Below are 72,089 nucleotides of genomic sequence, written 5' to 3'. Positions count from 1 at the left end.
AGGTGATGTGAAGTATTGTTGAGGTGATAGTAGGCTGACTTTGTGATTGTGTTTTAATGTTGCCGTTTAAATTCAGGTCTGAGAGGTTTTTAACATTACCGATTGGAGCTGCATGGGTGCTGACTTTGAATCTATCTTCCTTAATTGGCTCCAAAAGCTATTACTTCGGATTCAAACTTACAAACATATTACGAATGAACCACTTAGCACTTGTGTATCCACCACTGGTGAAAATAAACTCAATCATTTTTATCCCACGATTTTGCATTCAGAAAATAAAGTAATAAATGTTCTGGATGTTTTCTTTCTATTCATTCATTCCTTCAAACATTTCAGCCAATGCTTCTGAGGTAAATATAAAAGTTAACTTTATTTACAAAGAACTTTGATGGCTTGGAATACAGACAGTGCCTTGAGCATCAACAAACATAAAGAAAACGTACTCTGTACTTTATCAATAGAAAGTCTGAAGAATCAATTGAATCACCTTGAAACCTTGAAAAAGTGGTTCCACTTCAATTCACTTCCTGAAAGCACCAGGGATGAGAGCCTTGATCCTAGCTGCAGCCCACACAACGTTGTCGAGGTGAAGACAAAAAAATGTCTCATTTACTCAGACAAAGCAAGCAGCAGAGAGTATGAGCAGTATAAATTGCACACTGAAAACAGCCATTTGAGCCACTCTCAGTTATCGGTGCAAGACGTGCATATATCTTTGGCCCAGCGTCCTAACAGTTCGACACGCAATAGTCCAAACACGCTACCCAAAACCCTAAGCTAACCCTAACCGCAGCTAACCCTAACCACAACGTGGAAGCCATGGGTGAGTCTTAACCCATGTATGTAGGAGCCACGGGTGAGTCTTAACCGGCCACGTACGACTATTGGTATGTCGGACTAACATATGCGCCCCCAGAGTTATGGGGGACCATTGAAATGAAAAGATCTGAGAACCACTATAGTCTTATAGCTTACTGTAGTTATGCGTGTGTGTTTCAGCAAGTCACTGAGTCAGTATGCGAAATGGACTCTTATTTGCCGGTCCCTGGGTCCAACCACTCCCCACCACCTCAATTTAACTCACACCTTTGCTGTGCTTGTGTAAATGGTTGTGAACTCCCTCCCAGTTCCCAGACCAACAGAGGAGGTTGGAAGATCGAGACACTGAGGCAGGAAGCACTGACAGTAGCCTTACCCTTACTAGCCTATGCGGATGCGGTCTGCAGCTAAATTGGGGATCAAATGAAAAATTAACAGGGGGATTAAAAAAAAAAAGCTTTTGAATATTTTAGAGTGAATCCAGAATTTTTCTTAGCGGTGGCGTTTTAGAAGAGAACGACCTGTCCGTATTGCCCTTATTGGTAAGCGTGTGCGACAAAATGAAAAACCTGTGCGGACCAAAGTTCTGAGCTTTGTTTATTTGAGGTCAATCCACTAGCAGCAGCAGCAGGTGACAGCCAGCATATCAGCGCTGTCTGCAAACCCCAACAATGTGACACCTTTGTCTGACCTTGCCTATTTGCACATCACCACTCTTCATTCTGCACTAATGAGCACACACACACACACACACACACACACACACACACACACACACACACACACGCTTACACACACACGCTTACACCAAAGCACATATACACTCATGTACAGAGATGTGCAGTGCAACAGACACTGAAATAGCCACTGGTGTGTGTGTGTGTGTGTGTGTGTGTGTGTGTGTGTGTGTGTGTGTGTGTGTGTGTGTGTGTGTGTGTGTGTGTCAGTTGACAGGGCTTGCAACGTGATTCCTCAGCAGAGCAGCACCTTCCCCCACCTCCCACCACCACCACCCACCCCACAACCACTGGTACAACGAGGCCAACACAGAGTCATAACAGGTCAGCACACAGATAGCCAACGCAGCTCTGTGGTTCCAGTTACCCCCTTACCCCCCACCCCCCAACACAAGTCGGATCGGATGATGAGATGCTATGAGAAAAAGGGTTGTTTTGCTTGGGGAAGAAACATATAGTGATTGTTCCGAGACAGTGCATGGGTCACTCAACTTGCTGCAGTGTTATCGGCAGGAGAAAATGTATTATTTATACTGTACTTAACCCAAGGGACTTGCCACCTGATATTTACACATTCTTGTCTTAATTACTGTGTTGTAAGTATTTAGGAATATTCCTGGGAGGTACTGTGTGGACTTTTGACATTAGTGCTGACATCATGGGACGGTGACATTTCTCTTTATATTATTCCTCTTGACATATCGTTGTTTCTATGTGGCACTTCTTCCAGCTCCAACTACGTTCCCGTCCATTTGATTCAAGATTCAAGGAAGCAATTACAGCATAGAGAAATTGGTTTCGATGCAGCCCCAGATAAAGGTCAGCGGTCGGTTGAGATGTTCGTCATGTGGTGCATGCAGGGCCAAAGTTCCTGCTTCCAGCTTGGCCGGGCGGACACTCCAACAAAACAATTGGTCGTGTTTGTGGACATGAAGCCGGGTGGCGATGGTGATCTCTATCACTGCACTAACATCAATAGCAGATATATTATGTGCAGATATAAATACCAAAACGATCTTTGGCACATGTCAAAATATTAAATAAAAATTGTTAAATCACTCATTCTCTATAACCAGCTTGGATGGTACTCCTCTGCAAAGAGTTGAACATACCAAATATTTGGGCATGTGGCTGGATAGTACTGAACCTTCGTTTAAATGTCACATTGATCACATTGTAAGAAAAGTTAACTTTAGTATTGGTGTTCTCTAGAAACTGTTTTACATTCTCAGTCAGGAAAAGACTAGTCCTACAGCTTATTTTACCGATACTCGATTATGCAGATGTTAAACTATCTAACCCAGGGGGGCAGTCAGACAGATATTTTGTGAAGCCACTAAGGAAATCGGGACTTCCTGAAAGTTCATATAATGGCCTGTTGTGGCGCTGTCATTGGGCCCAACTTCACCTAGACTGTATTACCTTAAAGGTGATATAGACAAGTTTTCAGCCCAAATCTAATATATATATATAAATGTATTTGTTTGGCCTTTTCCACCTCTATCTTTCCCTATATTATGATGCTGAGGTGTTCTCCTGCAACAGCACACTCTCCCTTTGCCAGTTTGCCCCCCCTGTGGCTGAATGCACTGTTTATATCCACTACAGTTTACTACTCGGGACGTCGGAGGGGATTTAAACTTTTAGCCAATTGCAGCGCGAGGCAGTGACGGTGTGTTCAACCCAGTAGTATTATAATGAAAACGCGATGCGATTTCAATGTATAATATTATCCCCATATCTTAGTTTCACTAACATTGTTCATGTGAAATAGTATGTTTATGATTTAATATGTAAGCCTATTGAAATGATGAGAATCGCTATGTATAGTGCATGGTTGGGTGGTGTGAAACTGAACAACACCAGCAGCAAGCACCCCTCAGAACTCGGATGATCCTTAGTCACAGAACGACTCGGACCCCAATAAAATCTCCTGGTTAGGCCTACATCAATATCGTTCTCGTTCATGTGGAGTGGGTTGTATGTGCTTATTTGTTGAAATGGTGGAAGTGGACTGTGGAAGTGACTAATAGTATTTCACCAGCCACTACCGCGGCGACTGCCTGCCGGCCGGCTTGAAGCGTGCATTCAACCCGTGCTCGCCAACGGGGACAGGCTAGCCGTCGCGGATCATCATAGCGATTTTTTTCATTGCAATGAATAACCGTGGACAGAGTAGTTCACATGAACGATGCTGTAGTGGCTGGAGCATTTGAGGGGCAATATGTTTTATATGCACGATTACAAATAAAAGAGAATTTAATTGAGAGCCAGTGAGTCTCCTCTACTTCCTACTTCCTCATTTGCGGGACTCGGTGTGATATTGCGATTATGCTACAGTTACCCTTAAAAAATAATGTCAACTCAATGTCATTGTTGTAACTATGATATCGATAGAAATGTATAATTTTTTAATGTCATATTTAGCCATACGAGCGCAATATCCATAGCGTCCCTCCCAGCAGCAAGAACAATCCCATAGCCTGAAGTGACCTGGCTCAGCCAATAGAATGAGGGGGGGAGGGGGGTGTAGCTAGATTTGTATTTGTTTGGAAACACTCACTCACTTCTGTGTACAAACACTGGAAACTTGTCTCTATCACCTTTTATAAACATGGTCATGAATACTTTCTCATGTCATAATATTCTTTTTGGAAAATGATGGTCCCATTTATTAAAAGAATTACCATAAAGTCGCGTATGTTCTGAGGGGCGTGGCTACCGTTACAGTCTATGATCGGGAGCCACCCCCCGTTCGAGTCAAAATAAAAACCAACGAAAAAGAAGGGGGGGAAGTCCCGCCTCGTTGTCTGGGGAGAAGGCTTTGTCCATATATTTGTACAGTCTATGATCTAACCGCATCTAAAACAAATCTGAATACTCTCAATATTGTCTATAACAAACTGTGCAGATTCATCTTAGGTTGTCCTTTTACAACTCACCACTGTATCATGTATGACAATCTTCAGATGCCCTCTCTTACTGTAAGAAGACAGCGTCACTGGATTCAGTTTATTTCTAAACGTATACACTTCAATTATCCTCAATATCTCAAACAGTTTCTAGAACCACCCACTACCAATTACCAACTGAGGCATTCCATTCAACCTTATTTTTCTGTTCCCACAGTCTCCAATGCATTAGGTAAGAAGTTGAACTAGGGCCGGGACTAATTGCGATTAATTTAGATTAATTAACTACAGAAAAATTAATCGCGATTAACTACAGATAAATTAATCGCACCTTTTTTTTCACCGCGGAACGTTTCTCACTGGGCGCTTTTCTATAGTACTGAAAACTGGAAATAATAAAAAGTCACCCCATTTTGTGTTGCCTAGAACTGGAGGTCTGACAAAAAACAGTAACAATATGAAGTAAGTACAGCTTTGTGATGTCACTGAGATGTACTTGTTACTGTTACTATTTTTTTTCAGACCTCCAGTTCTAGGCAACACAGAATGGGGTGACTTTTTATTATTATTTCCACAACAGGTATATTAATGACAGTAAAATGTTGAAAATGAGTGGTATCCTGTAGTCACTATTCGTTGATTCACTGAGATACCAAAAAACATTAAAAAAAAAGGTTTCTCGCTGTTCTCGGGTTGAATATTGATATGCGATTAAAATGCGATTAATCTAGATTAATTAATCGCAAAGCCTCTGATTAATTAGATTAATTTTTTTAATCGAGTCCCAGCTCTAGTAAGAACGCATTTATGTTTAAAGCTCCCTCTGACTGGAACAACTTACCAACCAATATTCGAACCATTTAATCTTTCAACATGTTCAAAAGTGCGCTGTCTTCTTACCTTACGACCTCTTGCACATGCCACATGCCATGATGACTATTGCTCTTCAACTTATTTATTCAATTTATTTATACACTATTATATTATATACTTCACTTAGCCTATTTATAGCTACTCTCAATGAATATATAAACAGTGAGCCACTGAGTGTACATGTGTGTATGCATGTATATATAGTGCATGGATGTGTATACTGTATGTGTATGTTTATGTGTACATTATATATGTGTATATGTGTTTCACGTGTTTATGTATGCACGGGATATGTACATATGCGTTTAATCAACTGTATTCTAGTAAGTAAGTAAAGTTTATTTATAGGGCACCTTTCACAGACAATTACAGTCACAAAGTGCTTTAACAACAATAAAATTAAAACAAGTCAATAGTCAATAAAACAAGTCAAGAACTAAATCAATAAAAAAGTAAGACAAAATAGAAAAGTAGAGTAAAATAAAGCAATCAACATTTAACCAGGCCGGCAATGGAAAGGCCTGTTTAAAAAGGTGAGTTTTTAACAGTCCTTTGAAAATGTCCACAGAATCCACAGTTCTTAGGTGGAGGGGGATCTCATTCTATAGCCTAGGCGGGGCAAAACCTGCAAAGGCTCGATCGCCTTTGGTTATTAGTTTTGTGACGGGAACAACCAGCAAAGCCTGTGATGTGGATCTCAGTGACCTTCTGGGCACATACGGCTGGAGCAGGTCAGAGAGATAAGGAGGTGCCTGGCCATGGAGGGCTCGGTGTGTAATGACTAGAATCTTAAACTGTATTCTGTAATTAACTGGGAGCCAGTGTAGGGAGGCCAGGACGGTTGTTATATGACAGGATCTCCTGGACCTGGTCAGCAACCAATAGCAGCTGTATTCTGAACCAGTTGTAGGCGATCTAATGCAGTTTTAAAGCATGGACTGATCTAAAATAATGCCAAGGTTTCTGTGGTTGGTTTTTGTTTGATTGATTGAAATATTTATTTACAGTTTGTAGAATTTACAGTACATTTTAAGCACAAATTCAATACAAAGACTGTTAACTGTGAGTGGACGACCCAATTAAGCATTACACTTGTTTACAACAGGGTCCACATTGTTCAATTCATCAAAACATTTAGAGACATACAAATAGACACTTCTATGTAGCTAAAGAACAGAACATCATAAAGGAAGCAAAAAGGGAAAAGATACATATACAGTGAGGGGAAATGGGGTGGGGGGGGGGGGGATTCAGATTTTACAGAGGCCAGTTTCGAATTGCAGCCATCCGTAGGTGCCCTTTGAGAGCGGTTTTGAAGGAGTCACTGTCACTGTGGTGCATACAGTATGTTCTGTTTTAATGACCCAAGGCGATCGGCAATGTCTGCAGCAACCCTACTTGGGGCAACAATTAGAACTTCTGTTTTGTTTGGATTCAGTTGCAAGAAGTTGCTAGACATCCAATTCTTGATGGCAGTAATGCATTCGTGGAGTATGGTGATCATATTATCCATCTTATCTGGTTTGAAAGAACAGTATAATTGAATATCGTCAGCATAACAGTGATAGGAGATTCCTTAGAAGGTGCTAATAATGGTTCCGAGGGGAAGCATATATAGGGCTAACAGGAGTGGGCCTAGCACAGAACCATGTGGAACGCCACATGTTAGAGTTGTGGATGCCGAGGAGTAGGGGCCAATGGCCAATTCTAATGCTGACCAACGGAAGTGACAGTGATATCTGACAGAACAAATGATCCATCTCTTTGCTATTGTGCTTGCATATTGTAATACCCTGTTGTTTGTGTTTTGTGTTTGTTTGTTTGTTTTGTTTTGTGTTTTGGTTTTCTCCTTTTTTGTGTATTGTATTGATTGTAGTTAGGACCCTCTCGAAAACGAGATACTGTATCTCAATGGGGTATTCCTAAATAAAGAATTTCAAACAATGTTCAGATTTCAGCTTTTTATTGAAGGGGTAGCCACTTGAAATACAGCATCTCATTTTCAAGGGGGACCCATAAAACATGAACAAGATAGAAACATACAGTACACAGATACACATAATATACAGATACAGATACATATAAAGATAGCTTGCTCACCCAACGAGTCACCACACCATCAACTGGTAAACAACAGAGGAAAAAAGGGCACAGTGCAAATACATCTGTGTATATGTCAATACTGGTACAGTACTTGTCATATTGGAAGCATAATAAAAGTAGAATCAAGATGTGAATGTAGGGCAGTCCTGAAGCGACTGAAGGATGAAATGGATAAGAGATAGAGGAAGATTATTCCAATCAGATGGGGCTTTGTAGCAGAAAGACGTCCATCCAAACACATTTTTGGTATTTTAAAGTAAGGGTATTGTAGATTCACATTACCAAATGTAAAAAAAAAAAAAAAAAATAGCCTCTTTGACTAAATGGTTAAATCATACCTTATCCCTAACCTTAACCTCAGTAAAACAGTGCCAAAACCTAATCCTATTCCTAAATGTAACCCCAGTGTGCTGGCGGTATTCCTAAACATAACCTAAATAAACTATGCTTAAAAGGTTAAACCTAACCTTATCCCTACCCTTAACATCAGTAAAACGGTGCCAAAACCTAACCCTATTATTATTAACCCTATTCCAAAACGTAACCCCAGTAAAACTATGCTTAACCCTAAACTTTTTTCTAACCTTATTCTCAGTAAAACAAATACAAGAATACAAGAATACAAGAACCTCCCCAATGAGCCTCTCTGCGTGAGGTCGGTGGAAAAAAACGAAGGTGATTTAAGGTGAACATTCCGGATACCTTCACAACTGGGAGGAATATCGTGTTTTCTCCGCACACACACGCTACTCCTCACTATCAGGTGAAATTAACCCATTTAGACATGAGGACCTATATAGCCTGGCTTTTGCCAGACACATAACATGGATTCCTCCCCGCATGAGTCTGGGCATCTTCGGCGGGCCCATAGGCAGCTTGAAAAGTGGGCGTCCGTAGTTGCCTTGACAGACAGACCCATCAGCGTAACAAAAAGCTGATCACCAGTGCTCCTCATGCTTGAACAATACCACGCTAAAAACAAGGTCTGTTTAGTTTTTACTTTCTACATGAGTAAGCTATGTCGGATATATATATCGGAGTCTATATCTGAAATAACTGCACTTAGAGCTGTTCTTATCGTTTCTGTGTAAACTTTTAAACTTGTTGCGTCCATGTTGTTTTGAAAGTACTGCAGCATGTACTGTATGTTACGGAGGAGGAGATATGAAAATTAATTGCATGCAGAAGAGAACACATAAAGTGCAATGTACCTTTTATTTGCACGGGTTCACATACATTAACAGCATATGTTCCAATTAGCTGGCAACGATAATGACATGATGATGAGCATGCATCAATGTTAATTGTGATCAAGGAGCATACTGTACAGGGAAATTGCCACACATGTGAAGGTCCGCAAGGCCAAGTACCGTACCTGGGGGGACAGGGCCTTTTATGTTTCGGCCCCCAAACTCTGGAATGAACTCCCCAACCATCTCAGAGCTGCTCCCTCTCTCCTCTCCTTCAAAACCTCACTTAAAACCCACCTCTTCAGAATAGCCTTCCCCAGTTGAGGTCTCGTTTATCTTTTTATCTTTTTAACCCTGTATCTGTTATGTTTTAGCTTTGATCTTTTTTCTTAATAAAGTCTGTTCCTGGTGTTCCCATGTAAAGCGCTTTGGGTATTTAGAAAAGCGCTATATAAATCTGAGCTATTATTATTATTATTATTATGTGCATTGATGAGGCGAGGCCTCATTTGATTCTATACCGCAGCCTATATGCAGATTTATAGTACTGTAATCATCCTCTTGATTGCTCTCAGCGACTGCATAACAAAAGACCACTCAGGGTTGCTAATTAAAAAGTAGCTGTGCTCTCTCCGTTGTGTAAGAGTGAGCATGTAACTTTCACATACAGTAGGCCTAGTGTATAATTGTCTAAATAAAGTTCAAAGGGATTAAGTTAATGTAATTGAACTGAGGTGAGAGTACCTATACAGCACCTATGGGTAGAATTTGGTCATTCAGGGTCACGTTTCATTTACAATTCAGAATTTCAGATCAGAGTATATTTACAATATACAGTATATCTGCTTTCTCATACTTTATACAGTATATCTTTACTTGTTTTACTATCTCTTTCCATTCTGTGCCGACTCTCACTCTACCTCAATCCTCTCCCTTCTCATGGCATAGGGCCTACTAGAAAACGATGACAAATTGTGACAAATAAACCTGACTCAGCCAGGGTATGAGTAGGCAGGCGAGGTTCAATTCAAAAGGTTTAAACAAAAGGTATCGCAAACAACAGGACTAACAAAACATGAACTCTAACTGATAATACAGAAGACTCACAGCCAAAACATTACACCCAGAGTGACACTAAAATGAATAACTGACAAAAGCCACCACAAAACAGGCAGGCATAAAGACAAACACCTTGACACAAGTGAACTCAAAACACAAGCAACACAGTGATAGGCGAGGGAAAACAGGACACAGGTGCAACCATAGATATTTAAAAAGAAATCACACCCGTGTGAAGTGAGGGGCGCTCTTATCATCGTACTACATCATCATACATCATCTCATTCCGGCCATTCAGAATTTGCGTCCTCACCCTCATTTCAATGTTTGTGTTACGCAATGTTTGTGTTTACACAAACACTCAAAATTGTCCATTCATTGTCAATGGCATTTAATGTTTGTTTTGGGACATAATTTGGGTTACACAAACTACACCAAAAACTTGACAGGAGGGACTATCGCCCCTCAAAAATAGATGCCTGCGGTTCATTGGACCTGTATCGACATGAGGGCGGAAGTCCGCCAGAAGTGCAGAAGGCACACTATGCCATGCTGCCACTCTAAAGTGGCTACTGGCCAATCACAGCGTGTCGGACCTGAACGTCCGCTCTGTGAAGCTTCTGTGAAGCACCAACGCGGAAGCTTCAGACGCCGAAGGAGACCTGTCTGGGTGACACGATTGGGGTGGTTTGTTTAGCTAGAAGGGCAAACAGGAAGCACGTGAACATTACCACAAAGTAAGATACACAAGAAACACCATGGGGAATGAACAGACTAACAGAACTCCACGCCTTATAGGCACAGCAGAACATAATACAAAATACAGAGCTACAGAACTAACCGTAAATTATGCAAACAAAAGTATAAACACCTAAACCAAACTGGGAAACAAAATGTCCAAGTTGACGAACACGGTCAATGTGACAATTGTCCAAAAGTCGGGGAGCGAGCGGCCCGTGACAAATTCTGATTCCGAATCTATGAATAATTGACCGTTGCAGCCCTCGATGCTCACTGTCTGCAGTTATCCTGCAGTGAGCTGCATGACTCACCTGGTAGGCCTACCTGCTGAAATCGCTGTCGGGGGAAAACCTTGCATGTCCAAAACACATGACGTCTCAGGAAATAATAGGAATAATCTGTGTTCCAATGTCGTTATTATTATTTTAGCTCTTGCTAATATTAGTCTACCTACTACACATATATGTGATGTCCTGTATGAGCCAATAGGGGAAGGGGATCAACGTCACGAGACGTCCCTTGTCGTTTGACCCGGCAAAAACTCTGAGAACAATGTGTCTCAAAGAATATGATTATTGGCAGAATTTCTGAAAGTTTAGAATATTTGGCAGTCCCGTTTTCACAAGATCGGTGGTTGTTGCAATTACCTGCACTACAATAATTCACCATGTATTGCGCTATGACAAAAAAAAAGAAATAACAATGTGTACGTTCCGCAATGCAATTCCAATGGTGAATAATGAATTCTAATCTGACCACATCACACCAACACTACACTGGCTACCGATGCAGGCAATAGAGCCGACTTCAAGCTAGGTGCTGCTCCCGACCTATAAAGTCTTGAATGGATTTGCTCAATCGTACGGTACATGTCCAGCCGAATAAAACCGCACATTGCAGGTCGGCCACTACGCTCCCAAGATGCAGGTTACCTCACAGTCATCTAATAAACATCTAATAAAATAAAATAAAAAACAGTTGGGGGCAGAGCTTTCACACATTGTGGTTATTTGCGTGTAAACTCTATTTTGTGTGACATATAGTATAGTGTGATGAAGTAGGGTGTAAAGTTGAAATATGAAGATACAAGGTTTCTGCCCGGCGACAGCGATGCATTATGGGAGCAGTAGCCCATCATCCAGTGACCTCTCTCCACTACTCTGCCACCAACATGTGGAATGCCCCTGACATCAGCCATTAAAATATGTCAATGACTGGTTTCTTTCAAAACTGGCCTGAAAAATCATCTATCAGGAGACCACAATTAAGGGGAGGTAGATGTAGGCTACATTCCCATAGAAAGGAGGTGTCATTGCCGCCGTTTTCACCTTTTGTTCTTTGTACATATTATTGTGTTATTTTTTATGCTATGTTGATGAATTGAAAACATAATTATAGGACAACAATGCATGGAAACAAGTCGCCTTTTTGTGTTATCCTTTTAGCCATGTCTGACTGTACCACGTGCTGTTTACATTTCTGACAAATAAAGTGTGAAAATAGAATATTAACTAACATGTTTTGTTTTTTCATCATTATGTTTCTTTAAAATATCGCGGAAATAGTAGGTCTCACAATAAAATACTAACACCTAAACTTAACTAAACCAAACTAGCAAGCCCACTTTAAAATGAATTACATCTAGATAATATTGAAAACATGAAGACAAGAATAAGACAGAATGAAACTCAAAACGAAGGTAAAAACATAAAAACTATAATAACCTTGGTGTGTGTGTGTGTGTGTGTGTGTGTGTGTGTGTGTGTGTGTGTGTGTGTGTGTGTGTGTGTGTGTGTGTGTGTGTGTGTGTGTGTGTGTGTGTGTGTGTGTGTGTGTGTGTGTGTGTGTGTGTGTGTGTGTGCATGCGTGCGTGCGTGCGTGCGTCTGTCCGTGCGTGCGTGTTTGTGTGTGTCTGGGACATGGACTCATTTCATTTGACAACATGTTGGCTGACCTCGCACCTTTTGGGGATAAACTCACACACAGGCCGCCCGGTTCAAACATTCATCTGACGTGTCCAAAAGATGAACTGACCAAGCATGACCTTAACCCATTAAGACCTGAGGCCGATTCTACAAATGTCTACTAAATCCTAAATAGTTTTCTGGAAAACTTATGTTGCTATAAAACACTACATGAACTCTATCCGCCACCCCTGGGAGAATTAAAGGACAATGTCTTACCCATTTTCAACCTATCTTCGTTTAAATGCTCCTCACTAATTCTCATTATTATACGGTAACATTTCGGTCTGTGTCCCAGAGGAGGGCTGTGGACGGTTCAGAAACCCGCCTTGCAGTGACGTCATCGATGGAGAATCCAAACTAATTGCAGCGACAGACTTTATATTCTTGGAAATTGTGCATGCATGCTTTATAGAAGCCATTGTTCTTGTGCAATAAATAAAACATTTTAAATCTCGTTTGACATGATGACCGAAGCTGCCTACCGACGATGTCCCCGTTAGGTGGATTTATGAACTGTCCGCAGACCACACCACAAACTCATTCAGTGCAGGAAAGTTAATTGTGGGAAGGTCTACCAGCTACCATCCGAGACTGCTTTTAAACGTTACATAAGAAAATGGGTTACTAGAGCGCCAATCCTGCAACCATGAGACTACATGGTCTCGGACTAACTGATGATATGATATGATATGATATGATACTTTGTCAGCTTGCAGTGAAATTTGTCTTGCAACCCAGCAGCCTTGTATAATGCAACACATTATACTCACATTGGACCTAACGCGGAAAAGAAGAAAGGAAACAAAAAAGTACATATACTACATAAAAACATAAAGACAAGAGAAATGTCCACCCCTCAGTCTAGTCTTGGCAATAATAATAATAATCTTTATTGTCCCGAAGGATATTTGTCTTCACAATCTGTTCAACACTCCTTACCAGGGCCCAGGCCGTAGCGTAACGGTCTGGGCACCGGACTGGTGATCCAGTCGCGGTGTGCCGCGGGTTCGACTCCCGAACCCGACACGGCCTTTACCGCATGTCATCCCCCCATCTCTCTCCCGTTTCCTGTCAGCCTACTATCTGTCCCTTAAAAAATCAATAAAAGGCGTAAGCCGCAAAAAAAAAAATATCTAAAAAAAATATCTAAACACTCCTTACCAGGACAGAACAGTACTACTGAAGTGCACTCAATAAAAAAACTAATAATCCATCTACTAGCACCAAAAGATCTTAAACGTCGAGGGAAATAGATTATTTGCTTAGAAAAGATGGTCTATTACTACTCCTAAATGGTAAATGGTGCATTTATATAGCGCCTTTATCCAAGGCGCTTTACATAGATTGTGCATTACATTCACCCATTCACACACACATTCACACACACATTCATACACCGATTGCGGCGGAAACCATGCAAGGTACCAACCAGCACATCGAGAGCAAATTGGGGTTCAGTGTCTTGCCCAAGGACACTTCGACATGTAGACAGGGAGGAGCCGGGATTTGAACCGCTGACCCATGGATCATTGGACGACCTGCTCTACCTCTTGAGCCACAGTCGCTCCTAGGCATGTATACGAACATCGAGTAAAGAATAAAAAAGTCTCCACACCAATTTATTCAATCTATGATTGTCTTTGATCCAGCACCCAGCCTACATAGGTAATTGGATGTGCGTGTCTGTCGGCTGTTTGTTCAGCCTCTTGTGCTACAGTATGTATACGAACATACCCAGTTGATCTGTTAAACATGAATAGTAATGTGTGCAATGTGCGCAAGATTTGTGTGTCTGTCTCTATTGTCTCTCTTCTGTCTTTTTTGTATTAATGATGAGAGTGTTGTTATGACTCCACTGTACATCGTTTTTGTAAAAAAACTGTGTGTTTGCATTTATTTTTAGTATTTATCGTGTTTATTGTAATGATGTACTACTCTGTTTTTTGTTATGCTGATAATAAAAATAAAACTTTCATGTAGCACCCTTCAAAATTGTATGTACACAAAACAAAAACAAGAAGCAACAAGAGACATTTAAATAATCAACATGAATGATCTAAACCTAGCCTTGAATGTCCTGAACAGGATTTTAATGTTTTGGACCCAGTTAACCGTTTCCCCCCCAAAAAAACGTAGCCTGCGTTATTTGTCGGGAAGCGACGCTGCCAACGTACGTATACTGTAGCTTACGTTTATTCAGTTGTATAAATGTGTTTGATCCGATCTAGTGGAAAGGCTACTCACATTAGCTTCGGATGGCTATCTGTTGTTAGCTTAGACACTGGACTGCGCCATCTTCATTGTGCACGTGTGTGTGTGTGTGTGTGTGTGTGTGTGTGCGCGCCGCGCACGCACGCTTTCAGTCGCTTTAGTCTCTTTAGTCTCCAAATCCCTCTCCCAGGCCGTCGTAGTAATGGTGCCGGCCAGTACTGATCATGCTCCAGGCATAGAACAACAACCGGTCGAGAGTCAACAAACAACAAGCACCATTAAACTGATACAAAATCCGGTTGTGGTGTTTTGGATCTTCAAAATAAGAGTTGAACGGGGCGATATCCTGGCATGTTATTTATTAATCCCGGCGTAAATTGTGTAAGGAAGGTCAGAATCCAGGCGGGTGGTCAAAAAACAAAGTAGTAAATGCAAGCAAACTGGTGGGACTGGGGGCAGAGAGCACAGGGACACAGGAATATAATCTGGCAGAACAAAGAGACAAACAGGGTTTAAGTAGGTGACAAACGAACAGAGTGCAGGTGTGAAGCTCCGCTCTGATTGGCTGATTGAGAGTGAGCAGATGAGTGGGAGTGATGGCACTGGAATGACAAGAAATGACAATTAGTCAGGGCAGAAGCACATATGGCAACAACTAGAGGTAGTCACACCCACAGGCAAGCCCAGACCCAAGACTCAGACTGTATTCCTGACACTAATTAGACGAGGAATAGATTTTGATTGGCCCAGCACGGAATGTGATGTATGATGATAAGAGCGCCCCTCACTTCACACGAGTGCGATTTTTTCTTTTAAAATTAAATATTATAATTTTTGATTCAGTTAAATTAAGTCCCCTCACAAAGTATATATAGGCCTGCAAATTACATCTGTCATATAATTCTGCATTCATTCAAACGCCTAACTCTGACTGGGGAGGGAGTCTGGTGCAGGGTTATTGCTAATGTGAAGAAGAAAGCGAAAGCAAGCACTCCACGTCATAATGTAATGGGTGTACGGTTCTGGAAGATACAGACTGTAGAAATGAATACCAGCACTCACTTTGTATTCTTGTTTCATGTTGTTCACCCCAGAAGCAAACAACAACATTGTGGACGTTTCGGCCCGAGGACCGGTCCTAAATCCTCAGCCACGCTGTTGTTGTTTGCCACGGCCGTGGTGGGCGGAGTCTGTCTTTCAAAACACAAATGCCTGCACGCACAAGTCACTTGAACTATGACTTAAGTGCAAAATGGCCACCTTGTGAATATGGAGAATTGTGTATTCTCTATGTATTCAATTCGTCAACAGAGCATACAAATAATAAGATAATATCGGTACATATCAACAACAAATAAGGAGAAAAAGGGAAAAATGTCAGCAGTGAATGACACCTCCTTTCTATGGGATTTTTTTAATTTACTTACATGGTCTCCTGGAAGATGTTTTTTTAGGGCTGTTTTGAACGATGCCATGCAGTGATCCACCTCTTTTAATGGACGGTGTCAGGGCATTCCACAATTTGCTGGTCGTAGTAGTAGAATTTTCCCATTGGTGGACTATGCATCAAAATGGTGAAAATGAGTGGTATTCCCCTTCTTTAAGTATATGAAACGGGAAACTAGGCCAAGGTGCTGTTCACAAAGTTTGTGAGGAATCACTTGAATATAAATCTGCTAAGAAACACGTTGAGAATGCAGAGTGACGGTTGTAGACGCTAGAAAACAAAATACAGTGTGTGCGTGTGTGCGTGCGTGCGTGTGATTGTGTGATTAAAGAGAGAGGGAGATAAAGGTATTGTGACGGATTTGTCCTGACAGATAGTGTATCCCCTCTAAGCCAATCTCCACTCCGACTCAGCAGTGGTGTAAAGGAATGGTTGTCACAACCCACGGGGGTCCGGGAGGGAATATCTAAAATATCGGAGTTGGAACCTGAGACCTTGACCAGCCCCATTTACCCGCTGAGAGCTGTTCATGAGGTGGACAGAATCTAGCCCCCGCCCGCGGGGGATTGGGGCTCAGGATTTAAGGACCCCCACATTGTATTGTATTTGTACAAATGTATTTGGCCGTGGACTACCAGCTGAAGGTTTTGTGCCAGGGACGAATGTACATTGCATAAAGTATAGTTAAAATGATGCTGTAGGGTAGGCTATTGGCCTGGGCCGGCCGAGCGGTCCAGGCACCTATAGGCTGGTGATCCAGCCTGACAGACTGTCGCGGGTTCGAGACGAGTCCAGATCCCGACGACCTTTGCTTGCATACGTCTCTCTCCCCCTTTCCTATCAAACTACTGTAAATCTATCAATAAAGGCAAAAAGCCCCCAAGAAATGATCACATAGTGGTATTTGTCAGGTGAAAGAAGCACTGTCTCTGTTGTGTGTGTGCAGTGTGTGTGTGTGTGTGTGTCTATAGTATTAGTAGGCCTGTAATTATTTTAGTGTATGTTTGTCTGTCACAACCTCGCGCCTCGCGGCCGTTGTTTGTGTGCGCTGTCTCCGTTGTGGTCTCCCCCCCCCCCCCCACCCTCCCCATATTAGTATGATTGTTATTTTAGTAACGTGTATGTTTGTGTGTCACAAAACCTTGCACCTTGCGGCCATTGTTTGCGTGCGCTGTCAGTATGACTAGGGCTAGAAAGGTTGTATAGTTTTCATGAGCTTTCATTAGTCAGGTGGTTTCACCTGACAAAAAGAAAGAGAAAATTATTAACACATTTAGACTGGTGACCTCTGGCGGTCACCGGTCAATCAATCTTCTAGTACTGTACTTTTCAAGGTACTTTTACTTCACTTCATCACTTGAGTATTTTTATTTTTTAAGTTTATTCACTACATCTCAAATATATTGCACTTTTAAGCTGTCATGTTAATTTGACAGCTTTAGTTACTACTAGAAGTTATTCAGATTTAGATGATTCATTATATTATTGATCAGAATTCAGAAATCTTATCACTTAAAAAATAACAGATCTACAACCTTAAAATGCTTTGCGATGCAACGCATTGTTAGCTTGTAGTCTGGTTTCTTTTAAAATGACACATTATAGGCTTATTAATTGTTTAATGTCCACTATGTATCTTGCAATAACATGAAGATTCTGAAATGAGAATTCTGCATAGGCCTAATCCTAATGAGTACTTTACTAAAAGTATATTTTAATGCCAATACTTTGATGATGTGTTGAATGATGTAAACCATAAACTTACAGTATTAGATATTTAATAGCCTAAGACTTAGGCCCTAAATTGTCACTTGTCACGACGATAGCTGTATAGCTCTGTTTTGGACCATTGCACGAATAAGATGGATAATGATAAAGGTTCACTTTTCGAACGGAGACAATACTTGGACATAACTCCGTTACTTCAGTGGAAACTAAATGGAGATCACCTATCTATACTTCAGAGACGTTTAGGATATTCACTCCTGTCCTGGAAATGGAACCATGAGGTTGGAACTTTAACAGCCAATAACTCATCACAACTGTAGCCTTCAGCCTTAGGCTATGTCGTATAAATGAATAATTACATGAATTATTTAAAACCAGATTTTTATTTTTATTTTATTTTACTGAGACTCCAGTCTGGAGGTGGAGGGGATGGATGTACTTCGAGTTCTCCGATATCCTACTTGTCATATAGACATATTCCAAACATTTCACAGTCTCCTCTCTGTTTCCAGCACTCGTTGATGATTCCAAACGATTCTAGTATCCCTTTTCTGGGAATGTCATACAATAGGCATATATTCAGCGAAAACGGGTGAACATTCTGCGAAACTAGCAGATTCACAACATTTGGCATTACGACAATCTTTTATTTTCGCTATTTGACGTATGACAAAGTGTTATACCTATACATACCGGGCGGCTTCAGGACTGAATGACATTGACAAAATCAACAGGAAAGGATCTTAAATCTGAGCCATTTCTTTAGATCTTGGTCTGAATCAAAAGCTTTGTATTCTAACACAAAGTGTAGATTAGAACTACAGCACGGTACAAACAAGTTCAATGCCCTCATACCGCTTATAAAGCCTGTCAGGTTGGAAGCAGCAGAATAGGACAATGCCTCTTCCGCTGGCATAATTAAAAAGAATAATAATAATCATGAGTTTTTTAGTTGAAATCTTACTTGAGTGCAGGAATTTCACATTACACTGTGCATAGTGCTGCTGCTTTCACTTCAGTCCTACATACTCCCATAAGTACCTCTCCCACTACTACACAACTCAACTCAACTCACCTTTTAAGCCAGCTCTACAGATGTGGTACGCTGCAACAAGGGATCAAATCCCTGCTATTGTGGTTTCAGCAAACACAGTTGGCCTCAGGGCACCCAGATCCATCTGGCGTGTCGGATTTATCTCCACCTGAGGGAAGAAAATAGAGATGAAGCCTGTCTTCTCAACTGGATAAAAAAAAGATGAAATGAAATGCTCTACAAATCCTGCAAACTCTGAATGGATTCCCCTTCAAGAAGCTGAATGAGAAAGCTGAGGCGAGAGCGATAGCAGTTCAACACTGTGTTGTATAGATTCTTTCATTATTCTCAACCTTCTCTGAGTGGAAAATGTGTGAATAAATAAACAAACATCAAAGCTGACTTTGCATATCTGTTGAGGCTCTGTTGTGGTGGTGTCTGGAGTTGGGGGGCTTAAGGGTCTTAATCCAATTGTATCATGATTGGGAATGATGTGTGTGTGTGTGTGTGTATGTGTGTGTGTGCGTGCGTGCGTGCGTGCGTGCGTGCGTGCGTGCGTGCGTGCGTGCGTGCGTGCGTGCGTGCGTGCGTGCGTGCGTGCGTGCGTGCGTGCGTGCGTGTGGTGATGGTGGAGGTTTCAAACTGTGTTTATGCACATTTTTGATTTGCACATAAAGGTGATGTACCTGCAAATGCAGCAATGCAAATTTGGACTGTTCCCCATTTTGCAAATGCAATTGTGACAGCTACAGGCAGAATGCACAGCTCTATAACATGTTTCACACTATGATGCATATTAATTTGTATTCTGCATTGCAATAAAGGTGTTATTGATGATATTTCATGTTCTGTGACTTTAATAATGTCAAAATAAGTCAACTTTATCACAATTCGAAGTAATCGGATCATTTCATGATTTAATACTTGTATAGGCGGATTTTCACAAATTTCATTGATATTGATAGTCACTACTAGCGTGCTTTAGAGTTGTTCATATTGTAGATCTGCTATTTTTGCTTTGGAGAGTTTTTCTTATGGTAGATCTGCTGTTTTTGTTCTAACGTTGTTCCTCTGTTCTGTTCCAGGATCCCTCCACAAACCCAGTGTCCCCCAGCTCCACCGCTCCTTCCACCCTTCCCCCGGATTTCCAAAACCCCCTCACCACTTCCAGGATCCCCCTCATGATCCTCATGCTCCCCTGACGTAAAGTTCTGAATTAAATGTCCTTTTGTTTACTCCTGTCTCAGTGTCTTTGCCTTTGGGATCCCTGGCACATTTGGCTATACTTAACACATTGAGCTTAACAGTGGGTGCATGATTTCACAGAAGAGGCAAGAAGAGCAGCCATCAAAAGAAACATTAAACTAGACATCCAAATTAAAACTTGAAAACTTGAGAAACTCATTTGAGACCCTGCACACGGATTTCAGCAAATCCATTATCAGGATCAAAGGAAAACAAAACAATGTAGAGCAGAATTAGCAGGATACCATCTCATTATAAAATTGTATAACCACTAAAAATAAAGTTACCCAGACACAGCCAATTATAACCACGCATACCATGCATACAACTTTTGATCTAGCCGACCACACTATACTTGCGCACTCTGCTTGTGCAAGTAAATATTGACAGCTAACATCAACTGATAGGCCAAAAAAAAAAAGCTTTCCAAGTATATGTTAATATTAAAGGAGCACTTCACTCATTTTCAACCTATCTTCATATAATTGGTCCTCAAGATTGCACAATTTCTGTCTGTGGACAGTTCCGAAACCTGCCTACCAGTGAGTCAGTGACATCATCGGTTGACCATTCAAACAAGAATTCAAAAGGTATCACATTTGCGCATCACATCAGAACGTTAGCATCACTGTATAATCGTACAGCTGCACTATTTGCAAATTGTTAATAAAGTATTCAATCAATCAATCAATCAATCTGGGGTGGCGGTGGCTGGAAGGTCGCAAGGTTGCCAGTTCAAAACCAGGCTCCCCCAGAGTTAGTGTCGAAGTATCCTTGAGCAAGACACTGAACCCCTAATTGCTCCCGATGTGCAGGTTAGTACCTTGCATGGTTTCCTCCGGCATCGGTGTATGAATGTGTGTGTGAATGGGTGAATGTAATGCCCAATCTATGTAAAGCGCCTTGGACAAAGTCACTATATAAATGTACCATTTACCAATCAATCAATGTCATTGGTATAGGCAGGTATAGCTGTCCATGCACCAATCAATGAGACGGTTAGACGGAAATTGTGCCGTCCGTATTCAAAATCAACGATTATGTATTAAAGGCACTGTCCTGAATGTGCCCCTCATCCCCCCTCCTACTGTAGAGCAGTGCTTTTAATGGACCCTAATTCTAATGACACTAATGGACCCCCATTTGAAAATATATGCCATGCAGGGACCCCCATAAGAGATTTACAGCTCTACGGACCCCCATTTCATGGCATTTCTATAATTCTATCTCTGGGACCCCCAATTTATATTGTAATCAATGTTAATTTAACTCTGAGAGAGTGCACAAATGGAACCAAATGGTTTGGTTCCATTTGTACAGAGTTACAGACCCATAAGGGTCCATTTGGTTCCTAACTATCATTTAGCTGGGGACCCCCTGGAACTCCCTCAAGGACCCCTGGGAAACCCCCCCGGGACCCCACTTTGGGAACCACTGCTGTAGAAGTATTGAGATATACGCAGAGCATTGTCTTCTGTTCAGCATGACAGCTTTTTATTAGACAAACGGTGACACACTTCACTGTTCAAAGGACAGTTGTATACATTCATATCAGATGGGGTTATCTGTACAGTATAAAGATGGAGGTGTGCAGGTGACGCATTGCAGGCTGACACAGACACATCTCCTCTCCTTTGGCCTCCAGCAGTGATCCCATGTGTGTTTAATTCATAGCACCTGGCGGTCATATTTGTGGTGCCTGCAGATATAAAACCCATTAATTTCCCCATAGTTTTGCAAAATGTGACATAAAAAAAAGTTTTTGTAATTTTTCTTAATTTTCTTTAGATGCAGTCTTTGGGTGCAGTCTTTTCCAACTGCACCCAAAAAACCTGAACTTTTAACATTCAGTAGATTTTCTGGGGTCTGGGGTTTTCCGGCTCAAACAAGTGATCTGATTTTCCTGCTGTGATGTCACAGCCTGCAAATCCCATATATTATGTCAATGGGATTTGCCAGCAGATGTCACTGTTTTCACTGTTTTGCCTGTTTTCATTGCAGCTCAAAGGGCTTCCAAACCCCAGAGAAAACTCCACACCACAAAAAATGGATGTAATTGAGGTCATAAAACATAAAAGAAAAACGAAAAAGAAAAATGTATGAAAATGTATGAAAACCTATAGCCATCCATGCTGCGGTGAATCATGACCATAAAACGTACATGATTCTGTGTCAAAACATATTGGAATATTTAATTATATTATATAATAATTTCTTGTGCTTTTCAAATATTTTTTGACACAAAATCTAATTGGTCACAAATCAACAGGAACCTGGCTTGGATGGTTCCAGGCTTAACACAATTTCTATAAATATTTTTGTAAATCTCTATGGGAAAAGTTAATGTGTTTTATATCTGTTGCACCACAAAATGGTGCTATGCCTGCAGTGGTTCTCAAACAAGGACCCCCAGTTTGATATGTATTGGGCTACAGACCCCAATTTGACCCCAATTTACACTATAAAATACTCTGAGAGGGTAGGAAAGGGAACCAAATAGACCTGTATATCTCTCATATAGTTACAGACTTCTAAAGGTCCAATTGGAACCCCACAAAGAACCCTATAGGGTCCCTGGGGGACTCATTTTGAGAACCACTGCTGTAGACTATTATTATAGCCTATTCCTTGAAACCTTTATATGCATCTCAGATTAAACACACTGGGGAAAAATAAGTTTTATCCGCATGTTCCACCCATTCCATCCAAATTATTGATTCTTCTTTTTTTAAACAAAACTGATGGGTCTCATCATGGCATTTGTTTGTGTTCATGTTTTCTTGTTTTGTGTCATCAGAGAGCCACTGCCAGCACATTCAGGTGACCTTTGTGCTCCAGGACCCACTTTGATGTGCTCTTTAATACTGCATTTGGCATAACATAAATTAAACGCCATATCACAAATCTACCAACTATAACCAGATGATCAGCTGTGACGACCCCTGATGAGAATTAGCCGATTGAAGAAGAAGAAGAAGAAGAAGAAGAAGAAGAAGAAGAAAGAAGATAAATGTTGCAAAACATTCCCCTTGTTGTCAGAAATAGTATTGGACCGTCCTCAGACCCGCATAAATAATAGGTATATATTAGGCAATATGGTGTTGAAAGCTTGCATTGATTAAATGGTCATGGTTCTGTTCTGTAAGTAAGGCTACCTACCTTTTCGCTTTTCATAATTATTATATAATGAAAAGGCGGGCACTGGCCTTGTCAAGGTTATGAAGCAGCAATAGGCCCATCGTGTTTCAAATCAGAACCATAACCAGTCATAATAGAACCGTCTTCCTCTTGATATGCCAAATAGATGGACATGAAAATACTGTGCTCTCACAGTCAACTATTTTGTGCGACGCGTAAACTCTTTTTTTTTTCTTTTTTTACACATTGTGCTTCAAATATACGGAAGCAACCTCATGAACAAATGAACACAGACTTCACTTGTTGCCTATTAGGACACCGACACGTCACTTTTATAACGGTAATAACAACATCACGTTAAAGTAGCCATAATACACGAGATGATGATGATATAAGGTCAGTGTAATCCATTGCGTGTGAACGGTGACATTCTGTCGAGGCTTATGTCCGCCTCGCAGTCATCCAGGTCACACACCGAGTCAGTGGCATTGTCGTTGTTGTGAGAAAACTGCGATATTCTGTCAAACGTCTCTTCGTGGTCAATACACTCGACCACGTTGGGCATCATGTTGACGTACGCGTTGACCATCTCCTTGTGCATGAGAGTGTCTTGGTTGTACGACACCAGCTCGTTGCTGATGTTGACGGTCTCCACGGGCGTGCTGGAGCAGAAGTTGCGGCAGCCCAGGAGGCTGGCGAACGCCTTCCTGAACTCGGCGTTGAACGCGTATATGATGGGGTTCAGCGACGAGTTGGTCCAGCCGAACCACACGAACACATTGAACGTGGTCTCGCTGACGCACGGCAGACCCGCGTCCTGGTCCGCGGCAGGCCGGTCGCAGAACGGAACCATGCAGTTCAGGATGAAGAAGGGCAGCCAGCAACACACGAACACGCCCATGATTATCGACAGAGTTTTCAGAACTTTGGTCTCCCGCCTGATGGACGTCTTGAGCGTGTTGTGGTGCTGGTACTCCAGACTGTTGTTCCTGCAGCTCTGCGCGTGTTCCGCCGCGCGCTCCAGCGACGCTATTCTCCTGATCTGTATCTGTGCAATCCGATAGATTCTCGTGTAAGTCACAATCATAATCGCCACGGGGATGTAGAAACTTATCAGGGACGAGGATATGGCGTACTCTCCGTTGAGGCTCGAGTCACAGTTATCCTCGTGCACGGGCGCGCCAGCCGTGGAGGAGTTATTGCGCACGGCGCCACCGAAGTTCAGCTCGTCCTCGGCCGCCTTGTGCCAGTTGAGCTGCACCGGTATGAAGGAGATGAGCACGGACAGCGTCCACGTGACGCTGATCATAACGAAGGCGACCCGCTGGGTCATCTTCCTCTCGTAGCGGAAGGGGCTCGAGATGGCCCAGTATCTGTCCATGCTGATCACGCACAGGTTGAGGATGGAGGCGGTGGAGCACATGATGTCGAACGCCACCCAGATGTTGCAGAAGGCGCCGAACGGCCAGTAGCCCGCCACCTCGGCCACCGCCTTCCACGGCATCACCAGCACGGCCACGAACATGTCCGACACGGCCAGCGACACGATGAAGGTGTTGGTGACTTTGGAGCGCAGGTGCCTGAAGCGCAGCACCGCCGTGCACACCATGATGTTCCCCAGCAGCGTCCACAGGATGAGCAGCGCCAGCAGGCAGCCGGTGACCGTGCGCATCATCCACTCCCTCCTGGGGTCGGACTCGGACGTGGCCTCCGGTTCGGTGCTGCCGTTGTTGCTCCACATCGACATGTCGTCTCCTCCTCCTCCTCCTCCCAGAGCTACCGGCACGGCGTCGCTCACGTGCGCCGACGATGCGCGGTATCGCGCCGGGCTCATCTCCATGGGTCTTCCCCTCTCTCTCTCTTTCAGGTGAAGTTGCGGTCCGTGGCGTTACGCTCTGCTGTGACGGGCGCAGTGACCAGCGGCACCTCGCCGGAATGTTGTTGTTGTTGTTGTTGGTGGTGGTGTTCTTGTTGTTTTTGTTGTTGTGACCGCGGCTGCGGCGCTCTCCGCCGCCATCCTGACCTGGAGTCGTGGTGGGAAACACGGGAGAGCAGGACAGAAGTGAAGTGATGCAGGGTTAAGGCTGAACAACCGAACGGGGAGTTCGGTGCGCGGCGGAGAGGCTGAAGCACAGCAGCGCGCCTTGACGAGCGCATGTTGTAGCTTCGCCCGTCCGACCGTCTCTAACTAAGCCACCCTGCCCAGAGTGATGCTGCCGCTCTGAACGGACTATACTCCAAGCCCATTTGTGACTTGTTAGGGTAGTAGAAAAGGGGAGGGAATCCCGGAGCACTCTCCAACCCACACAGGCACACACACACACGTGAACGCGTGCGCCACCACCCACCCGCCCACGCCAGCGCGCCTCGCCTCCACAACACCGCAGTGTGGAGAATGTGATGTGAATTTAATAGAACAATTAGAAAGGGGTCGAATGTGGGGACGCATTGATTGATGATGGGCATCGGGTGTCTTCATTTACGACGACAAGTGTCACTAATGACAAACAAACTGTATTTAGCATCAGCATCAGCAGCTCTTCTCTAGCACCCAAACAATAATCACAAACACATTGAATTAAACGTATATGTCACCCTAATTGTGCTGCATGGTTTTGTTTGCAAATTCTTTCTTTTATTTTTATTTATTACGTGCTACAGACTTTGACAAAGAGGCCCGTGCTGTTCACAAGTCAATTGTATTCAAATACATTCAATAAATTCAATAAAATAAAATAAATCACATTATGAAACTATTTGAATATAGGTATTTTATGAGTGAACCGTGAAGAAGCAACAGCCGTTTTGATTGATTGATTGAAATATATATTAAAAGTTTGCAGAATTACAGTAGCCTACATTTCAAGCACAAACTCAATACAAAGACTGTTAACTGTGAGTGGACGACCCAATTAAGCATTACACTTGTTTACAAGAGGGTCCACCATGTACAATTCATCAAAAAACTCAAAGTTCAAACGGCATGCTGGCTACAGTGGACCAGTGGTGCTCTGTTTGTGGAGCTATCCGTGGTGCTGAAGATAGAAGGGGGGGGGGGACGCTCTGATGAACTTGTAACATACAAGGCACAACCACTTCCACCATTTCCAAAGAAAAATAAAATAAACAAATATAAAGGACTATGTGTGAAGTTCTGGTGACAGCCTTAGATATACCCGTCGAGGGCCGAGGCTATAGGCTATAGTGTTTCGGCGGGTGGAATGACGCACTGTCGACTACACGAGTGAGTTTGCCGTTTCATTCACCTCTCCTACCCCCAAACCCCCGCCCGCCAGCAGGAACATTATTCTAAATGACTCACACTCAACACACATCCGCATGCACGGCATTGCGCGCCTATAACATCTGTCAGGGCATGACACGACCATGCACTGCACTATAGCGTTTCCGGCTCTGAAACGTCAGAGATATTTTTAGTTGTGTCTACATGCCTGTCAAATCGTTTTGACACCCATGTCAAAATAAACCCCGAGCGCAACCGTGCCAAACTCTATACAGCCTGCCCTGCATAGCCGAATCTGCAGGTTGTGTGTGTGTGTGTGTGTGTGTGTGTGTGTGTGTGTGTGTGTGTGTGTGTGTGTGTGTGTGTGTGTGTGTGTGTGTGTGTGCGTGCGTGCGTGCGTGCGTGCGTGCGTGTCAGAGACAGGCGCCGTGCATGTCCTGAAGAATTACGTGTTAGTTAACACAGGAATCCGGACATGTTTGTGCATAGTAAATCGAATTGTTTCATGGGGATTAACATCAATTAACATTGAGTGTTTCAGGTGATATTTGGCCAGGAATAGCCTTTCCCAGCAACATGGCCTGTAGGCCTATAGCCTACGACAGTCGGCAGATGTAGCTCTTTAAATACCCATAGAGATCTGTTTCACATTTTTACTAAAACAATATGTCAATCTCTGAAACTCGTGTGCGTTCACAGATCATGCATGCACATAGATTGCACATAGGCCTACAGTGCTTTTTTAAGTTTGTTAAATAAAGCCAATATTCATTAAGGAAAATGAAGACAAATGCCATTCCATACGCCTACATTATATACATATCACACAAGCTATAGCAAATAGTACCACACTATACCACATATCTACTGCGAATCCCCTCGACTTGCCTGAATCGTCTCCCAAAACGTGGCTACATGGCGCCATCGTGCGGTAGAATGATTAACTATAAGCTTACTACAAATCAGTGGACAGCAATTTATGCATTCTCCTATTTTACACTTGACCAGGGACACCCCCAGAAGAGAAGATTCACGTTTTGTTTGTCTGTTTGTTTTAAAAGTTAGTCACTTTAAAGAATTTTCAAAAATGCTCAAAAATAGCAGATTTACAAGCTCGAAGCATGTGACACGCTGTGAGCTTTTATAACTATGTGTGGATAGAAAATTGATACAATGGTTAAAATTATTGTGATGCTATATTAACACATTTTGCTGCACGGGGTGCGCCTGGAACCTCCCCCAAGGACCCTGGGGGTCCCCAAACCGCACTTTGAGAACCAATGATCTTGAGGGTATTATACAGGTAATATCTGCCCAATAAGTTATGACATCCACACATTTAATGAAAAAGGACAGCTATTCTTTATTTCATGAAAGCAAAAGATATACATTCATCACTAGAGTACGCATAATTTCTTATGAGCACCACATTCATTACAGTTTCACAAAAATCGTGTCATCAGTGTTTTGTATATTGATTGTTATCAGCTCAGCAATATTTACAAAACTAGTATTGCATTTTTTTTGCACCTATAAAAACAAGCATTTACCACAAGTTGGCACGTACTGTAATGAGAAACACATACAGTAAGATAGCACCGGGTTGAGAACTTTCGGAAAGTCTTGACAGCCTAATCAGAATACACAGATTACAGTACAACTGTGTTTGTTTATGTTATCGCATAACGTAAATCAACAGTTTCACAGAATGCGATAATGCCAATGCTGATGTAAACGTATTTACCCCCAAAAATTATCATATTTTATAAAAAAAAATAAAAATTGTGAAAATAGCAGATCTATAAGCTCACAGGTTGAGAACCACTGCAGTAAAGCCGTGGTAGAGGCTGTTCTTCCTCACCAGCGTGCAACGTGTCTGTGTACCACAGACATTTGACAAAATATCCCATTGATGTTAAAATTGTATAATACAAATATCTTAACCATGGATGTCAACATACTGTAGCAGGTTTTCAAAGCCGGGTCGTGGCCCCCAGGTGAGGAGGAAAATGTAAAAAAATAAAATAAAGAATTAAAATAAAATAAAATATGTATATATACAAATTTAATTTCAACTCAATTCAGTTCATACGAATATTGTGCCAGTATAACAACTTTCAACCTGGCATCCCTATTTTAGGAATGCCAAAAACTTCCAAAAATGTTTTGATATGCCTATAAGCTCACGTAAGCTTACGTAAGCTTGTAAGGGGGGTTGGGGGACGACGACGACTGTAACAACTGCAAATTGCAATCTACAATTGCAGCAATACTAAATCAGCTCAGTTTAAGCAATAACGCATCAGAGGAAGACTGATATTTCTGGGAAAAAACACCTGCCATCTTTATTAGGGATGTCCCGATCACGTTTCTATTTTTACTCCCGATCCGATTCTGATCATTTGATTTTTCCCGATAGAACACTTATGCCATATCACAATAGTAAAATATCCGAAATCACAGACAATATCCAGTCTAACATCATGATATGGATATATTGATACCAGGGGATGTCCCGATCGTGTTTTTTTGCTCCCGATCCGATAATCTGAAAATGACATGATCGGCCCCGATTTCCGATCACGTGATAAGATCGAGACAACCCTAATCTTTATGTTTCCTTCTGAACACAGTTGAATGATACTAGTATTATGAGACTATGGTCTCATTCTCACTTATTTTATTTGCTGCGTTTGCATTCACACTGCCTGTGTCAACAGCAGCAGGGAAACGCAGCAATGAACTTTATAATTGTGTTCTATGGTGGTGATCTATGGTGTTCAAATTATACTTTGAGTAATAGTTAGGACTTTGTGAATGCAGTGTGTCGGGGACTGGACGTACATACTCTACCAACTTGTTTTGTAAAGTAGGGGCTAGCCTACATACATAAATAAACCTGGTAGGTTAATAGGAGTAGCATACTGTCTACAGACTCTACACAAACACAGTTACCACTTTTATCTGCCTCCAGATCAGCGGAGCCGCCCGTCAGGATTCCCAGTCCAGGGGCGAGAGCCAACTCTTTATGCGACATGCAACATTGTGCAAATGTGCGATGGAACCTCATCGCCCAATTCTCTTGCTATATATCCTGTACACTGCATTGTTCTACTGTAACTAAACTTCAGCATTCTACTGTAACTAACCTTCAGCATATTTTATATATGATCGTCTGGCCATATTGCAATAAGGGCTTCTATCTCTTCATTAGACCACGTGGGACACCCATGGGACACCTTTACGCGTCGCTGCAAAATGATGCCTTCTCCTTCCTCGTCGTGTGCCAAATACCAACTTCTTCATGCCACAATGGCACATTCACCCCCTATATTTAATGCGATTGCATTCACACCTGCAGTGATGCGCACTCTGTTGTGCTTTGAAGCTAAGCGAAACCAGAGGATTCGAATTTGTTTGTTTGATGCACAGCCAAATTTGATTGAGCCTTCATACCTGTCCAAACGAAGCACACTTTCCGACAATACGCAGTAAAGCATCCTGGTGTGAATGCCACCTAAGCAAGTAAGTGTAGACAAGCCATGTGGCCCATGCATATAGGGCAGGTGCTTACCTCCTGCTTCTGTTGCGTGAGGCAGCTTGATGTGCAAGTACACCCCTGGACAGGGGTCGCAGGGACTTACCCCCAGGCTGAGTGCCAAGCAGGGAGGCATTGGGTCCCATTTTTAGAGTCTTTGGTATGACTTGGCCGGGGTCTATATGAGAATAGTGGAACGTATTACAGAAACATAGAAGATAACAATTCTTTTGTTGCTCGACATAAAATAAACCATCCACATACAAGGATGGCAGCATTGACAGAACTTAAATGAGTGAGAGAGGCAAATACAAGACGTAGTAGTGCACAGTTCTGAGAACAATTGTCCAATACATGTGGAAGCATAGTGCTGTGCTAAGATGACCATCACTAGTTTAGTAATTCAAGTACTCCATACCAATTCACTGAACTACTTGAACTACTAAGTGAAGTAAACGAGAACGTTATCCATTACATACTGTACACATTTCAAACATAAACACAGTAACGTTCAAAGGTGTATGCTGTTGCACTGCTGGCTTTGTGAAATACAGTACTATTCCCTTTTGTTTGTTTGTTTGATTTAAACCAGGAGGTGGCTGAGTGGTTCGGTTGTAATATATGAATTTATAACTGAGATGTGGTTACTTTCTCCGTATCACGTATGCAGCATGTATCTCAAAGTACACTTTCAGTTGTCCATGTGAAACGGTTCAAGCTCGGTTGTGTTGCTGCACAATTCAAAACCTGGCATGTAAAATATCATATATGTAATGTATCAACTTTACTTGATGCGCCTGTCGGGAAGCTGAGAAGACCCGTCAAAATGGAACGGCAATACAAAGCAACAGGGCCTTTTGTGGGGGGCTAGGTAAATACTTGGAAGACAAAAAAACAACCATTTTCAATACCATGTTTTACGTCTTTTGTTGGTTTAGAGAAGTAATTCTTTAGAACAGGTTCATTTTCTTCAATAGCGATCTGCGTTTAGCTTTCCTGCACAACTCTCTTCCACGTTTAAGTGTGAGTGACTCTTGACTGGTTGACTTGTGCTATACGAGACACGTTCCCAGTGGCCAATAGGGGGGACCTATAGTGTTCTTGTGCGTGCTACTGAGCATCGTCAGTCTCCTCTTCGCTTTGCTCAGACCCTGCGGAACACCTCAAAGAGCGAGGACACGGAATGCATGTGGTAGAAAAGGTTCATGGGAATGGCGAAATTGAGAACTGTGATCCATATGCTAAAGCCGAACGTCTCCTGCTCCAGTCCGTTATCGTACTGAGGCCGGCAGCCGAAGGCAGGGAGGATCCACAGCTGTAATGATGGAAAGAACGTTAAATCAAATTAACAGTGTGAAAACTGAGCCTAAAACTTTGACTGTGTGGTAGTGAGTTACAAAAAGTGAAAATACAAAGTTATAGTCAGACGTCAGGCAGTGTGTGACAGATTTTAAGGGGTATACTTACGTAAGATATATCAATATCTTATGAAAAGAGAAGTTACATTCACTCTCAAGTTCTACATTAAATGTTTGCAAAGAGTTTTATCTTTGAATGCAAACGGATTACTCTCTGAAACATGAAAAAGTAGTGTAGGTGATATTTAATTGGTAAGAAATAAACTTTCTGAAAGTCAAAGCCTCATATTCCATTTCCATTTCATTGGTATATGTGTGAACACCTCTCGTATAACAAATGAAGCTCAAATCTTAAAATAGACTCACAGAGACGTTGCACATTAAAAGGAAGACTGCGATGTTCTTCAGGATTTGCCTCTTGATGCTCGGGGGCTCCGTGACTTTGTTCCCCACCGGCAGCGGCACCTCCGACGGCTTCCTGGGACCCCTGTACACCTGGCCACTTTCCTCCTGCTCGCTCTCCATGGTGACACAGGACCGCTCCTGTGTCTCGTACGCCCGGTTGATGATGCCGTTGTACGGAGGGGCCAGCGACGAGGTCACCGAGAAGATCTCCGGAGTGGCCGGCAGCTCGGGGTCCTCCCTCTCGCCAGCCTGCCTCTGGCGATACAGGGACTCGATGATGAAGAGGTTCTGCAGGTACTTCTCCAAGATGACGAGGAGCGAGTACATGAGGTTGGTCCAGCGGTAGGGCGGACTGCTGCCCGTGCTCAGCACGGCCACCACGCTGCACCAGGACATGAGCCAGGAGCCCACGGACGAGCCGAACAGCAGCGCCGTGTCCAGCTGCCGCGACGGGTTCTTGGCGCTGTCCATGGGCATGAGGTCCACGCGGTAGATGAGCAGGCCCAGCGCCGCCGCAGAGCACATGAACACCAGCATGACGATGCCGTAGCAGTAGAACATCGAGATGGCCGACTGACGCGTCTGCAGCGACTCCTCCACGTGGATGATGTAGACCACCAGGACACCGATGGTGCTGGCCAGGGCCAACAGGCCCATGATGGGGCCCAGGACCAGGCCGTGGGTCTTTGTGGCCGGCCGCTTCTGGTTGGAGGAGTGGTCGATGGTCCGTCCGATGTTCTTCCACATGACGAAGAGCATGGCCGAGACGAAGATGTGGTACTCGATGTTGAAGGGATAGAGATAGTAGAGGCTCCTTGAGAACATGGTGCACGCACTGGTGGTGCAGTTGCAGTGAGGCTCCGTATGTACTGGAATGCAAAACAGAGAGATGTGATTGCATAACACAACACTAAAAAAATGATAAAACATTCCACTTTCTTCCCCTTCTCTAACAGGATCCCATATGGTCTAATGCAGTAGTTTTCAAACTTTTTCATATCAAGGCCCATTATTTATTCAGCATTTATGCCACGGACCACCATTTGATGAGATTTAGCCTCTCAGACTCAAGACTTTGAGTATTCTATTGTCATTGGATAAGATCTTGTCCACAATTAGCCCTTCACTAAGTCCCTCCCCAACCCATCCTTGTCCAATAGGCACGTTAGCAGCAAAGAAAGCTTTACCTGCATAGCAACCATTGCTAAACTATTTGGATTGGACAATCGCTTTTTGGGATGGGATTTAGTGAAGGGCTAATTCCATCCATGCTGTATTGTATTGATGTGATACCATAGGAGAGATAAACAATCAAAATAACAATTTCTTATATAACTTATAACTTCTACATTCTTGTAAATTAAGTAATGCAGATGTTTAACAATAATTTAAAGTCACATTCACACCAGAGAGCTTTGCTGCGATTAAAACGAATCCTGCTGCGCATTTTCAGAAAGTGCACTTCGTTTAGCAGGTGTGAAGGCTCATTCGAATCCTAATGCGTATCAAAGAACTGCATTATACTCCGAGCAAAAACAGGGGGTTCGCTTCGCTTCCAATCGCACTTGTTTACAATTCGGTGCAGGTGTGAATGCAATCCGCAGTAAATAAAGGAAATGAAGCAAACAATGTGGCGGGTGAGGAGCTGAACACAGTTGGAGACGGAGAAGAGACTAAAGCCCTGATCGAAATGAGGACGAGTAGGCTACATTAATCAATTGCTTAAGGAAACACATAAAAACACTGCAGTATATTATAGCCTACAGAATAGTCTGTTTGCGTGCCGTAAACATGGAGTGCTGTCACTGTGTGTGTGGGGACTGGGGAGTAGGGACTTTCATCTCGATAAACGTGTAAACATTTTGCGCTGCTGTCTGTGATATCAGTGCGCTCAGCGCTAGCCTCCATGCCCAAAAAAACAGTGCGTGGCTGCGTGGGTATAGAGAGAGAGAGAGAGGGGGGGGGGGGGGGCATTTAGTTTCAATGTATGCTCTCAAGAGTTAAAGATCTAATAAGGGTCCATTTAGTTACCAACTGGGGACCACCTGGAACACTCTCAAGGACCAATGGTTGAAAACCACTGGTCTAATGGATATGCCCAACAGTATCAACACATCAGTACAGAGCACTGCGGAACTACATTGCATCGTTGACTTGTGAATCTACATAATTAACAAAACTATAATAAAACTAGTGATATTAATATATTATTATATAGGCTACTGTAACCGTATTGCTTTGGTTATATCAATTATACCCATATCATGATATTAGACTGGCTATTGTCTGTGATTTGGGATATTGTACTATTGTGATATGGCATAAGTGTTATAAATAAATAAATAAAACATAATATAAAATATATAAATAAATATCGGATACGGAATAATCGGTATCGGCGGATACTCAAAATCAAATGATCGAAATCAGATCAGTAGCAAAAAATATGTGATCGGGATAACCTTACCAAAAAGCATTATTGACTTTTGTATAACAACTTATTTATGTTTTACACATAGTATGTTGGGGATTTGAGGGGAAATTTGAAGTTCTAGGAATTCTGTGATGCAAAGTGCTCTACCAAAAACGAGGCTTGCCATGTCTTTTCATGTAATGGTCTCATTCCTGAATTACACTCTAATAAACATTATCTGCTGTGACTACGTATACTGCTGGCTATTATCAGCAGAGTCCCCCATCTGTCTTTATTTGGTTAACTAATAACATAACGGAGACAATTCATAAAAGCAACACCAATGGCTTTTCAGACAAGATAATGTGCTTTTGTACTTGCTCAGTCCTGGTGAACCAGGACACACGCAAGCGCGCACGCACACACGCACGCAAGTAAGAAAGGCTGCCCCCTAGAGACCTTGTCAACAAAACCCAGGTCCTGTGTATCTCCCTCCCAACACCGCCCCTCACAAGGCACTACCATACTCCTGCTCCCTTTAATTAAAAAGGAAACAACAGCCAGGACGCAGCCAGCCTCGCAGTCAGCCGGATATGAAGGGGAGCAGCCGAACCCCCCAACCCCTGGCTTAGATGTATCAGTTACTGTAATTGCAGCGCCCTTGGGAGTAGCCAGCCTCGGACAAAGCCGTCTGAGGTCGGAAACCGGGGAGGGTGAGTGAGCTGGAGGGGGGTTGCCAAGGAGGGTGGCACTGGTGCTGGGTTGGTTGCTAGTAATGCTGCGCGTCCCTTGAAACCTAATAGAGGGACGTCCGACACAAACAAGACCCGCCGGAGCTGGCGAGTTCACCTCCCTACCCATCGTGGCCCTCCTCTCCTTCCCCATCTCTTTCATGCATTGAAGGGAGCTCTCAAGTGGACTATTGTACTTCCCTACTTAGTACAAGCCAGCGGTCGACCCCTTGGCCCCCCGTGCTTACCTATGGTGAGGTTTCCGTAGCCCAGGGCAGAGAGCCTTCTCTTATGGATGTTCAAGAAGTGCACGGCCTCTGACATCACGCCGTTGCACCACAGCAGAAGATTGGTGAAGACCGCATGGATGACACCGAATCTGACGGGGGAGAAAGGCATTATTTATTTATTTTAAAGATATTTTTTTTGCGGCTTACGCCTTTTATTGATTTTTTAAGGGACAGATAGTAGGCTGACAGGAAACGGGAGAGAGATGGGGGGATGACATGCGGTAAAGGCCGTGTCGGGTCCGGGAGTCGAACCCGCGGCACACCGCGACTGGATCACCAGTCCGGTGCCCAGACCGTTACGCTACGGCCTGGGCCGAGAAAGGCATTATTAACCATTTAACCCATTAAGCCGTTCGGGACGGGAACGCCATTATGTTATACTTTAGCTATTGAAAAATATCAGATCTACAAGTTCATAGCGTGGCACCGAGTGCCGCGTTAAGAGCTTGTAGATCTGCAATGTTTGAAAAATTGTGAAAATATGGCACAAATCTTTGAATATATATTATTTCACAGTGAACGTTATTAACTCATACATTTGCTTCTGGGGGGTCCCTGGAGGCTAGAACAACGTATTTTCAGATGGGGTCGGCTGCCAATATACATATAATTCTTGGGGTCCTTGATATGAAATAGTTTGAGAACCACCGATACAGAAACTTCTGAAAACTGCCCGATTCTACAAATGTCTAGTTCAGTACGATATGATAGGATATAAGCATGTTATGATATGGCATGTGGTCTGTTCATGACATGACCGACAGACCTTATAGCATGCTGTGTGGCCACACGTGTTTGCATGATGCAGTGACAGTGGTGTAAAGTAAGTACTGTAACTAAGCACATTTTCTTAAGTATTATGTACATTTTATTTTATTTCTACATTTCTTTTCTTTCTTCAGTATTTATAAAATGCAATACTTCTACCCCACTACATATCAGAGGCAAATATTGTACTTTTACAATTCAGCCCTACAAATATTTTGTCCTTTTGGCCAAAATATATGCAGATTTAGGTCACAATGCGTCACAAGATCGGCTATTTTCAAAAATATATTTTGAACTTGTGAAAATGAGTACTTTTACCTTTTGTACTATAAGTATATGTTGATGCCGACACTTTTGTACTTTTACTCAAGTGCATTTTGAATATGCGACTTCTACTAGGCTATATCTACATGCGAGTACGTCTACATTGCAGTATTGATACTTTTACTTCTTCCAACACTGGACAGTGACATCAAAGCAGTCTTGCTATAATCGATGTGGACGACAGAAGAAACAACACACACATCCTGAATGTATAGGCAGGTTATGGTCACACGATTCTTACCTCTCAAACGTTTCAAAGGTTTTGATGATGTCCTTGATGTGAAACCAAAGAAAATGCACCTAAGATAAAAATACAGAATGAATGAAAGCATGTATACATTAAAATATGTGAAAGAGAAATCATTACTCAAACTACATCTCTATGAATGACATTTTTTTATCACCACTGTGTAGTGTGTAAACATGTCCAGAAAAATTACAAGAAAAAGTGCCCCTCGGGGCACAGGTCTCCACCAAGCCAGGTCAGGTTGTGGCCTCCTGGTGGCGCTATAATCGGCCAATGTGAAAGGGGTGCCATTTCTTAATATGCCTTTGATGGCAATTGGATGATTTGAGGCATTTTGTTCAAAAGAATGTGTTTCGCAAAAATCCACCTGTTGGTGGCGCTATAACAGGCCAATGTGAAAAGGGTGCACGATATATTCCTCAGCCTAGAGTAAGGAAGTGTGTGAAAGATTTCACGTAAATTGCACCTTCCGTTCATGATTTGAAGCTGAAGCTTTTTGTTCCAAATCCTGCAAACTTTGAAAGCCAATTATAGCCAATTAGGATGGAATATAAAATATCGGACAGATCAGACTTGAACACATGACTATAGAGATAGTGTGTAACGATTTGCGGGATCTTTGGACAGAATCTGGAGGAGTAATAGCAAAACAAATGCTTTTCAAAAGTCGGCCTCCTGGTGGCTCTATAACAGGCCGTTCTGGAAAATTTGGGGCAGAGGTTCACAGGGAGTGTGCGTGCAAAATACGTTGCCGGAGATTAGCTGGTGACACACACACACACACACACACACACACACACACACACACACACACACACACACACACACACACACACTCTCTCTTACATTACTGGAGTAATTCAAATTTTTCCTACTTTTACTTCAACTTCATACATCTCAGATACAAATATTGTACTTTTCCTCCACTACAGTGATTTGAAAACTTTACTGTTTACTTTGTAGGATTATTATTGCAAAACATATACATTAACCACATCAGTCCTATTTAAACTTTGGTTATTTGATGAGTTATTTTACAAGTTCTCGATGTATTTTAGTTACTTGTAGATCTATTTTCAAAATATCTTTTAATACATTTTAGACATAATGATAACTTGTGAAACAGGACATCCTGCATAATGAGCACTATTACTTATGGTATACGTTAAGTAGGGCTATATAGTTTAATGCCAAGTAGGCCTACATCTTGAATGACCAAACGTGCAAACAGACTATTTCCACAATAGGGTGTCGATATTTTCACTTAAGTAATACTTAATGTAAATCGCTCTGGATTAAGAGCGTCTGCTAAATGCCTAAATTCTAAATTGTAATAAACAATGTGAGTTACTTCTTCCATCACTGCTCAATTGGCAGTAAGGTATAGCATATAGTAAACGTACCTGTGCTATGGTGTGAGTTGCATGGATGACAGGGTAGACCCCAAGAACAGCCGACACACACGACTGATAGCCCACGTAATACCCAATACGGAAAGCATCCATTATCAGTGACAGGAGAGCAAGCAAAGATAAACCACCTGCCAAGAAGGAAAAAAATAGATAAAGAACATGATTCAGTATCACTGGTGGTGGTAGCACTGAAACTTAATACTCCAAGTTATGCACATGCATGGCTGCATCACAACTAAACCAAAGTGTTTGGTTTCCTTTATTTTGGTGAGCTCGGGGCCTGAGCTTTCAGGACTAAGAATTAGAATATTACTTAGTTACTAACTTACTAACTAATACTAACTTGTTTACATTTGAAACATTTCAATACAAATAGCCATCTTTTTGGATATACTGTTGCTGCCTGTCAGGCAGAAACCTTATGTCCAGATTCTTTCCTCTTTTTTAATAAATGAATGTCCTACTTCATCACAGAAAAGCTTTTATTTTCCATAATAATAAAAAAGGAAAGGTTTTGGACTTTCCACCCAACAGCCAACGACATAATGGTTGAAATTATCAACGTTTTACGCATGCATGTAGGCTACATAGAACAAAGAAGCAAAGCAAAAAACAAAGCTCACTCCTTATCCAGCATGTCGTGGCGTGCACGTCCTTCTCCGGCTGTCGGTGGCTCTTCTGCCTGTCCTTCATCAGGATGTACCACACCATCCACATGAGCTGCAGGATCATCAGGCAGGTGATGAAGGACAGCAGGTGCTCCTCCTTGACGGAGGGGCCGTGGTGCGCGATGGCCAGCATGAGGGCCACGCCGATCAGCAGCACGTTGGTGCCGTACTGGCCGCTCAGGATCTCCGCGTTCTTCCTGGGATAGCCCCCGTCCGACCAGCTGAGCCTCAGCTTGGCGAACATGGTCTTCTCGTGCTCGGAGGAGCTGCCGGACGACGAGGACGAGCTGTGACAGTACTTGTTCAAGCACATGATATCCAGGCCACCGTGCTCCACCATGGCCTTTTTTTTCTTTTCTTTTTTTTTTAACCTTTTTTTTTTCTTTCTTTTTTTTAAAGTTCCAAACCCGCACAGCAGCAGTCCCGACCAAAAGAAGAGAAGAGAAAAAGTCCAATTCCGTGTCGCTATAAGTGCATTTCAGGGGAGGCCAGGTGCGTAACCTGTTGCCACAAGGTGGTGATTCAGTCGGATATGCGCCGTGCCAAACATGCTCATTCAATCCTCCGGAGCTGGCTCAGTGCTCACGCGTCGTTTCAATGTCCCCGGTTCTGAGAATGGATTTGATAGATGCCGTTGTCATCTTGTATCACAGTAGGCCTACCGAAGCGAACTGAAATATCTTTATATCTCCCTCGTCCGTATTCCGACTCGCTGAGTCACTAGAAAATGAAGGATTGTGTTTCAGTCCTCCTTTGGTGATCCCGAGCCCTCCATGTGTCGCTGGAATGAATGGACTGGAATATGCCAAAGATTCAACGAGGCTAAAGATAGAAAAAACTAATTATCCACAATATTTATGTATCTTAAAAATGTATAGGCCTATAGGCTAGCTTCCCTTCCACTCAAATCCAGTTATAGCTGCCAGACCTATCCAAGTGTGGTTACCGGTAAATCCTTTCAAGTGGCTATCGAGTGTCAGGCTTTAGCCTATAAGATGGCATTTCACCAAGGTGCGACTTTTTCCTTTTTTTTTACAGGTGTGAGTTGTGAGCAATTGGCGTGACTTTACAACAAGAACAAGCGCTCCAAACAAATCTGTATGTCTTGTCTCACCGTCTCATTGGCTCTTCAGTCTTCGGTCCCTTTCGTCTTTTTTCCCACTTTGCTCGATGTGGTGAAAGACGTTTTTGCTTCTCAAGGGTGAAAAAAACGAATCGAATTTCATTAGTCCCAATTCACAAAAGGCTTTTTGTGAGCGGCCCCACCGATTACCGAAGCAGAACATGTCAAGCCATCCAAGCGCAGCGTGTCCATGGTGGACATGCCTATATAGGCCTATAGCCAACATCTGGCTTAAAATATATATAGCCCGGCCTATGCAGACGAGCTAACTCGGCTATGCATAACTCTGTTCTCAAAGTTAACTGGGGCCCGGGGACCTCTAGGGGCTAGGGGGCCCAGAGAGGGTGCCCAACGAAATTAATTAATATAGCATCAACTTCATGCTTTGTCCGTTTTTGAATATATATTTTTTTGCAATTTATTTTGCAAAAAATGTGAAACATGATTTGAACATGTTTATTTGGAAGGGAGTCTGCGCATTATAAATGAAAACCACACATACAATGCCATGTAAATACACCAGATTTAGCTAGAATGATACAAATTAAAACATCATGGGGGGCCCCTATAGGACTATAGCACAACATATTTTCTGATGATACACGGCCAAATACATTCTTGACATGAACATGTTTGAAAACCACTGAGTTAATCCTATATAAACAGTGCTGATAACAAAGTGGGGCACACTGATTGAAATTATATAGGGACAAAGGACGGACATGGTCACATGGAGCAATACAAAGTTGAACATTTCAATCAAGGATTCTTTTAAATCAACATTGTGATATTAAACAGTCAATTGCAATATTAACGGACATGTAAATTAAAGACAGAAATCTGCAGTTAGTGAAATTGATACATGCAGGCAAATGCTTCACAATGGCTCCCATTAAGACACACTCCTCTCTGGATTCCTGAGGGCAGGTCAGCCACAGTCCCAAGCATCAATGTGCAATAGACCACAGCGTTTCACATCTATTTCTTATTTTTTTTAACATATCCTACCTGTCCCTGAACAATTAACAAACAGCGAGGTGAAGATCTATGACGGCTGCGAGTTCATTGTCCCGTTGTCAGGAAAATGCAGGAACAGTATGCAAACCGGCATCTGATTATATCACCACTCAATGTTTTCAGTGCTCCTTTTCTCATCTTAACCCCCCAAAAGACGAGAAAGCATCTGCATCATGTTAGTGTATATGTAAACAAGTCTTTGTGCTTTTTCTGGTTCTATCCTCAAGTAGCAGTTTTTTTATTGACCTGTACTTCCGTTTGAAATGTACCCATTCTACATACTGTGAAATAAGAAATTCAATCAATCAGTGTGTCACGATTTTGCAAAGATCACAGATATAGAAGCTATAGATTTGCTATTTTTGAAACATTGTGAAAATGTGCACAAATCTTTATAGTATATAAATTGTAAAAGTGAATATTTTTAACTCAAATCTTTGATTATGAGGGTCCCTAGAACAATATATTTTGAAATGGGGGTCAGGGGGGGGGGGGTCCTTGACATGAAAAGGTTCCCAAATATACGTTTCTCAGTATAAACTTATAAGCGAAAACGATAACAAAAAACCATAAGAGCTTGTTTCCATTGTTGTCATGTGTATTCATCAAGGAATTGTTATATTACAGTACCTGCCCTTTATCCCTCTGGACAGCAAAGTGCCCCTTTTAAAGTACGTTTTTTTTGTACAGTGTACAGCATGTGGCCCATGGTGACATCAACCAAGTCTGGATCAAAAGCTGCTAATATATAATTTATGCCCCAAAATCTATAAATCTCACACACTAAAGGGCCTTGCAAATGTGAACGCAGGCCTGGATCAACACAGGTCTCCTCCAGGTCTGTTGAAGAGGGCCGCAACAACGCAAGCATAAAAAAAAAGCTAAACAGAATCCACGTCTGGTGAGTCGCGGGCATGTACACGTAACGAGCGTGCACGCAACAAATTCACGGTATCGTCATTAAGTAAGTGATTAAGTGTGTCTGTGCTCTGTGGGTTTTATAAATATTAAACCAATGACAAGTGCTTGTGACTAAGGATAGTAAGGATGTGTCATCATAAGAATAGATCATACAGGTCAAGTTAAATGTCACGTCATGACATTGGGACGAACATTTTCAAGGGAAAAGGTTAGAATTACCGTTAATCTTCTCAGAAAACGCCTTAATGCTTTAATTCAAAGTAGATGAAAAGTGAATTGTCGGGTTCAGAAAGCATAATTTCACTGGATACATTCAGTTGTATGAAACAGAGTCAAATCAACTATAGCTATAGAAATTCAAAATGCTGCCCAAAATCTGTATAATAAACGTTTATTTAACAAAAAGTCCAGACATTTAGTCTTTCAGTACATCAGCTTTCTATAGCAAAAGTGGGCGTCATACACATTAAAAAATACATTAACATTGGTAGTTTTATCAGTAAAAAATATAAATGGCAAAATACTGTACAAAGAAAATAATTATTATAATGAATCCATTAACAGGACAAAGGTCAATCCCATAGGCCGCTGGCACTGCAGAAACACAGATATAAGAGATATAGTGATGGTAAGTACCAGTTTTACTGACAGTATGTGCATAATAAACATGAAATATCAGAATTAAATTCATTTAAATTATGATTAAATAAAAAACTAAATGTCTTAACATTCAGTTCTTTTTTGTTTTGGAACTATATATATATATATTTCACAAGTCTCACCTTTTAAACTTCACCCCATTAAAGCGATGAGCATCACCACGCCCATGAACTGAGTGAAAAGAATGAACGGAGTGAAGAATCCCCACACCGGCCACAGAGCCAAGTTGAAACTGTCAACAAAAGGGAACATAAACCAACATTATGCACCAATCTTTATTTAATATTGTCAATATTGTAATACTCTGCTGTGTAATGTTGTTAGTAGGGATAAACACAGAAAGCACCTAGGAGGAAGTAGACTAAGAAAGGGGAGGAGACAAACCGAGAGATCATTTTTGGTAGCCTCGTTACTACTTTACCAGTCCAGAGCACACCGACTGTAGGCTAAACGGAAATTGTCTGCACTGGATTACATTTTGGGTCAAATATGGAAGTCCATCTGGCTAACCAACTCAATGGCCTTGAGGTTGTGGTTAGAACGTCCACCCTGAAATTGAAAGGTCGGGGGTTCAATTCAACGGCCGGGTCATACCAAAACTCCCTGCTTGGCAGTTGATGGCATCAAGGGTTGGATTGGTGGCAAATCCCTACCACATACTAGCGTCGCCGAGGGCAGCGTATTGTACATCAAGGCTGGGGGATATTCTCGGACATCAAGCTGCCTCACGCTCAGGGGGGCAGTGAAGCCAATAGTGTCTGAAGCCAGTAGGAAATCCTGACGTCCTGAAAGTTCATATACCGTAATGGCCTGTTGTGGCGCTGTCATTGGGCCCAAAAACCCCATAGCTCCATAGAGGTCCATGTATTTGGGCCCAACTTCACCTAGACTGTATTACCTTAATAAACATGGTCATGAATACTTTCTGCTTCCAGTCACTAGTTTAAAGTCTCATTTATCATGTCATAATATTCTTTTTGGTAAATTATGGTCCCATTGTTTAAAAAAAAGACCATAAAGTCGAGTATGTTCTGAGGGGTGTGGCTACCTTTAGTCTATGATCGGGACCACCCCCCCCCCCCCCCCCGCTCGAGTCAAAATAAAAACCAACGAAGAAGAAGGGGGGGGAAGTCCCGCCTCGTTGTCTGGGCCAGCCAATGGCCAGCTGGGCCCAAACGGATCTAGAAAGATGGTGATTTACAATTCAAGGACTGACAGGCTTCATCTTACGTCCATATCAGACCCGGAGAACGCTTTGTCCATATTCTTTTTACAGTCTATGCTCACGCTGCAGAAATAAATTTTTCCACCCCGGAATTACACACAATTGGCGACGCCCCCTTCCGTGACACATGCGGAACTGCCTCTCACATGAGCAGACCACATAAACACCGAAAACCCTTGCTAAAATCAGATCCGTGCCGTCACCATTAAGCAATCCCAGTGCCTGGGGTTTGAATCCTTCTCATCGCAGTGTTTATTTTAAGGTTAGATTTTAGGCATATGACTTTTTACAATTATGTCATATGATGTGTGCCGTCTGGTGGGCATGAGCAACCAAAGGCACCGCAGCGCAGAGCGAGTTATTAGGGGGCAGTTGTTTGAGTAGAACACTATAACAGCTACAGCCGAGCGAAGCATAGAAGAGCTAAGCTGGCGAGTAGCAGACCTCCCCTCTTCAACACACACACACACACACATACACACACACACACACACACACACACACACACACACACACACACAGTGTAAGCGTGTGTGTGCATCTGTGTGTGTGTGTGTGTGTGTGTGTGTGCACACATGTGTGCATGTGCGTGCATGTGCTCATTAGTGCAATCTCACCACGGTTCTGTCTGTGAGTCAGCCTCGAAGGAATAAAACTTTAGCTTCTGATCTGTACAGTGTTTACTCATTGACGCAAAAGAGCACATGCATCATCGCCTAATTTGCAATCTCAACAAGGGTCAGACAGTACGACAGACCAGTGAGACCACACGATCCGGGGAGGACAAACAAATAACAATATTTCTCTGTGTGTGTGTGTGTGTGTGTGTGTGTGTGTCCTGAGCATGACGTTAAACTGCTCCGTTGTAACTACCATCGTTAATGTAGTGGGTGCAGATTTAAGATGCATTTGCAACCTCTGTGGACTCTGTGTGCTTCAACACCATCGCAAGCTTGCATAAAACAAGGCACTGCTCACCGATACGTATACAAACTGCTGCTTGGTGGACCTTCCCATGAGCAGCTACTGGGAAGAGAGGCGTTGGACCTGGCCTTCTAGCAGTGTGTCCATCCGCTGTCGGAAAACAGGAGTGGGTGGATTTTGGGCCCATGGGATTAGCCAGGCTGCCGGGAACGATATGACACCGGGCGGCAATGCAGGAGTGGACTGGGAAATTGTTTCCTCTGGTGTCCAGCCTGATACTGGTTGTTGGTGGCCAGTGTAGGATGCATGCCTACACTACTTGTGCCCATGGAATGCCAAGCAGGGAGGCATCGGGGCCCATTTTTACAGTCTTTGGTATGACCTGGCCAGGGATCGAACCCCCGACCTCCCAGTTTCAGGGCGGACACTCTAACTACAAGGCCACTGTCTGGTATCATCGGTTTAAAGTCCGACTTCCACCGGGAACGGTCCATGGCCACCTCATGGTCGATGCAGAGCGCTTTCGTGTCAGCCAACACAGCTGACATGAACGCGCTCGGCACGACCATGAGTCAACTTAAATTTGTTATCATTATAGCCCTATTAATTAAGGATTGGTGTGATTGTTGTTACGATACCTGAAAGATGCTGCAATGAAGGTTGCCATGGTGACAGGGGGAATGGCAGGGTATTCCTGGTCATAGTGCTGGATGCCTTTAAACCACTCCAGGTACACAATGCAAAACATGGCCAGCGATAAGCACACTCCAAGAAGCATCGATCCCACATTGAACCACCAACTGACAAAACAAACAAACAAAGGTCATTGTTTTAGCTACGTTTACACCCTAGTTAGTAGTATATACGAATAGGCGAAGGGAATCAAGTAGGGATGTTCTGATCAGGTTTTTTGTGTGACCGATAGCGATCACAGAATGTTTTTCTCATGACCGGCCGATACCGATACTGATCTTGTGAAATGTTGCAAATTTCAATATTTCCAAAATGATTATATGTCAAAACCCACGTCAAAACTGTTCCTGTGTGTGTGTGTGGGGGGGGGGAGAATGTTTAGGCCTGTGACAAAAATGCTAAATGATGTTATACTATATATCTGATTGACATTTATACCACTTAAATGGTGTAAAAGATCAGTTTCTCCAGATTGGGTAAATTGCCGATCACAGACAGGGTAAATGCCGATTACCTATATCAGAGTGAATATCGGCCTATATGGCCGATCACCGATCACTGGCCTGTGTGGAATTTGGCTCATTTTTTTTGAACAAAAACCTAATATTTGGTCCTCATTTTTTTATGTTGCCGTTCCCTGCACTACGATACATATCATGGTCAACTATGTAGGCTTAAAATAGCAATGCACCGATTTCTTCCTTAACGATACCTACTTGTGTATCGGTCGATAGTTACCGAGTACCGATCCGATTATCAGTGTGCAAAGTGGGGTCCAGGTGCTAAGGGGGTTACAAATGGACCCTCACAGGTCTGTTTAACTCTGAGAGTGTACAAATGGAACCAAATGGACCCATAACACACTCTCAAAGTTATGGCGGAAACATTCAAAATAATATGACTGTAAATGAAACATAATCATCATGTGATAAATTACGTGGTATCGGATTGGCCATACTCACAGATACCAGCATTTTAGGCAGTATCGGCAGCTTTACCAATACTAAGAGAACGCGCGTGTGCGTGCATGTGTGTGTGTGTGTGTGTGTGTGTGTGTGTGTGTTCAACACCTTTTAATATCCTCACTCTCCAGGATGATGGGGATAAAGTCCACATAGTAGGTGACGGCGACAGAGGCAAGGATCCAGAAGATGGAGTGTCTATTAATGCGAGGCAGTGGTTTTACATCTTTCTCCACTTGGCCTGAAAGATGAGAAAAACACAGTATGTGAGCCAAATTTGAAAAACGAGAACTTTTGAGGATTTTGTCCTCCTTGACCTGACATTTGAGATTTTTTGGAATATGCTCACACCAATTTGGGTTAAGCTCTCCACTTGAGAATCCCATTGAAGACTAACCTCCAAAATTGTCTTATATTTGTGTCAAATATTCCCAAATATTGTGTAGAATTGTCTGAAAATGGAATTTATATCAGAATTACAGTGAACAAGCTTAAAGCATACACTCTAATCTACAAACAATGCTGACAAACATTTTGAGTGTCAGTTTATCAAAAAACTAGCAACTAACCAGAATAATCATCTATAAAATGTAAACTAGCAGATCTACAAGGCAAGTTCAATGCATCGCATTTGTGACAGGATAAGTTGTGAGCTTGTTTTTATTATTGTCATTATTTATCGCACAACAAGGTACTGTATAATACTATAATATAGGGCGTAAACGCTTTATCAGATGCATAAAAAAAATATATAATATCTAAACATTTAAAAAAATATAAAATAAATTAAACCCTGCTTCTCGATCAATCAATAACTTACCTATGAGCCAGATGAACTCGGGAAACGGTTAAAAACTTCGGTTTCGAGATATATTTTCGGTTAGCATTACCTTGCTGGCCTATCAGAAATGTGCTCAATCCCTGCTTTTCAGGTGTAAGGAGCTTTTGAGGACAAGCATGATTGTTTTGAGATAAGCTTACTTTCTTGGACAGCTATTAATCTCTATAATTTAATGCTTGATTAAACGTATCAAAGCCAGCTGTTGGCTGGTGAAGTGGTCGAGCAGACAGACAGTCCTGTCCTGAAGGCAGAGTACAAACGGTGAACTCAGCAGCCTGGTCAGTTAGCCCACTGGTTCCCAAACAATGGGTCGGGGACCGATTTGTGGGTAGCAGACACATTTTAAGGGTCCCTTTATGGGTTTCCTGCATTTTGTATTTAAGTATTATCACATTTTCAAAAATGATTAAAAACTAAAAAAAGAAAAAAAAAAAAAATCACAAAGAAATAAAAATCGAATTAATTCCATGAATTAGATTTTTTTTCAAGCTTTGCGATGTGTTGCGAACTTGTAGATGTCCTATTTTCACTATAGTTTCGGTCCCGGGAAAACTAATCTCTAATCTCTCTTTTGGGTGTCGACCTAAAAAGTTTGGGAACCACTGAGTTAGCCAACATCATTTTTAATCAAACTTTCCGTATGGTACTAGTACTACTGTCTACTACTACTACTTGACATTTGTGGACACACTATAGCCTGGGCCTGGTACTTGCCAAGCAAAGGTCTGTACTCTGTAACTGGCCAAAACATCTTCCAGGAATTTTGGACATCTTTCAAATCAAATCTCGACCATGCAGCAATCAAAAAGAAGAAGGAGGAAAGAAAAGGGATGACCAATCTACCAAATGTTGGGTCTGATGCATTTATCGTGCATATCACTTTACGTCGGCTGAATCCTGACTCTCAAGGGTAGGTTAGGGGTTGCGTAGTCTGCCACCAACTCTCATGTTGCTGGTGTTGACACAGGGGTTTTGCAGTTCAAAACAATCAAGAATTGGTTGACGGATGCCCAGTAACCATGGATGTATTAAGAGAAGAGCAAGCATGAGACAATTAGTCTACTGTCAAGAAAGACTGCCCTCCGAGTCTCTTAGTTCGGCCTGTCAATTTGTGCAGCTCACACGAGATAGCGCAAACTACTCCTCCTTACTTATTAAGGCCAAGAGTACTTCTGGATACGAACCGATTTGAACTTTGTAAAATGATGCGTCAACTCCAACCGATACAGTTCAGATTCTGAATATAACCTTGGCAGGCAAACCATAACCAAGAATACTGCAATGGTACGTTAACAGCAGTTCTCAAAGTGGGTTCCCCTCAGGGGTCCTTGGGGAGTGCGGAAAATGTAACCACCCTCTAGAGTCTAGACTCAGTACAAGTAAACTCACTGATTCTGAGTTGGCTTTGTAATTTGAATGTTTTTACACCAAATATCTTGACTAAAAATAGCTGAGATGGTAGATTGGCTATTTTGGCGAATGTTGCCTCCAGAATAGGCATGCTGCTGATCAAATGAAAACATTTTCTTGTATGGTGGACAGTCCAACCTGGTACAACATATTTCAGATAGGGGTCCATAGCCAAATATACATTAATTAAGTAATATGCATGATTTCATTGACATGAAAAAAGGTTTGAGAACCACGGTCATTAATAATGTGTATTTAACAATGCAATGTTGTCAGCATCATGCATAAAATATTGTCTACTATACTAGCCAAGCCTACTGCTATCAAAACTTGTGTGACATAGTAATGTTATTTATAGTATGCATACAAGTACTTTTACTTTTAGTACTTAAGTATAGCTTGATGCAGTAAAGTTTGAAGAATACTGATATGTCTTGTAAAAGAGTATTTCTACATTGTGATATTGCTACTTTTACTTAATATATGTGAGTACTTCCACTGGTTATTTATCTATGAGTGTCATCTATGGCTACTATAGTTGGGTTGCTAACTCCAGCAGCTAACTATCATTGCATTATATCATGTAGGCAGGCCTGTGTACTAGAACAAGTTAACACATATCTTACTCTTCTCTCCACGGCCATCATCGTCACATTCTGCTCCTTGTAGAAGGAACTCCGCGTCTCTTTGAAATCTGTTACGCAAATTGACTAGCTGACTGTCGTTGAGCATGTTTACTTAATGCTATGGTCGTTCGTGAAGAGCTGTCTTCTTTGATTTCCGAGCAGATCTCTACTGGAGTGTTTGCATTTGGATTTTGTACATTCAACCACGGCACTTCCTGATTGCGTCACGTTTGTAGTGCCATAACGTGAGTGACGCACATTTCAATCGACGGTTGTAGTTTTTTGGGGGGAGAGCGGGTTGATTAGTAGACTGAGAAGTCTGGGGAAATGGTCTGAAATAAGCTTAAGTATATTATGATTTGAACATGCTTACCTTAAACATAATCATAATATTCCAACAATTGCTACAAAATCTGTGGATAGATAGGCCTATGTACAGTCTCTATGATGATGCGCATAAACAAGAAAATGCAGGTAGATGTAGGTCTAATAATTATGTACTGTGCATACTTTCCATTATTTCATTTCTATTTCAATTTTACAAAGCATAGCCTACTTTTATTATTTACATTTTCACATTTTGGAAAACAGCCAATTAACATGATTGAGGTCTTCTTATCACCTGGGAGCTGCTGACTGCAGCTTTATTATATTCATGGTTATTTAAATCACATTCAATCAGGCTTTCATCCAATAGCCTATTTACTGTTAAACTGCACCACACAAGGATTAGAACAATACTGTAATTTAAAACATTTACCTACTAACTTCATTAAATTAAAACGTTTGGCTACCACACAAAAGTTTATTCTGGCATTTTTAAGTTTCACTTGCAGCACAATAGTACAATTATTCTAGTAAAGTAAAAAATGGTACCTCATGCATGTTGACAATAGGAAAACACCTACACTTAAGTTAGCCCATAATAATATATCCAGACCCCAATTCAAGGAAACACAGATACTGTACGTCTCTGTTTAGAATATAGACTACATGGCCTTGCAGTGGACTGCCAGATCATATTTAATGCCAGGGATTTAATTCCCACTGATGAAGACTGGTTAGCCGTAACGTTTGTCTCTTGTGACATGATGTAAAGATACTGTAAATAAAAGAGAAGAAAGAATACTCACTCTTCCATTGTGTGCAACCCAGTAGTACTGTTAATATTCATCTAAAAGGTTAGCGCACCAGAGAAGTCAGAGCGCGGTGGCAACAAGAAAAGGGAAGGGACCCCCCCCTTACAAACTTCGTAAGAAGATTTGTGAACATGGTCGATGTAGCCAAGTTCAAGTGGTTGAAGTGAATTTTATGCAAAATCAACTATTTATTTTATGGGGACCCCCTGGAATCCCTATTAAGGACCCCTGGGGGTACCCATCAGACCCCACTTTGAGAACCAGTGCAATAAACTACTACAAAAGAAACAATAAAAAAGGCAAGAATCACATTGCAAGGATCTTTCCTCTGTTTGTGTGCATAAATCTTTGAACAAAATATTTTTGAGATGGGGGTCGGTGGCCAAATAGGCCTATATATAATTTTGGGGTCCTTGACATGAAAAAGTTTGAGAACCACTGATATAGCGACATATGTTTTTCAGAAAACTGTTAGTAGTGTCTCATTTTGAACTGTATAATATGCAACTGTTGGCAATACACTACAGAAACCGTAGTGATTTTGCCCAGGCTACATTGGAGGCAGACAGGTCATGGAAAAGTAGAAAAATGGATCATCGTGCCCAATAATTAGTTTCTACTACTTTGACTTTCATATTCTGCACACAACATAGGAAATTTCTATTATATTATTTGCAAATCAAACACATTGATATTTTTATTAGCCTATATGTATTAGCTGATAATATACCTTGTGCTATTCGTGATCAAGGGGTTTCTTGATTCATTTTCCAATTCTCTCACTCTCAATGTATTATTTGTGACATGTGTCCTAGACTACTTCTTTTTTTGAGTGGTGCAACCACTCCCTTACGGAGCTATGTGTGTGGCTGGGTAGCTGGATGGGTGGGTGCGTCTGAGCACGAAAACAGATTGTTTTTCACCACATGTGCGCAACCTAACACAAACACAAACACACACACGCACATATTAACTGTATATATGGTGATTTCGGGTGTGCAAGTACATTACAGTAGTGACAGTACAGTACACAGAGTTGCACCACTCACTTCACACAGGTGTGATTTTATTTAGTACTATTTGACCTGACTTATAATCAAAAAATGTTGATTTGCTCTTTATTAATGACTTCTGTATAATAGCTATACATTGAACTCTACATTAGACTTTAACTGACATGCTACCATTTATTGCAGCAGCTAGCTAATAAGTCTGTTACTCATGCATAGTAGTAGGAATAGAAATGTTAACCGGTGTTCCCCTTAACCATGGAAGCACAATCAACATGACAAGGAGGATAAAGTATGCATAGCTGCACGTTAAATGAGCTGTTAAGACAGTAGATAATACAGTATATTGGGTGCGCGCACACTTCTAACCTCTCGTCTCAACATGCAACGACCAATTGCCTGCTATTGTGGTCAAAGGTACGGCCCGTGCTACCATATGTTTTTGTTAGGAAACTGTGGGGTCTGGACATGGACACAAACAAAGAATGAAGTATCTTGAGGGCTTCTGTGGGGCCAAAAAAAAAACACAATTTTAATACTAGCAAACCTGACTAAACAGCTACACTAATACCAAAAGTATGTAATATTCAATTACAGGTAAGCAGTGTGTGATGAATGAGGATCAGTGTTAAACCATCTGGGATTAGCAGAGCTTCATAAAGCTGGAGCAGATTTCCTCCCCGTTACTCCGTGTGCGCGTGTTTGTGCGACGTGCGTGTGTATGACCGTGTCTTGTGTGTTGTTGAGCAAAGAGGCTGCTCATTCTAGCGGTAGGAAAAAAATCAGACAGCATTAAAACTTCACCTGAGGCTGACACCAAAACGTTCCTGCTTCTATGGCGCTTCTGTGTCCCCGGCCAAGTGAGCCCCGTTCGGGGTGCCGAGGAATGTGCATTAGCCCCGTCCCGCGTGAGAGTCAAATTCACCTCAGGTGCACCTCTCCCCCGACCCTTCCCCCCGTATCCAACATCCAATCCCACAGATAAGGTGCCGTTTCCCAGCCACTGTGGGGCTTGGAATGTGAAAGAGAACCACTGTCCACCGACAATTGACATATTATCCGCATAAAGTGACACATCCTACTGCAATTTGTGCACGCGGATGCGGTCCACTGCAACCAGTGCTAAGGGACGTATCACGACAATTGTGGCCAAAATAATAGCGATTAATGATCGCTATCATATAAAATATCCTTAAAGCGCCACTGTTGTTAACCACTTGCACCCAAGCTCACAAAAAGTGGTCCAGTACAGAGCCAACTCCCAGTGTATGACAGACAAGCATTGCAGCACAAAATATATTCATAGGTCTAAAAGTGGTACCGTGTTCCCATGAAGAATTTAGTCCTTTCACAATTTACCAAACATCTTCTGCAACTAATGCAGAACATTTTGCAGCCATCAGCCGTTTGAAACATTAGAAATTATTCCAATGTGGGCAACATTGATTAAAAACATACCGTATACTGGTAGTTCAACTATTAAAGTTTTTATTATCTATTCTTGGCCTCTGAAAATGTTTGTTTTCAGAGACATGTTCATTGTATTCAAAGAAAGAACCTTTGTAAAATCCTTGCTTTCAGTAACCGTTTTAAAATATAACATAACATACAAGACACAATTTGGGGAGATTATTTAATAATCAACATAATGTCATCAAAAAACATTATCAAGAAGATTATACACATGCATATGACTTTTTGCTTTACATTAAAATCTAGGCCTTGTCCCACCGCTGTGGAGACTGGATTTGGTCCGGCGCTCTTAGGACACTATTGGCTGTGTGGGAAGCCAGCAGTGGATGACGGTCTGTCGCCACACTCTCAACCCCTACAAGTTGGTCTGTTCAGCAGTGAAAGGAACTGGGAGGGATAGCATGTTGCTGCGTGCGCCTTACACCCTCCCAGTTAAAAAGAAGCAGATAGCTATTCCAAGATTCCGAGATTGTCTACACACACTCTCCTGAACAAGCAGTAGGGGTTGGCAGTGACAGGGACTATTATACACATGGGGAAAGAACTTGTCATCGTGAACATGAAAAAGATCATGATAAAAGGGGGGGGGGGGGGGGAACTCTAGCCTCGGCAAAACATGGCCTTTGTGAAAAGTGTGAAGAGAGATAGAAAGTCTACTTTACAAGTCTGACTTTGTCTTTTAGAACCTTAAACTTAGGATTGCCATTGATCTTTTTGTTGAAAAGTGCCAGCAGGTCCTCCTCTGATTTGAAGTTTCTTTCACCACTGAATGAGTAGTAAGCTGCCAAAACCTGGGAAAGGGGAACACAGAGCGCACAGTGTTTTAGTAAGAGAGTGGCCCAACATCAAAACATGGCTTAATGTACTCCCATCCCACATAACAATGCTTTTATAAATTGAAATCAAATCCAATGCTTGACTGCCAAGCATGCATTATTGCATCCTATAGTCTTTTCAGTGGTTTACAATTACAATTAATGGGTTAATTTGTTTACCAGCATCGGTGCACATTAATCAATGAAATGCACTAAAAGCAAATTAGCGATCAAAACATGACATCATAGAAATTCATAAGAATAAGAATAATCCCATGGGTCTGCAACAGGGGGTCTGGGGTCCCTAGGGGGTTGTCAGAGTTACTACTATTTTCCCCATCTTTGTGTGATAGGAATGTTTTTGTTCCAACATTTAAAGGACTACTTAGTTTTTTTTTCCAACCAAGGTTATTAGAGAAAGTAAAAGATGAGTGTTATTTTTTGGGGGGGGGTCTTGTCACAGCAGGGGCATGACCATTTGCTATGCACAGAGCTCTTCATAGGACTTAAGACCACTCGGAAGGTGGTGGTGAGCCCACCACAAGGAGCTCTCCCATGTCTCTGCAGGACATTTACCAGAGCAGGCGCTTGTTGAGCAGGGCAACAAGGATTATGAGGGACAAATATCACCCTAGTAACGAACTGTTTGTGATGAAGCCAAATGGGGAAACGCCCGAGATGCCTTAACCCATTTAGACCTGAGGCCGATTAAAATAAAGGCTTCTAAATCCAACATTTTCTGAAAAACCTGTTTCCATGTCAGTGGTTCTCAAACTATTTCATGTCATGGACCCCCAGAATTATATGTAATTGGCTCACCGACCGACATCTGAAAATATGTTGTTCCAGGGACCCCCAGATGCAAATATGAGTTAAAAACGTTCGCTCTGAAAGAATATATTTATTCAAAGATTTGAGCCACATTTTCACGATTAAAAAGAAATAGCAGATCTACAAGCTAGATGTGCACCTTACTTACACAGTTAGATATGAATATTGAATATCACCTGCACACGTATGGAACTGCTGCACATTGATGAGCTAATTTGAAAATATTAGTATATATTTTTTAAATTATTAATTTATATTACTATTGTCTAGTCTAGTCCCAACATTTCGTTGCTTGTACTTGTGTAAGTTACATTGTTGGCTCTTGATCTAATTAGTACGTAGTTCAACCAGAAAGCCTTACCTTCTTCCTGACTTTCTTCACTGAGAGTCCTTCATCAGGTGCTTGCCTCAGGACTGCCTTGATTGTTCCCTTCCAGTTGAATTTGCCTGCATGTCAAGACATAAAACAGAATCAACCACCAAGATAAAGACCACAAAAGCTGCAGGTCACCTCCTATTGACACCAGGCGAAAGAGACAACACTGCCCCCTTGTGGTTTTATATTTCAAATACCTTCGTTTTTATCCTCTGTCTAAACTAGTGGTCCTCAAAGTGGTGTCCAGGGACCCCCAGGGGTTTATTAAGGGGGTTCCAAATGAACCCTTACAGGTCTGTAACTCTTGAATGTACAAAAAGAACCAAATTGACTCAACCAAATTAATTTGGTTCCATTTGTACACTTTGTTATGCAGATCTTTAAAAGGGTTGAGAAGTACTGACCTAAACCCATCCAATGAAAAGGTGGTGTGCATTTCATGAGGACTGTAGTACCTTTAGAGGCTGTTTGTTCCTTTGCTACCTCGGCTTCCTCCTCAGCCCTTTGGTCAACTGGAAGAAACAGGAATGAGGATTTTCAGTCAAAGAAAAACAGGAGTAGAGAGCATATGAAACCAGTAAATATTGAAGAAACAGGCCAGCCATCTGTGAATGTATTTGTTTTTTCTTGCACATACGTACACGGGGCTATGAGTGTGTATGATAATAATGACATTATTATTATTATTAAGACCCATTTCAGCGCAGGTGGGAGCAATAGGGGTAAGTGACAGTGACTCAGGGACTTGAAGAAGAAGGCAAAAGCAAGCACTCGGTTGAGTATTTCCACGTCATAATGTCACGGGTGTACGGTTCTGGAAGATACAGTCTATACTATAGAAAATAATACCAGCACTCACATAGTATACCTCTCTCGGTTGTGAGATTGAGATACGGACATAAAACATACCAGAATTGTATCTATAAAATCAGATATACTGCACAACACCAGAATTGCACATCTACAGTAAGTATGGACGCACAAACCTTGCTCCACCTCCTTCTTGCTTTTCTTCCTCTTCTTTGCAGACGTCTCCTCTTCAGCGGAGTGTCCGTTGAGCTCCTCCTCGTCCTCCTCACAGCTCCTCTTCCTCTTGCTTTTTTTTGCACATGCCTGCTCTCCTTCCTCCATCGCCTCCTCCTCCGCTGTGCCGTTCCCAGCCCTGTTTTTGGTCTTTTTGCCGCCCTTCATCTGACGCACCTCCTTGCGTTCCCGCTTGTTCAGCTTCTTCTTGGCAGCAGCCGGCTCTTCTGCCGTGCCGTTCTGCTGCTGGCTTCCATTGGTCTGGTCCGGGGCTTCAGCAGGTGCCTGCGTCGTTTCACACGGCTTGGGGGCTTCTGGAGCCTGTTGGAATAATAATAATCAAGCTGTTAACAACCTGTTAAATCCTGAGGCCAATTCTGAATCCTATCAGTATTCCGAAAAACATGAAGCATAAAATAAATATACATTATTATATTTATATTGAACTCATTGCTGGTGAAAGTACAGTAGATGGTAAGCCCCCCTTCCCCACTAACATCTGATGGCCTTAAAGAGACAGACGGGCAGATTGGCTGCTGTGAGTACAAAGCCATTGATGGTCACATTATTATTGTGTGACCAATATTGGTGAAAATAAATAATCAGAACTATTTTGAGACAGAGACTGAATCGATAGATACCGATATGGCATTGTTATGGCCGATTTCGATAGGATACCAATCATATTAAGCATCTCTATGGGTTATGTATAAAAATGATCAAGTAGGGCTGGGCAATTTAACTGAAAATATATCGAAATCTAGAGGCAACAACTGACTTAATCTCATTCATGTAGGTTCACTATTATATTTTTGTAACACTTGTTCATTAATCATAATTGATACGAAAGTTTGAAATAATTGTGATTTTGTATAAAGTCATATTGCCCAGATTAAAGTTCACTGACTTGTCAGAGCAGACTGGACTTTCAGTCAAAAATCTCTTTTATAACAATAAAATCATTACACCCTTGGCTATTAGACGCAAACACAATATTGACACACTGATAAAGTAGCTTACATTGCTGATTGCTGCTGAGAAGATATCCCATACTTGGTCGTGTAGTTTTCGATCCAGTATCTTCAGACTGTTCTTCATCCAGTTCTGGAGAAAAGTTGTGTGGGAATAATGGGAGTGAAAAACATGTATCATTAGTATGATGTCACCAAGACTGAGGCAGTGCTGTCCTGAGTGAGGGGTCTTCAGGCAAAGGAACCCTTAGCTGAGAGAGATGAAGCAGGAACCCCCACTACATAGTGTATACAATTATGTTACAGTTACAGATTAAGGTTTTTCAAAGATTCAGTGTAGATAGCTTCATAGACTTGTTTGACGACAGCACTGTCAGCGGTATTAATGTGTATTTTCAAACATTTAACCATGTAAACCGTGAACGCTTAGTAAATGTAGTAGACCTTAGTAAACATTTTACTTACTCTGCTTTTCCCCCCCACTCTACACCAAACCTCTTTGCCAAAGAATTGCCGATCTACAAGCTTTCAACCCCCCCGTGCTGCTATGTTTGGGGGGCTAACGTTTGGCATAAGTTCTCCTCAGAATATTGATGATGTAGTTAACACAAAAGATGTGGCAGCCCCAACTCTGAGGTCCCCCTAGGGGTCCCTGTTGAAGACCCCTGCTGCAAACAAATCACAAATGCAAGACTTCCAAGTAAATACGGACCTGAAACTTGAGCTTCTTTCGTGGGACGTTATCATACGAGCCGACCTGGTTGAGGATGTCTTTCAGCTTAGCACTGATTCCCGGTGTGTTCATGGCACTGTGGATCCTCTGTCAAGGAAGAGCCAGTTAATCAGTGCGACACACATTCCCGACATAGACACAATTATAAGCATCTCTGGACTGTTAATGTTGCCTAATACATTTTAGCTATCAGGTCAAAACATACTTTGGTCGGTTTTAGGTCAGTCATTTTCATTGCCATGAACTGCAATCTTTAGCAAATCAGTCAAAACATGTGGTACTTTCCACCACTGTATGAAATGAATTGTTTATACAGAAAAATAACACCCATAGTTGTGGGAGGGAAAGGTGATTAATCACAGTGAATCCTCAGTGTTATCCTCTGAGACAAATGTAATCAAATGGGTGGCCCCTCTCGGAACCCTCCGTAAAGCTTTTCTGAAATTCGGACTTTACTTTACGTAGGGTCCCTTAGCCGCAATTTGCAACTCTAGATTTTTTTATAATGGGATGAATCTAGAGTTGCAACAAGCTCCATCCACTTCCTATTCATCATTTTTGGTTTGTGATCTGCTTGTCTTAAATGACGTTAAACTCACCAACATTGCAGCTGCAGTCCAAGCTTGAATTATCCTCTTTCAATCTGCCGAGCTTGTTTTTCATAAAAATCCACCGTAGAGATGTTATGAGCTACTTTCTGTCAAGACATCCTCTGCAAATGATTATTTGTGTTGCAGTTTGGAAGCACTCGTTTCTGTTAACAGGTCACGCTGCTGCCTCCTGCATTATGTGCAAATTCGAAACAGGTTGAACGCAGGGCCGTTCAGTGACGTACGACGAGTGCTTCCAAACTCCAGCACTTAGAAAAATAATCACTTGCAGAGGATGTCTTGACAGAAAGTAGCTCATAACATCTCTACGGTGGATTTTTATGAAAAACAAGCTCGGCAGATTGAAAGAGGATAATTCAAGCTTGGACTACAGCTGCAATGTTGGTGAGTTTAACGTCGTTTAAGACAAGCAGATCGCAAACCAAAAATGATGAATAGGAAGTGGATGGAGCTTGTTGCAACTCTAGATTCAACCCATTGTAAAGAAATCTAGAGTTGCAAATTGCGGCTAAGGGTCCCTGTGCATTTCTTCCACGCGCTATGGTAGGTACCGCCTCCTGCACCGAGAGTGGCTAGCTGAGACAGAGCAGATAAGAGGCAGGAACGTAGGGACTCGCAGCTAGCCACTCTCGGTGCGGGAGGCGGTACAATGAGAAGTCAATAAGGAAGTCAAGGAAGTGAGGAAGAGAGAAGCCAAAACGGTCAAACAAAGAAATATATATAAAAATACTTAACGGCATCTCCTATAGCAGTTTTATGCATCTTTTGAAACATCTCACCACCACCACCAGGCCGCAGCATGACCTGTACGGAGGGTATGTACATCTGCCTACCATAGCGCATGGAAGAAAAGTCTGAATTTCAGAAAAGCTTTAAGGAGGGTTCCGAGAGGGGCTACCAAATGGGTTGATTTGGTTCCATTTGTACTTGCCACTCATGTTAGCATAACATTGAGGATTTCAGGGCAGATAAAGAATTTTCTCACACACACACACACACACACACACACACACACACACGCTTCTCTCTACCTCGATCCATTGCTGCTGCTTCACTTCTCCTTTGTTAGCCTTGGCCGCGTAGCCTTTACCTCCATACTTCTGATCTTCACTGATACATTTGACATGATTCCTGTAGTCATCTCCACTATTTTGTAAGAAACAACAAGGGTTCACTTGAAGAAAATACTAAATAAATAAATAAGCAGATGGAATGCAAGCACAGCAAACATTTACACGTCAAAAACATGCAAGAATAAATGAATAATAACACAGTGACATCATGTCAAACTTAAAATGTACCAGAAGTCTTTCCCGCAGTCTATGCAGGACAGGACCTGGCAACCCCGACACATGTTCACATGCTTCTCCACCTGGGCTTTCTTCAGGGACTCTCCACACGCGTTGCACGTGAAGAACACCATGTTGGAACTGATTCAACACTATCTATGTAATTATATATATCTATGTATTTACTAGACAATGCTCAAAATAAACTGGGTCTCATAAGACTACAGACATATCCAAACACGACACATCATCAACTTCCTGCCCTGAGAGAGTCCATGTGTTGTTCAAACACAGCCGCCCGCGTTGTTTTAGCCAGTTAGCAGTTGATTTGTGGGATCAAAGCTGCCGAGAAAACAGCAGTTAGTAAATGATTAGTTGTTTTAAAATCCAAACGGTGGTTGTGTTGATAAATGAGTGCCACAGCTCACTCACTGCCTGCATGCGCAACTTTTCAAAACACACGAGACACGGTAGCTAGCTGCGTGTTTTCCGTTCCGTGCGGAAACAGCAACACTATAAATGTGAGTTCCGACCACAATGAGTTCCCCCATTAAATGATTAGCCTAAACTGCGATTATTTAAATTGTTTATGGCACTGTTCATTTTTGTATTCATTCGTCCTTTGCATTCTCGTAGTTTTATTCTTAAGGCATATTACGGTATGTTATGTCAGTTAAATAATTATGTTGGTGTTACATGTTTTGGTCGCTGCACCAGGAAGTGAGGTCATTATAATTTGTTGATTCGAAAAGCCCAAATAAAAGGTCAGATATCTATCGCTTAGGAGTGTTTTCTGTGCAAATACCTTGTTTGATGTGCATATGTTTTTATCGATCATCGCTGTATATTGTTTTTATTGCGTGACCGTTGGTTTAAAATGTGTAATAGCTCGATGTAAACACCATAGACTGTAATGTAAGATGTAAACATGTCCTGGCTGCTACATTAGTGTAGCTTTTTGCTGCACAGTGCACACATTCTGTCATGGTTGGACTGTCTATCATACGTGTATTTTATCGATTTTTATATTTGCATATCTTATGTTCTGATGAATTGAAAAAAGTGGACCCTGTTGTAAACAAGTGTTTATCATTTTATCAGTGTGTCGTCCACAGTAACAGTCTTTGTATTGAGTTGTGCTTTCATGTGAATTTGAAATGTACCCATTCTGCAGACTGTTCATAAATATATCAATCAATCAATGTGAATATCAAAATCCATACTGCCTGGTGTCTTTATTTGCTATTTCTGACATGTGTACTAAAGTTATCAGTCATAGGATTAACGAGTATTAGAGAATGGGTCCGAACTAGCAATAGAATATAAGAATTGATGTATTGATTGAGAAGAATTATGTCCTGATGAGCGCACATGGTTCGCTGTGCTCACCTAAATCAGTGGTGTCTTAATTTTAAATGCTGTTTTGCTTGATTGATTGAATACTTTATTCACAGTTTGCAGTAAAAGCACAGGAAATTATGACTTGTTACACATGAGAACAATACAGTTACCACTTGCGGAGGCTCATGTAGTTGCTCTACCAGAGCTCGGAAGTCTGTCTGGTTGAAAGTTTGCTGCATGTATCATGTCCTTGTAGTTGCTGGTTGCCTTGTCTGGTGGTGGCTGCAGTAATGTGATGTATCATTTCCCTGTAGTTGCTGGTTGCCTGGTGGTGGCTGCAGTGATGTGATGTGAGCGACCATGGAGGCATTGTCCAGCCACAGCTCCTACCTTCTGCAGCAGCTGCAGGAGCAGAGGATCCAGGGCCTGCTGTGTGACTGCATGCTGGTGGTCAAAGGGGTCTGCTTCAAAGCCCACAAGAACGTCCTGGCTGCTTTCAGCAGCTATTTCAGGTGCGTTAAGGCTCACGTATACTCATGTTTTTAGGTGATAAACTACTCACCGCGGTGGTTAAGAAAACTACAACATGATGTCGTCACTGAGCCACGGTGATAAGCGACTCACCGGCACTCACCCCAGCACATCTCTCTGTTTTTACTAACCACTGTGCCGGTTAGGTTATCACCTAAATACTGGAGTATGCGTCCGTCCGTCCCCCGTCCGTCCGTCCGTCCGTCCGTCCGTCCGTCCGTCCCGTCCCCACACACACACACACACACAATCATGACCAGCCTCCACAGTATGATTTTTAGTAGGCGGCTGGGAATAGGCCAAAAAAAGGCAAATAACCACAAAAAGCAAAGAAATCACATGAATATTTACACGAGCATAATGTCGGTTTTGCTTCGTAGGTCCTTGTTCCAAAACTCTCCCAGTCAGAAGAACGAAGTGTTCAACCTGGTTATTCAGGATGTCGGCGGGATCGGCCAAGTACTGGATTACATGTACACGTCCCACCTGGACGTCAACCAAGACAACGTACAAGCGCTCCTGGACATCGCACAGTGCTTACAGGTCCCCAACATCCAGAACATGTGCAATGCCTTTCTCAAACCCTGTCCGCCGCCGGCGGACACCACGTCTTTCTCCCTGTCAGGTGCCCTGACCTCAGAGCACGAGTGCCTCCTGGACAGCGGTAGTCTTCCTCACGACATGGACCTCCACTGCCCTTCTTCATCCGAAGCCCCGAGGCCGAGCTTCAACGCTGACCTGGACCACGCCAAGAAGCTGTCCGCCTCGGTGGCTCACAGCGGCGCAAACTGTGACATCGTCGACAAGCAGCTCGCCCACAGCTACAAGCTGCGGAACTTCTACAGCAAGCAGTACTTCAAACAGAGCGCGGTGGAGACCAGCAACGCGGCCTCAAACCAAGGCCCGAGCCCTTTGGTCATGGTGGACGAACAACAGTATCAGTCCGTGGTGGGGAGCCAAGCACAACACAGCCACCCTACTGCTTCTACAGGAAGCACTGGTCAGCCAAACCCTCCCTACACTTCTACGCCAGTTGAAAAGACCTCCGGCCTCTCGTTACCGCCGCCGGAGGAAAGTTTGACCGCTCCCAACGCCGACCCGGCAGACTCCAGCCTCAATAGGTCCCCCATGCGCCCAAAGAAGACGGTGTATTTGAAAAAGTACAACTACCTACGCTCCCAGAAGACCTTGGAGGAGATGTGTGCCGAGCCAATCATCGAGCCAGTCCTCGCTGGTCCCAAAGAGTGTCCCCAAGTAGGCCTGTCACACTTATTAAATAATCAATTATTTGAGATATTCACAATTGCAACATCAATGTTCATATATTTTCAAACCTTTTCCAAAAATAGCAGAAAATGCAGATCAGCTATTTCCGCTATTTATTTTTAAAGTATACAATTAATGCCAGCAATGTTTGATTTACAAGCCTAAAGGGACAATCAGATTTCTTTTTTATTCACAAGTTCCGATGCCAAAAACACAATTACCGTAAATCGTTAATCGCAATTATTTGTGTGAAGATGACTAATCGTCAACGTGAATCTTGTCATCGTGACAGCCCTACCCCCGAGAACAAACGTCCCCAGTACAACACGAACTTCCAGAAGCTCCAGCCGACGACTGCTGCCTCTCAGAGAGCAGAGACGAACCTCAAGAAGCTCCCGCCACCGACTGCCTCGCAGAGAGCAGAGACCAGGTTCCTCCCGAAACGGCACCTGATGATGCCCAACTACCCAGATATGCAACTCTTCCCACCAGCCCCCCACCTGTGGCTCAAGAGGAACAAGCCCCAAAGATGGTGTCCGTGTCTGGCAGTAGCCCACCACTGCAGCAGACACAAGGGCAAAAGCAGTATTGCTGTGAAGTGTGCGGAAAGATCTTCAAACACCCAAGCAACCTAATGCTGCACAAGCGCATGCATACCGGTGAATTCAACTTTTCATCATCATAAAGCAGTGGTTCTCAACCTTTTCAGGCTGAACTGAACTGGTGACATCCCATAATAATCATATTTGAACTGGGGAGCCCCAACAAATAATCATATTTGAACTGGGGAGCCCCAACAAATAATCATATTTGAACTGGGGAGCCCCAAAAATAATCATATTTGAACTGGGGACCCCAAAAAATAATCATATTTGAACTGGAGGTCCCCACCCACAGGTTGAAAACCACTGTTCAAATGTATACATTCAATGCTTTCATATGAATATAATATTTTTTGTTTGTTTTTAATAGAGAAAATTCTGCGCTCCTTTTTTGTTAGGTGAGAAGCCGTTTCAGTGTAATGTGTGCGGGAAAAACTTTTCGCAGGTACGGTCTAGTGCTCAATTCAGAAAATGCCCAATTTATGCTTTATGGCACACAGTGTGTTACGCATCCAAAGATTGCAGTACTGCAAGCTCACAGCGTGTCGCCTCACGCTGCATTGTGAGCTTGTAGATCTGCTACTACTCTGATGCACAACACTGGAGAACAACCAAGTATAAATCAGGCGTCAGTAAACAAAAAGACTCATTATCATTATTATTCTACTGAAGCTGGCGCTGATGAATTTGATGTGGCTCTGTTGTTTCGACAGGCAGGTAATCTACAGACACATTTGCGGCGACACTCTGGAGAGAAACCATACATCTGTGAGCTATGTGGGAAAAGGTAAACTGTTGTGCGTTGTAATATAAGTCTTCCGTGTTCTCTAATTTGTTGTCAGCTACTCTACTCAAATGTCTTTGATCTCCAGCTTTGCGGCAGCAGGGGATGTTCAGCGTCACATCGTGGTCCACACCGGACAGAAACCACACCTGTGTGACATATGTGGAAGAGGTAGGTAATTGCTCCTCGAGCGCAGACCTGTAATAAAGAGTTGTTGACCAGAAATGATTAAGACCTGACCTAAAAAATATATATTAATATGACCTGGAGTGATTGCCTAGCGGTCGTCCTAAGTGTTGCAACTCTCCAAAACTAATAATAATACTTGATCTCAAGACACATGTATCTGAATAGTATAAGCTCTTGGATGTTACGGATGGAAAATAAAAAGCATTGAGAAGGAAAAAGGAACACATTTAGTCCTGTGTTGATCCACTCAGAATGCTTGTGATGTGTGTGCTCAGGTTTCAGCAATTTCAGCAATCTGAAGGAGCACAAGAAAACTCACACGGCAGACCAGACGTGCACTTGTGACCAGTGTGGAAAGTCCTTCAACATGGAGAAGAAGTTACTGAAGCACAAGGCTCGTCACACTGGGGAGAAAACACACCGCTGTGATACCTGTGGTAGGGAGGAGAACTGTCCTAACAGTTTTCTGAAAGTCATATGTTGCTGATCAAACCTTTTCATGTAAGGACAACCCAGAATTATACGTATTTGGCCGCGGACCCCCATCAACTTATTCTTTTCCAGGGACCCCCTAGAAGCACAGATTTGAGTTAAAAATGTTCACTTTCAAAAGAATATGTATATTCAAAGATTGGTCACAATTATTCACAATTTTTCAAAAATAGCAGATCTAAAAGCATGCATGTCTGCTGCCATCTGACCACTGGCAGCCGGTTTGAATCAATGGAACTAACATAGTATACTTTAGGTTTCTATTTATCGGTGTTGCAAGCTCAAGACAAAATACTGTCATATTTTCTTTTTTACATTTTTATTAATGTTATATTAAAAACAAATCTTAGTGTTTTAGATTCACTTGCAATATCCTCACTCACGGCCCACAGGTTGAGAACCAGTGCTTTATAGTAACACTAACACACTTATGGCTAAAATGATAATCGCAGTTATTATATTAAATATTTAGTTTTGTTTTTTTTGATGATGGAAAACCGTTTTATCGTTTTGTTACTCAATGTACTCAAACGGTATCACAATGACCTCTGTGTGTTGTCACTGTGTTTAGGGAAGTGCTTCATGGACACGGGGGACCTGCGGCGCCACGTGCGTTCGCACACCGGCGAGAGACCCTACCTCTGCAACGCCTGTGGGAAGAGCTTCACCCGCTGCGCGCTGCTGAGGCGGCACAGCAGCACCAACTGCAGGGGCGCTCCAGAGCCCAGCTCTGAGCAGTCCAGCGGCTCAGACGGGGCAGCCTCTTTCCCCAAGCCTCCCGTCGGCCACGGCAGGCCTCCTCCTGCCGGTGAGCAGTCTTTCCCCGCCGTGTTGCCTCAGAAGCCCCCCTCGTCTCCCCCTCTAGCGCAGCCGAAGCACAAAGACACTCCACCTCCTCCTAGCTCGCTCCTCGGCTCGGCGTCTACCTCCAGCTCCCTCCCGGAGCTACGCTCGCTGGTGCCCCAGCATCTTCTGTCCTCCGTCCACCAGGAGAAGTGTCCCAACCCCGGCGCGGCCTCGGAGCCTGGCCTGAAGCCCGCCAAGCCCCACCTAGCTCAGGAGGCGGCGTATGGTCACTACGTGGAGGGCGGGGTGATGGCGGTGGAGATGGCGAGGCCTTACCTCCTTCCGGCGGACAACCACTGCGTGTCCCTCACGGCGACCACCAGTAGGGCCAGTGGTGGCTCCTACAGGGCCGGCGATGGCCAGTTCATCTCCAGTGTGACCCTTTGGGGCCTGGCCATGAAAACTCTGCAGAACGAGAACGACATGGAGCAGTGAGAGGCAACATTATGTTCACATGAGCACAACATCCATGGCCTGATTGTTCAGGCTATACTTGCACTTCTTCCACTAGTATTTCTATAGTACAACCACGGACAGATTACAGACCGGGCCAGTGCCCAGAGGCCCTAGCCTAGGGCAGCCCTAGGCAGCGAGGCTTATAATAATTTACTGAAAATGTATATTTGGTGTTACATTTGGTGATCAAACTTACAGGTCTGTATAACTCTGGTCTGTGTACGAATAGAACCAAATGGACCCTCACGGGTGCAGGTGGTTCCATTTTGTGTACTCTCAGAGTTATGTGGGCCTTGAAATTAAAAGGTTTGAGAACCACTGATCTAGGAATAAATCAAATTTTGTGTTAAAGTTTAGTAAAATAATAATGTAAATAGTACAGTAAGAGTACAAAACATCAACTGAAGAAATCAAAAAATGACTGTAAATTAAATATCATGTGATAAATTACACAGTGAGCTTGAAGATCTTCTATTTTCAGTGAAGTTGTTTAATAGTAGGGCGGAAACAGAAGAGACTAGAGCCCCGAGGGACTCTGCTCAACAACGTGTGGAGTTTAAATTAAGTGGTTAACAATTTTTACGTCTGATTTATTACTTTTGTAGTACAATGGTGTCCTGCTGATAATAGCCAATCTACAAGCTCACAGCCGTGTAGATCTGCTTGCGTATCTTGCCTTGAAAGACATGCCGAGCAATCTTGTCGAAGGACAACCAATCTAGGAAGGAACCCATCGGCAAATAGAATTGCCTCTGGGGGCACCGCCCAATTCTCCGTGTAGATACTAGCCCATTCTGACCGGGCACCCATTTTGGTGTTAGCATCATGTTATGCTTTAGCTATTGAAAAATAGCAGATCTACAAGCTCATATCGCGCCACCGAGTGGCGCGATATGAGCTTGTAGGTCTGCTATTTTTGAATAATCGAAGAACGACTGACATTTTTAGAATCTGATCTCAGGTCAGAATGGGTTCATCAGACCAGTGTGTGTCCAGTGGAAACCTCGTATGAATCTGATCTCAGGTCAGAATGGGCTAGAGACAGGATGTCGGCCCGTTTACTCTCCTTCTGCCCTCCTCTTCCAGTGGTGCTCCTTTGTTTTCATTCCTACTAACTACACGTTGTAATGGGAGTTGCCGACATATTCAGCTGCGGAGCTCTGAATATGTCTTGAGGGGTTAATCAGGAACTAGCAGCTGTTTGCAGTGATCTCAGGTATTTTCAGTTTGTGGACGATGATGCACTACTCTTTATATAACATGACATGCTGATCTATTTTCAAGTTCCATTTCCAATATTTATGTGTAAAATTCAGAAATGCTAAAATAAAATAAAAAATGGCACGTCTTTGTGTTTGTTATTGGCTTTGTAGTGGCTCACTCAGAGAGAATACACGGCCACGACCCTAGCATGTTCTCTTCCGATTATGCTTTGCCATGCAAAACCGAATTCAAATATTGTACCCATTTGTTATTATATATTTACTGTAGGTAGCACAGTGTTTACATAATGCTAGGTTTGTTGTTTACCTGGTTACCTTAGTAACTTGGTTTTCTTTGTTTCTTTCTTCTCTATAATTTGCCTGGTTGTTTGTTGACAGTGATGGAAGAAGTACTCACATTTTTACTTAAAGTATCAGTAATGTAATGTTACAAGTAAAAGTCTGGCATTCCAAATTTACTTGAGTAAAGTACAAAAGTATTGGCATCATAATATACTTAAAGTACCAAAAGTAAGTACTCGTGCAATGTCCCATTTCACAAGTTATCAAAAAAAAATTAAAGTGGCTGATGTGGTTAATGTATGTTTTGTTAAGACTAATCTAAATCTACAAAGTAACTATAGTAACTACAGTTTCAAAATAATTGGAGTGGAGTAAACAATATCTCTGAGATATAGTGGAGTGGAAGTAAAAGTGTAACAATATTGAAATACTCAAGTAAAGTAAAAAAAAAATATATCTAATTGTACAGTACTTCCTAGCGTTCAAGCTAGCAGTGGCACTTTGTAAGTCCCTCTAGAGCCAAATGCCAAAACATTTAATTGTACATTTTATTATGGCATAGGGGGAACAGGGGGAGCCAGAAGCCAGAGAGAGTGTAGTCAAGTGTGTGGTAAATGTTTTGCACTGATATATACTAAAACAAACATTTTCTTTTTGGACATTGAGACAAGCTTAGAAGGACAGCTTTACTTGAAATTAATCTCCACACACTTTCTCATGGTATGAGATATTAAGTATTAGTTGAATATCAAACAAAAATAAGATTATAGTTTTGTGCCGTTTAATTACTTCAGTCTAGATTAGTAGCTTAATGACTAGTATTACAATTTAAAATGTTATTGTCTTGTCTATGTCCAATATATTTGTATTTAGTTCATAAAGTTAACATAACTATAATAAAGACATTTGAAGGATTTCAGGATTGCAATTAAAAAATAGCAAAAAACTATTCAGGATTACAATTCAAATATAGCAAAAATAGCCGATCTACAAGCTCAAAACGCATCACATTTAGATTGGCTATTTTTGCTACGAGTCGACAGTATATGCAATGTGGCCCTCTGGAGTGAGTGTGGAAATATAGTGGCCCTCTCCATCTTCAAAGTTTCCTACCCCTGCCTCAAGGTATGCACATTGTTCATGAGCATGATTTAGCAGCTGATATGGGGAGTGAGCATTTTGGATTCATTGCTGAATAAACTATTCAATCCACACACATACAGGCGGTATAAACATTGCTGCTGCATCAGTGTGTGCCGAGGGTGGGGAAGCATTCATGGCTAGATAAGCAGCTGATAATTGGCCATCATTGTCACAACATATAGGCCTCCTTTACCCTCCCCTATGCCAACCGGATTAGTTGCCTAGCAACACATGAGGGATCAGTCTGTTGTCATGGCATTTACTTTCCTCCGTTGCCCTCTGTATTGGTGCTCTCTCTCAGAGATGGAAACCTGGGGTGATGGGGGAGTGGACATGACCCTGGGGTGATGGGGGAGTGGACATGACCCTGTGGGGTGATGGGGGAGTGGACATGACCCTGTGGGGTGATGGGGGAGTGGACATGACCCTGGGGTGATGGGGGAGCAGACATGACCCTGTGGGGTGATGGGGGAGTGGACATGACCCTGTGGGGTGATGGGGGAGTGGACATGACCCTGTGGGGTGATGAGGGAGTGGACATGACCCTGTGGGGTGATGGGGGAGTGGACATGACCCTGTGGGGTGATGGGGGAGTGGACATGACCCTGTGGGGTGATGGGGGAGTGGACATGACCCTGTGGGGTGATGGGGGAGTGGACATGACCCTGGGGTGATGGGGGAGTGGACATGACCCTGTGGGGTGATGGGGGAGTGGACATGACCCTGTGGGGTGATGGGGGAGCGGACATGACCCTGTGGGGTGATGAGGGAGTGGACATGACCCTGTGGGGTGATGGGGGAGTGGACATGACCCTGGGGTGATGGGGGAGTGGACATGACCCTGGGGTGATGGGGGAGTGGACATGACCCTGTGGGGTGATGAGGGAGTGGACATGACCCTGTGGGGTGATGGGGGAGTGGACATGACCCTGTGGGGTGATGGGGGAGTGGACATGACCATGTGGGGTGATGGGGGAGTGGACATGACCCTGTGGGGTGATGGGGGAGTGGACATGACCATGTGGGGTGATGGGGGAGTGGACATGACCCTGTGGGGTGATGGGGGAGTGGACATGACCCTGTGGGGTGATGGGGGAGTGGACATGACCCTGTGGGGTGATGGGGGAGTGGACATGACCCTGGGGTGATGGGGGAGTGGACATGACCCTGTGGGGTGATGGGGGAGTGGACATGACCCTGTGGGGTGATGAGGGAGCAGACATGACCCTGTGGGGTGATGGGGGAGTGGACATGACCCTGTGGGGTGATGGGGGAGTGGACATGACCCTGTGGGGTGATGAGGGAGTGGACATGACCCTGTGGGGTGATGGGGGAGTGGACATGACCATGTGGGGTGATGGGGGAGTGGACATGACCCTGTGGGGTGATGAGGGAGCAGACATGACCCTGTGGGGTGATGGGGGAGTGGACATGACCCTGTGGGGTGATGGGGGAGTGGACATGACCCTGTGGGGTGATGGGGGAGTGGACATGACCCTGTGGTGATGGGGGAGTGGACATGACCCTGTGGGGTGATGGGGGAGTGGACATGACCCTGTGGGGTGATGGGGGAGTGGACATGACCCTGTGGGGTGATGTGGGAGTGGACATGACCCTGTGGGGTGATGGGGGAGTGGACATGACCCTGGGGTGATGGGGGAGTGGACATGACCCTGTGGGGTGATGGGGGAGTGGACATGACCCTGTGGGGTGATGTGGGAGTGGACATGACCCTGGGGTGATGGGGGAGCAGACATGACCCTGTGGGGTGATGGGGGAGTGGACATGACCCTGTGGGGTGATGTGGGAGTGGACATGACCCTGGGGTGATGGGGGAGCAGACATGACCCTGTGGGGTGATGGGGGAGTGGACATGACCCTGTGGGGTGATGGGGGAGTGGACATGACCCTGTGGGGTGATGGGGGAGTGGACATGACCCTGGGGTGATGGGGGAGTGGACATGACCCTGTGGGGTGATGGGGGAGTGGACATGACCCTGGGGTGATGGGGGAGTGGACATGACCCTGTGGGGTGATGGGGGAGCAGACATGACCCTGGGGTGATGGGGGAGCGGACATGACCCTGGGGTGATGAGGGAGTGGACATGACCCTGTGGGGTGATGAGGGAGCGGACATGACCCTGTGGGGTGATGAGGGAGTGGACATGACCCTGTGGGGTGATGGGGGAGTGGACATGACCCTGTGGGGTGATGAGGGAGTGGACATGACCCTGTGGGGTGATGAGGGAGTGGACATGACCCTGTGGGGTGATGGGGGAGTGGACATGACCCTGTGGGGTGATGGGGGAGTGGACATGACCCATGACTACATTTTAGGGAGGCACTAGTGGAGAAGAAATCCAGAAGAACTAAAGACATAGTTACAAAAATGCTTGATTGTGTGCAGGTGTCACTCTCCGAAAATAGCCAATCTACAAGCTAATAACGTGTTGCAGCGTGACATTTTTAATTCCTTTTACTTGAGTATTATCTACATTGCAGTATTGATGATACTTTTACTTGAAGTAAAAAGTTTGAGTACTTTTCCACCACTGGTAGGCGCACAGACAGGACCTTTGTCTCTCTGCAGAGAAGTCCACAATCATCTCCTTGGTCTCGCGAGTCGCGACTCCCACTGTGTGTCTAACAAACTTGTTTCTAGCTCCTAGCCATAGACTGTAAAAAATATGGACAAAGCGTTCCCCGGGTCTAACATGAACGTAAAATGAAGCCTGTCAGTCCTTGAATTGTAAATCGCCATCTTTCTAGATCCGTTTTGGCCCAGCTGGCCATTGGCTGGCCCAGACAACGAGGCGGGACTTCCCCCCTTCTTCTTAGTTGGTTTTTATTTTGACTCGAGTGGGTGGGGAATCCCGATCATAGACTGTAACGGTAGCCACGCCCCTCAGAACATACGCGACTTTATGGTAATTCTTTTAATAAATGGGACCATAATTTTCCAAAAAGAATATTATGACATTAGAAATGTTAGTTAGTTAGTTTTACTTTTAGGTGATAAGGTGACTGACCACCGAAATGGTGGTTAGTAAAAACAAGAGAGATGTGTTTTGGTGAGTCTCTTACCACTGCAGCGTGACGTCATATTGTAAAGTTTTCGGTGGTCACCTTAACTTATCACCTAATAGTATCCATCCATCCATCCATCTTCAACCGCTTATCCGTAGTCGGGTCGCTTATCCGTAGTCTAATAGTATGAATAGGCCTTTACACTGTAAACTTGTCAGCAAACTTGAAGATGGTATTTGGGCTGTAGCCACAGTCTAGTGTGTAGACTAGTCACTAGAGCACTAGCTGTTTCCCAAATAGTGGGTCGGGACCCATGCTTGGGTCACCGACCAATTTGTTATGGGTCGCGAAATATCCCCCTTTCTTTCACTATTTCAAATTCAGGCAAATGTCTAATTTCCCTTTGGGTCTCGAGCTAAAAAGTTTGGAAACCGCTGGACAATGTTTTCCCACCCTGACCACATGGGGTCTGGCAGTCAGGAAGTCCAGTATCCATCACACACTGCAGGACTCAGACCCTGCAGGTCTGCCATAATGCTGATCAGCCTATAGCGGGCATAGGTGGCAGGCCTAGTGGTGTTAAAGGCAGAGCTGCTGTCGTCAATGAATAGCAGCATTGCCATGCTTCCCCGA

General features: G+C 43.0%; 5 protein-coding genes across 6 annotated transcripts; 1 reads left to right on the top strand and 4 right to left on the bottom strand.

The window, feature by feature from the left end:
• Positions 1–23,600: 23,600 nt before the first annotated feature.
• drd5a (dopamine receptor D5a) lies at positions 23,601–24,866 on the bottom strand (the record flags this gene model as incomplete). The annotated part of the gene is made up of 1 exon (XM_083770827.1): positions 23,601–24,866. The coding sequence occupies exon 1, from the start codon at positions 24,810–24,812 to the stop codon at positions 23,601–23,603; it is 1,212 nt and encodes a 403-aa protein (XP_083626953.1). The 5' UTR covers positions 24,813–24,866.
• A 6,263-nt stretch (positions 24,867–31,129) lies between these two features.
• otop1 (otopetrin 1) lies at positions 31,130–38,950 on the bottom strand (the record flags this gene model as incomplete). Its single annotated transcript, XM_083770821.1, has 6 exons — positions 38,557–38,950; positions 37,925–38,061; positions 36,516–36,574; positions 35,141–35,271; positions 31,710–32,617; positions 31,130–31,300 (listed from the first exon to the last, which is right to left on the bottom strand). Exons 1-6 carry the CDS (start codon positions 38,939–38,941, stop codon positions 31,130–31,132), a joined length of 1,791 nt encoding a protein of 596 aa, XP_083626947.1. The 5' UTR covers positions 38,942–38,950.
• A 3,087-nt stretch (positions 38,951–42,037) lies between these two features.
• Positions 42,038–49,189, bottom strand: tmem128 (transmembrane protein 128). Of its 2 annotated transcripts, XR_014569615.1 has the most exons (6): positions 49,004–49,189; positions 46,235–46,367; positions 45,110–45,271; positions 44,526–44,621; positions 42,445–42,554; positions 42,038–42,256 (listed from the first exon to the last, which is right to left on the bottom strand). XR_014569615.1 is itself a non-coding variant. In XM_083770828.1 (5 exons), the coding sequence occupies exons 1-4, from the start codon at positions 49,107–49,109 to the stop codon at positions 42,455–42,457; spliced, it is 501 nt and encodes a 166-aa protein (XP_083626954.1). In that variant the 5' UTR covers positions 49,110–49,189; the 3' UTR covers positions 42,038–42,256; positions 42,445–42,454. The 2 variants fall into 2 exon arrangements, 1 of the variants encoding a protein (XP_083626954.1); XM_083770828.1 differs by lacking the exon at positions 44,526–44,621.
• Positions 49,190–52,780: 3,591 nt separating this feature from the next.
• On the bottom strand, positions 52,781–59,738 carry lyar (Ly1 antibody reactive homolog (mouse)). Its single transcript, XM_083770822.1, has 8 exons — positions 59,287–59,738; positions 59,017–59,131; positions 57,354–57,461; positions 56,691–56,774; positions 55,634–55,991; positions 55,103–55,159; positions 54,633–54,718; positions 52,781–53,416 (listed from the first exon to the last, which is right to left on the bottom strand). The coding sequence occupies exons 1-8, from the start codon at positions 59,406–59,408 to the stop codon at positions 53,279–53,281; spliced, it is 1,068 nt and encodes a 355-aa protein (XP_083626948.1). The 5' UTR covers positions 59,409–59,738; the 3' UTR covers positions 52,781–53,278.
• Positions 59,739–60,012: 274 nt separating this feature from the next.
• Positions 60,013–66,574, top strand: zbtb49 (zinc finger and BTB domain containing 49). Its single transcript, XM_083770800.1, has 9 exons — positions 60,013–60,038; positions 60,930–61,127; positions 61,527–62,400; positions 62,705–63,071; positions 63,413–63,459; positions 63,728–63,801; positions 63,887–63,969; positions 64,263–64,424; positions 65,051–66,574. The coding sequence occupies exons 2-9, from the start codon at positions 60,976–60,978 to the stop codon at positions 65,758–65,760; spliced, it is 2,469 nt and encodes an 822-aa protein (XP_083626926.1). The 5' UTR covers positions 60,013–60,038; positions 60,930–60,975; the 3' UTR covers positions 65,761–66,574.
• Positions 66,575–72,089: the final 5,515 nt, after the last annotated feature.

This window comes from Protomyctophum parallelum (assembly GCF_964188405.1).
Source record: "Protomyctophum parallelum genome assembly, chromosome: 8".
Classification (NCBI taxonomy): domain Eukaryota; kingdom Metazoa; phylum Chordata; class Actinopteri; order Myctophiformes; family Myctophidae; genus Protomyctophum; species Protomyctophum parallelum.
This window is presented reverse-complemented; position numbering and strand designations above follow the sequence as displayed.

Bases quoted from the DNA above. Each gene is read 5' to 3' on its own strand.
- tmem128 (XM_083770828.1), bottom strand. From the start codon at position 49,109: ATGCTCAACGACAGTCAGCTAGTCAATTTGCGTAACAGATTTCAAAGA. The intron at 45,272-46,234 runs GTGTTGAACACA...TTGTTTTGTCAG, and splicing joins GAGAGTGAGGATATTAAAAG to TTGGTGGTTCAATGTGGGAT. The intron at 42,555-45,109 runs GTATCGTAACAA...TTTTGTTGACAG, and splicing joins TTCATTGCAGCATCTTTCAG to TTTCAACTTGGCTCTGTGGC.
- zbtb49 (XM_083770800.1), top strand. From the start codon at position 60,976: ATGGAGGCATTGTCCAGCCACAGCTCCTACCTTCTGCAGCAGCTGCAG. The intron at 62,401-62,704 runs GTAGGCCTGTCA...TCATCGTGACAG, and splicing joins GTCCCAAAGAGTGTCCCCAA to CCCTACCCCCGAGAACAAAC. The intron at 63,970-64,262 runs GTAGGTAATTGC...GTGTGTGCTCAG, and splicing joins GTGTGACATATGTGGAAGAG to GTTTCAGCAATTTCAGCAAT.
- lyar (XM_083770822.1), bottom strand. From the start codon at position 59,408: ATGGTGTTCTTCACGTGCAACGCGTGTGGAGAGTCCCTGAAGAAAGCC. The intron at 55,160-55,633 runs GTTTGTGCGTCC...TGTTTCTTCCAG, and splicing joins CAAGAAGGAGGTGGAGCAAG to TTGACCAAAGGGCTGAGGAG. The intron at 53,417-54,632 runs GTAAGGCTTTCT...CCCCTTTCCCAG, and splicing joins TGAAGAAAGTCAGGAAGAAG to GTTTTGGCAGCTTACTACTC.